Source organism: Triticum aestivum, chromosome 3A, assembly GCF_018294505.1.
Source record: "Triticum aestivum cultivar Chinese Spring chromosome 3A, IWGSC CS RefSeq v2.1, whole genome shotgun sequence".
In the NCBI taxonomy this organism is placed as follows: domain Eukaryota; kingdom Viridiplantae; phylum Streptophyta; class Magnoliopsida; order Poales; family Poaceae; genus Triticum; species Triticum aestivum.
In genome coordinates, this window is record NC_057800.1 from 96,333,132 (window position 1) to 96,405,220 (window position 72,089).

At 47.2% G+C, this 72,089-nt stretch overlaps 2 protein-coding genes across 2 annotated transcripts; one reads left to right on the top strand and one right to left on the bottom strand.

The window, feature by feature from the left end:
- The first annotated feature begins 25,840 nt into the window (after positions 1–25,840).
- Positions 25,841–28,361, top strand: LOC123060478 (probable carboxylesterase 2). Its single transcript, XM_044483223.1, has 2 exons — positions 25,841–26,529; positions 27,680–28,361. The coding sequence occupies exons 1-2, from the start codon at positions 25,904–25,906 to the stop codon at positions 28,173–28,175; spliced, it is 1,122 nt and encodes a 373-aa protein (XP_044339158.1). The 5' UTR covers positions 25,841–25,903; the 3' UTR covers positions 28,176–28,361.
- Positions 28,362–29,664: 1,303 nt separating this feature from the next.
- On the bottom strand, positions 29,665–33,964 carry LOC123060479 (DEAD-box ATP-dependent RNA helicase 35A). The gene is made up of 2 exons (XM_044483224.1): positions 32,884–33,964; positions 29,665–30,813 (listed from the first exon to the last, which is right to left on the bottom strand). Exons 1-2 carry the CDS (start codon positions 33,861–33,863, stop codon positions 29,949–29,951), a joined length of 1,845 nt encoding a protein of 614 aa, XP_044339159.1. The 5' UTR covers positions 33,864–33,964; the 3' UTR covers positions 29,665–29,948.
- Positions 33,965–72,089: the final 38,125 nt, after the last annotated feature.

The window sequence follows — 72,089 nt, forward strand, 5'->3', positions numbered from 1 at the left end:
AACAAAAGTCCCTTACTGACCATGAGACAAAAGGGCACAGAAAATATGATGGCACCCATGTAAACATAGCAAGTTTCGTTAACTGATTTATACTTGGCAGAAAACTGAGCATGGCAAAAACAGAATTATGAAGGCATCTTTGCAATCTCGATTCACTCACCACAAGGCATTTCATGACAAGCTAAGCATACTACCAGCAAGAAGACATGTTCATGAAGCTAACCATGGCAAGAAAAATCTCATAGAATGCATGGATCAACTACAACCATGGCAAAATTGATTAACATGTAAATAATCTGCCAGGAACATTTTATAGCAAAAGTAGAGCAGGAGTAAGTCATGCTGGGGCACTCCATAAATGCAAACAGGGACATGGATGGATAGAGCACAACCATATGTCCAAAACATCATTACTGAAGATACTCAAAAGAAGCATGGATCTCAGTGTAGCAACATGAATACATGGCATAAAAATAATAGCAGAGCAAAGACTTAGTGAAATTCTAAGTCCCTGAAATCAGCAATATCACGAGAGCTACTTTGCATGCTTGTGATAGTCACCACAAAGATCACAAAAATACATGGCACACACCCCTGTAAAGATGGCATGGCATAGATCAAAACACATGTAGAGCTCATGCCCATATGCAGCACACAACAGATGTACCAAAAATGACAAATTCTCATACTCTGCTAAGAATCAGCACCTAAGATTTTATAGCACTCTTGCATCAACGATTTGGGCATCAATATGGACTCAAACAAGCATGAAAAAATGGAACAAACTGAAGAGCACATCATGATAAACATTTTGGTATATCATACGTGCAAAACAAATCTACAGATGAGAAGTTATGATGCAATGAACTGAGGCATAAAATAATCAGGAAAAAGGACTTAGAGAGAAAACAGAGTCAACCCTCATTTGGATCTGGATCTGAGGCTCGCCGAAGACTTTGCCGGAATCGGGGCCGGGGAGAGATGGGGAGGATGCCAGCAACCTCAAGGGCGGCGGAGGAAGACGAGGCCGGAGGGAGACGACGACGGGGAGGCGCGCCCGTGGGGTCGGCGTGGCGCGGTCGGCCGGTTCTCAGCGCGGAGTTCGCCGGAGCTCCGCCGGCGGGCGGCGACCGGACGGCGAGTGGCGGAGCGCGGTCGCGGCGAGGTGGCGGGGCACGGAGGAGACGGGCGTTGCGGGTGGCGGAGCCGGGCTCGGCGGGCCGGACGTGGTCTCGCGGGCCGGCGGTGGGTGGCAGCGGTGCAGGGACACGTGGCGGCGTGCGAGTGGCGCGGGGCGGCGGCGCGATCTATCTGGCCGGACCGGACGTGTCCAGCGGCGGAGAGGAAGCGGGGCTACGGTTTCGGGACCCGGATTTGGACGGGGAGGACATATTTATACCTAGAAGGAGGTAGGAGTGTCCAAATGGAGTGCGGTTTTTGACCACACGATCGTGATCCGATGGCGGAGGACATGGGATAGGTTTGGATGGCTTATTGGGCCACTTTGGAGGGGTGTTGGGCTGCAACACACACGAGGCCTTTACGGTTCCCCGGTTAACCGTTGGAGTATCAAACGGACTCCAAATGGCACGAAACTTGACAGGCGGTCTACCGATGGTGTACTAAGGCCGCTTGGCAAATCTCGGTCCATTCCGAGAATATTTAACACCCGCTCACGAAAAGAGACAAAAGGGGGCGCCGGAGGGCGTAGGAGTGTCGGATTGCAAAACGGACAACGGGGAAAATGCTCGGATGCATGAGACGAACACGTATGCAAATGAGATGCACATGATGACATGATATGAAATGCATGACATGAACAAAATGCAAAACGAAGACAAAACCCAACCACGAAGGGAATCTCATAACTTAGAGCCAAAAATGGCAAGAGTTGGAGTACAAATATGGTAAGTTACATCCGAGGTGTTACAACACTCCACCACTATGAAAGGATCTTGTCCCGAGATATAGAAATGAAAGAACTCTGGATATTCGAAACGGAGGTGGTCCTCGTGTTCCCAGGTGGCTTCTCAGTCGGAATGGTGTGACCACTTCACTTTCAGAAATTTGGTAGACTTGTTGCGAGTCTTGCGCTCGGTTTCTTCAAGAATAGCAATGGGATGCTCATGATAATACAGGTCTTCTTGGAGATCAATCTCTTCAAAGTTGATGGTGCGGTCAGGAGTCTTGAAGCACTTGCGAAGCTGTGACACGTGAAACACGTCGTGCACGTTTGCAAAGTTGTATGGAAGCTCAAGTTGATAGGCGAGATCGCCTCTTTTGCCAATGATCTTGAAAGGACCCACGTATCTAGGGGCAAGCTTCCCTTTGATACCGAAGTGATGAGTACCTTTCATTGGAGAGACACGAAGGTAGACATGGTCTCCGATCTCGAAAGCCAAGTCACGATGCTTGCTATCATAGTAACTCTTCTGGCGCGATTGCGCGGCTTTAAGATTTTCATGGATGACTTTGCACATTTCTTCAGCCTCTGTGATTAAGTCATTGCCAAGAAGTTGGCGTTCACTAGTATCTGACCAATTAAGAGGAGTACGTCACTTTCTACCATAGAGAATCTCGAATGGGGCCTTGCCCAAACTCGCTTGGAAGCTGTTGTTGTAGGAGAACTCGGCATATGGAAGACAATATTCCCATTTCATACTGAAAGAAATGACACAAGCCCTGAGCATATCTTCAAGAATTTGATTTACTCGCTCGACTTTTCCACTAGTTTGAGGATGGAAGGTTGTGCTGAAGCGAATGCTGGTGCCCATGGCCTTCTGGAAGGAGTCCCAGAACTTAGAAGTAAAGATGCTTCCACGATCTGAAGATATCAATTGTGGAATGCCGTGCAAGGAGACAATCCTGGAGGTATATAGCTCTGCCAACTGAGCTGCTGTGATAGATTCTTTGATAGGAAGAAAATGAGCCACTTTAGTAAGCTTGTCGATGACAACAAAGATAGCATCATTTCCACGCTTGGACTTGGGAAATCCAGTCACGAAGTCCATATCAATATGGTCAAACATCCATTCTAGAATGGCAAGAGGTTGGAGGAGACCAGCTGGTCATTGGTGTTCTGCTTTCACTCTTCTACAGACATCACATTCATTCACGAACTGAGCAATTTCTCGCTTCATTTGGGTCCACCAATACGACTGCTTGAGGTCATGGTACATCTTCGTACTTCCAGGATGAATGGATAGAAGGGAATTGTGAGCCTCGTTCATAATGACTTTACGAAGGTCACCTTTAGGAACAACAATTCGATCCTCGAAGAATAGAGTATCTTTGTCATCAAGACGATAGCACTTGTACTTGGGTTGACTCTTGGCAATCCCATTTTTCACCTTCTTCACCATGGCATCAAGAAGTGTGCCTCACGAATTTGATCTTCCAAAGTAGGAGATACTTGGAGGTTGGCAAGGAAGCCTTGAGGAACAACTTGGAGATTCAGTTTGCGGAAAGCTTCACAAAGGTCTGGTTGTAAGGGTTTGAGAATTAAGCTGTTGCAGTAAGCCTTCCTGCTCAAAGCGTCTGCAATGACATTGGCCTTGCCTGGAGTATATTCAATACTCGGATTATACTCTTGAATCATTTCGACCCAATGAGTCTGCCTGAGGTTGAGGTTGGGTTGAGTGAAGATGTACTTGAGGCTCTTATGATCAGTGAAGATATCCACATTCCTTCCCAACAAGAGATGTCTCCATGTTAACAAAGCATGGACAACTGTCGCCAACTCGAGGTCATGAGTGGGGTAGTTCTTTTTGTTGGGCTTCAACTGGCGAGAGGTATAAGCCACAACTTTCTTCTCTTGCATTAACACAGCACCGAGACCTTGCAGGGAGGCATCACAGAAAACTTCGAATGGTTTGGATTCATCAGGAGGAGTCAGAACTGGAGTTGTGACTAACTTCTCTTTGAGGGTGTTGAAAGCGATGTCACATTCACGCGTCCATACATACTTCACATGCTTCTGGAGGAGGTTGGAAAGATGCTTTGCAATCTTAGAGAAATTCTCAACGAATCTTCGACAATAGCTTGCAAGCCCAAGAAAACTGCGTAGCTGCTTCACATTCTGAGGCGATTCCCAATTCACAATTGCAGACACCTTCTCAGGATTAACAGCTATGCCCTTGGCGGAGATGATATGGCCAAGGTAGAGAACCTCATCGAGCCAAAACTCGCACTTTGAAAACTTCGCATAGAATTGATGTTCTCTGAGTTTGTCGAGTACCAATCTCAAATGCTTGGCATGATCCTCGTTCTTGGAAAAGACCAAGATGTCATCGAGATACACCAAGACAAAATCATTTGTGTATGGGTTGAAGATGAAGTTCATCATGCGAGAGAACATTGGAGGGGCATTGACAAGGGCGAAAGACATGACAGTATATTCATAAGAACCATAGCTTGTTCTGAATGATGTCTTGGGGATATCTTATTCATGAATGTGAATCTGATGATAACCCATACGGAGGTCAAGCTTGGAGAATACTTGAGCACCTTTAAGTTGCTCGAAAAGCTCATTGATGTTGGGAAGTGGATACTTGTTCTTTATTGTCTTCTTGTTCAATGGGCGGTAGTCGACGCAGAGTCGTTCCGTTCCATCCTTCTTCTTGACAAAAAGAACACCACAACCCCATGGAGAAGAACTCGGTCGGATCAGACCCATACGCTCTTGTTCATTGAGTTGTTTCTTCAGCTCCTTCAACTCTTCTGGTCCAAGCTTGTAAGGACGTTTGCAAACAGGTTCCGTTCCAGGCTCAAGATCGATGACGAATTCAACTGGCTGATGAGGAGGCATTCATGGAAGCTCTTCTGAAAAGACGTCTTGATATTCACAAACGACTGGAATCTGAGAGATGGCGTTCAACTCGCCCTTCTCATTGAGAGAAAACAGTCGAATGGTATCGTCATGATTGGCATAGATGATCACATCCTCAGAAGAGTGTGTTAATTGAATCTGCCTGGCAGCACAATCAAGCTGAGCCTTGTGCTTAGAAAGCCAGTCCATCCCGAGAATTAGATCAATATCCGAGTTACCAAGAACAATCAGAGATGACAGAAATTTATAGTCTCCCATCTTGATAGAAACATCTAGAACCATGTAGCTTGCATACAAGCATTTACCCGGTGAGACAACTGCTAACAGACTAGGCAAATCTTGGAAAACCCACTCATGCTTAGATGCAAATGGTCTTGAGATGAAACTAAGCGATGCACCAGTGTCAAAAAGAACTTCTGCAGGAATATCATTAACAAGAAGATTACCCATGATTACTTCTGAAGAGTCCTCTGCCTGAGTTGCATTCATCATGTTGACCTTTGCATACTTGAGATTATGCTTGACCTCTACATTGCTGGCAGATCTCATAGGAGGAGGAGGCAGAAGGCGCCTTTGGTTGAAGCATTTGTTTGCATAGTGCCCTTTATGCTGACACTTGTTGCAAGTAACCTCTGAGAGCGGACGGTGATAAGGAGCACTTGACCTTGGAGCATGAGACGGCACTTTGTTCTGATAGACTGGGTTGGGTGGGTGAGAAGATCCATTGCCACCTTTACTCTTCTGCTGATAAGGCTGACGGAACGAAGGAGGAGGAGGCAACCAGAACTTCTGTTGCTTAGCTGCCACTTGAGTTGAAGAAGAAGATGGAGCTGCATCCCTGACTCTCTTCTTAGAAGCATCACACTTGAGCCGAGCAGCTTCTTGCTTTAGTGCCATGTTGTAGAAATCATCATACCTGGTCGGCTCAAAAAGCACAAGAGCTAGTTGCAGATCTTCTCTGAGGCCACCTCTGAATTGATAAATCATGCTCTTATCATCAGGGACGTCTTGTTTGGTGAAGCGAGCGAGCCTCTGAAACAGGATGTTGTATTGGTAAACAGGCATGATGCCTTGCTTGAGATTGCGGAACTCCTCGCGCTTACTCTCAGCAACACTTTGTGGAATGTGGTGAGCTTTGAAGTCTCGGCGGAAATCATCCGAGGTAATCACACGACCTCCTCTGGAATCTTTGTATTGTTGATACCACTCAGCAGCTTGGTCTTTGAGTTGGAACGAAGCAAACTTGACAAAGTCCTTAGGCCTGACATTGCTACACTCAAAATGTTTGCAGATATCCACGAGCCAATCGTCAGTGTCTGTGGCCTCGACACAGTTACTGAAGGACTTCGGCTGGTTTGCGAGGAACTGATTAAGGGTAGCAAACTGTGCTTGATTGTTGCCTTGGCCTTGATTTCCTTGGTTGCGCTCTTGCAAGAGTTGCAAAAGCATCTGCGTGTTGGCGTTGGTGGCAGCCATGACAGCTTGCCATGCCTTCGAAGGTGGAGGTGGTGGCGGAGGTTCTGGATTCTGACGCGTTGGAGGAGCCATCCTAAAGAGGTTGACATCCGTTAGCATCTTGAAAGACATATATTCAAGCTGAATCAATGGATTGAAATTGTAACATATAGCCTTAACATTCGAACAAGAATGAACGAATGCATTCCAAAGTAAATCATCACACTTCCATAAATTGAGAAGCCACTTAGAAAGAGATAGATGAATAAAGCAACAAGGTACGAATATGAGCAAATAATTGGTAAGGATTACCCAATCACAAACCAAATATCTACGGGAAGAAATACTAGAGCTACAAGAATTCCCACCTATGAAACTCCTGAAACTTTCTGGTTATGCAATCAGGTGTTGGGGATACAGGGGGAAGCATAATATCTCACCCAAAACTAGCAAATCCTACATCCAGCTGTATCCACCCTTCAACACATAACCAAGAAACCTTCAGAAATCATTTACCTCAACCTTTGAAAAGCATCCGTTATACGAGTTATGGCAATACTCCCGAACTCCCGCCCCAGTACTGGGTCGCGTCGAGGTTATCTCACCAACAACTACATAAAGGAGATTTTCGATGTTGGCGAACTCAGGTATTCCAGAACTGCAACGATAAAATTGTGACGATAACACCTCGGAGCTCAACTCCCCGGGACACTGCCACAACCCCTAAATGTCAGGAGGCACCAAGAACAATGTTCTCGTCACAAAACCATCGGAACGATTCCAAGATACCCGCGTGATCCTAAAAAAAATTCATGAAATTTGAGAAGAGAAGAGTCAAAACTCTACGTCACGAAGCCTCCCCAGAGCGACGAAGGGACTGAGGAGTAAAAAGAATCCTACTCTCCGATATATATAATCCTATAAGACTCAAAACATTTTTCTAGACTCAACAACGTCAGCGATTCGATCAAGCAGGGGGCTCCTAAGTCGGTGAAGGCTCTGATTACCAACTTGTAACACCCATGATGCGGCTATATCTCCCACGTGTCGGGGCACGACTTAGAGGCATAACCGCATGGTAGGCATGTCGCAAGAGGGGTAATCTTTACACATCCCATGTACTGAATAAGGGATAAAGAGTTGGCTTACAATCGCCACTTCACACAATACATAAATATATCATACATCATCCAGAATACAACCAAGTTCCGACTACGGAACCAACATAAATAAAGACAACCCCAAATGCTAGATCCCCGATCGCCCCAACTGGGCTCCTCTACTGATTGTCCGGAAAGGAAACATAGTAACGGCCCGACTCCTCGTCGAACTCCCACTTGAGTTCGGTCGCGTCGCTTGCACTGGCATCATCGACACCTACATCTGTTTGGGAAGTAATCTGTGAGTCACGGGGACTCAGCAATCTCACACCCTCGTGATCAAAACTATTTAAGCTTAAGGAAGGAAAAGGGGTAGTGAGGTGGAGCTGCAGCAAGCACTAGCATATATGGTGGCTAACTTACGCAAATGAGAGCGAGAAGAGAAGCAAAGCACGGTCGAGAAGCTAAAAGTGATCAAGAAGTGATTCTAAAGCTACTTACGTTCAAGCATAACACGAGACCGTGTTCTCTTCCCGGACTCCACCGAAAAGAGACCATCACGGCTACACACGCGGTTGATACATTTTAATTAAGTTAAGTGTCAAGTATTCTACAACCGGATATTAACAAATTCCCATCTGCCCATAACCGCGGGCACGGCTTTCGAAAGTTCAAAACCCTGCAGGGGTGTCCCAACTTAGCCCATCACAAACACTCACGGTCAACGAAGGATATTCCTTCTCCCAGGAAGACCCGATCAGACTCGAAATCCTAGTTACAAGACATTTCGACAATGGTAAAACAAGACCAGCAAAGCCACCCAAATGTGCCGACAAATCCCGATAGGAGCTGCACATATCTCGTTCTCAGGGCACACCGGATCGTCCAAACTTCTGGTAGGCCAGCCCAGAGTTGCCCCTGGTGGCCACCGGCGGCTCACAAGTTGGACCAACACTTAGAGGAGCACTGGCCCGGGGGTTTAAAATAAAGATGACCCTTGAGTCCGCGGAACCCAAGGGAAAAAGGCTTAGGTGGAAATGGTAAAACCAAGGTTGGGCCTTGCTGGAGGAGTTTTATTCAAGGCGAACTGTCAAGAGGTTCCTATTATAACCCAACCGTGTAAGGAACGCAAAATCAAGGAACATAACACCGGTATGACGGAAACTAGGGCGGCAAGAGTGGAACAAAACACCAGGCATAAGGCCGAGTGAGGGAGTCCTGGATTAGGGGGTCTCCGGACAGCTGGACTATATCCTTTGGCCGGACTGTTGGACTGTGAAGATACAAGATTGAAGACTTCGTCTTGTGTCTGGATGGGACTCTACTTAGCGTGGAAGGCAAGCTAGGCAATACGGATATGTATATCTCCTCCTTTGTAACCGACCTTGTGTAACCCTAGCCCCCTCCGGTGTCTATATAAACCGAAGGGTTTAGTCCGTACGACAACAAACAATCATACCATAGGCTAGCTTCTAGGGTTTAGCCTCTCTGATCTCGTGGTAGATCTACTCTTGTACCACCCATATCATCAATATTAATCAAGCAGGAGTAGGGTTTTACCTCCATCGAGAGGGCCCGGACCTGCGTAAAAACATCGTGTCCCTTGTCTCCTGTTACCATCCGCCTAGACGCACAGTTCGGGACCCCCTACCCGAGATCCGCCGGTTTTGACACCGACATTGGTGCTTTCATTTAGAGTTCCTCTGTGTCGTCATCATCGGGCTTGATGGCTCCTTCGATCATCGTTAGCGATGCAGTCCCGGGTGAGACTTTTCTCCCCAGACAGATTTTTGTATTCGGCGGCTTTGCACTGCGGGCCAATTCGCTTGGCCATCTGGAGCAGATTAAAAGCTATGCCCCTGGCCATCAGGTCAGGTTTGGAAGCTTAAACTACACGGCCGATATCCACGGAGACTTGATCTTCGACGGATTCGAGCGCCTGCCGAGTGCGCCGCACTGTCACGATGGGCATGATTTAGCTCTGCCGCCGAACAGTGTCCTGGAGGCCGCACCCGCATCCGCTCCGACCTTTAATTCGGAGCCAACTGCGCCGACCGAGGGCGGGTGGCTAGACCCCGCCGCGGAGGCTGCAGCCTCAACGGCGATCGAGCCGAACACCAACCTTATCCTTAGAGAGGGCTGTGACTCCACATTGCCGGACTCTCCTCCGAACTCTGAACCATCCGCGCCCCTGCCAATCGAATCCGATTAGGCGCTGATCATGGAGTTCACTGCCACGGATATCTTTCAACACTCGCCCTTCGGCGACATACTGAATTCACTAAGGTCTCCCTCTTTGTCAGGAGAGTCCTGGCCGAATTTTGACCGGCGGGATTGGGATGCAGACGATGAAGAAATTCTACGTCTACCCACCACCCACTTCATAGCCACTGTCGATGACTTGATCGACATGCTCGACTTCGACTCCGAAGACATCGACGGTATGGACGACGAGGCAGGAGACGAACAGGAACCAGCGCCTATAGGGCACTGGAAAGCCACCTCGTCATATGATATATATATGGTGGACACACCCAAAGAGGGCAATGGCGACAGAATAGTGGGGGGTGACCCCTCCAAGAAGCAACCTAAGCGCCGGCGTCAGCGGCGCCGCTCTAAGTCCCGCCAAAGCAAAAACGGTGATACCGGCATAGGAGATAATAACACCCCGGACAGTGCCGAAGACAACTCCCTACAGCAAGATTCAGCGCAGGAGGATGGAGAAGCCACCCCCCCCCCCGAGAGAGCGGCAGATAGAGAGGTAGAGGATGATAATTACATGCCTCCCTCCGAAGACGAGGCAAGCCTCAACGACGACGAATTTGTCGTGCCTGAGGATCCCGTCGAGCAGGAACGCTTCCAGCGCAAGCTTATGGCTACGGCAAGTAGCCCTAAGAAAAAGCAGCAGCAGCTTAGAGCTAATCAAGACTTGCTAGCCGACAGATGGACTGAAGTCCTTACGACCGAGGAATACGAACTCGAACGCTCCTCCAAGAGCTACCCAAAGCACAGGTTGCTACCCCGATTAGAGGAGGAAGCATCTAAACCCACATCTCCAGCGGCTGATCGGCCACCTCGTGGCCACGACAGAGAGGCCTCTCGGCCCACAGTTCAAGCCGCACCCCGGCGTCACTCAAAAAACACTAAGGCACGGGGAAATGCGTTAGACCTGTGAGATATATTGGAGGACAAAGCAAGGCAAACAAGATCGATCTACGGATCGCGTGGGCGCCCCACGACACGAGACGATAACCGTCACGCCGGATACAGTAAAAGTAAATCTGGCCGGGCCGAACACAATAGACAAAACTCATTCGAGCTGCGTCGTGATATAGCCCAGTACAGAGGCGCCGCACACCCACTATGCTTCACAGATGAAGTAATGGATCATCAAATCCCAGAGGGTTTCAAACCCGTGAATACTGAATCATATGATGGTACGACAGATCCTGCGGTATGGATTGAGGACTATCTCCTTCGTATCCACATGGCCCGTGGCGACGATCTACACGCCATCAAATACCTCCCACTCAAGCTTAAAGGACCAGCTCGGCATTGGCTCAACAGCTTGCCAGCAGAATCCACTGGGTGTTGGGAAGACCTGGAAGCCGCATTCCTCGACAACTTCCAGGGCACCTATGTGCGACCACCAGACGTCGATGACCTGAGCCACATAATTCAGCAGTCAGAGGAATCGGCCAGACAATTCTGGACACGGTTCCTAATCAAGAAAAATCAAATCGTCGACTGTCCGGATGCAGAGGCCCTAGCGGCTTTCAAGCATAACATCCGCGACGAGTGGCTTGCCCGGCACCTTGGACAGGAAAAGCCGAAATCCATGGCAGCCCTCACGACACTCATGACCCGCTTTTGCGCGGGAGAAGATAACTGGCTGGCTCGCAGCAATAACATGTCAAAGAGCCCTGGTAATTCAGATACCAAGGACAGCAATGGCAGGTCACGTCGCAACAAGCACAAGCGCCTCATTAATAGCGACAATACGGAGGACACAGCAGTTAATGCCAGATTCAGAGGCTCTAAGCCCGGTCAGCGGAAAAAGCCATTCAAAAGAAGCGCTCCGGGCCCGTCTAGTTTGGACCGTATACTCGATCACTCATGTCAGATACATGGCACCCCCGACAAGCCAGCCAACCACACCAACAGGGATTGTTGGGTGTTCAAGCAGGCCGGCAAATTAAATGCCGAAAACAAAGACAAGGGGCTACAGAGCGACGATGAGGAGGAGCCCCGGCCGCCGAACAACAGAGGACAGAAGGGTTTCCCCCCACAAGTGCGGATGGTGAACATGATATACGCAACCCACATCCCCAAGAGGGAGCGGAAGCGTGCGTTAAAGGACGTATATGCGTTGGAGCCAGTCGCCCCAAAGTTCAACCCATGGTCCTCCCGCCCGATCACTTTCGATCGCAGGGACCACCCCACTAGTATCCGCCATGTCGGATTTGCCGCATTGGTTCTAGACCCAATCATCGACGGATTTCACCTCACTCGAGTCCTTATGGACAGCGGTAGCAGCCTAAACCTGCTTTATCAGGACACAGTGCGCAAAATGGGCATAAATCCCTCAAGGATTAAACCCACAAAAATGACCTTTAAGGGCGTCATACCAGGTGTAGAGGCCCATTGCACAGGCTCAGTCACACTTGAAGTGGTCTTCGGATCCCCGGATAATTTCCGAAGCGAGGAATTAATCTTCGATATAGTCCCGTTCCGTAGTGGCTACCATGCACTGCTCGGGCGAACCGCGTTTGCAAAGTTTAATGTGGTGCCGCACTACGCATACCTCAAGCTCAAGATGCCAGGACCTCAGGGAGTCATTACAGTCAATAGAAACACCGAGCGCTCTCTCCGAACCGGAGGAGCACACGGCGGCCCTCGCAGCGGAAGTCCAAAGCAGCCTCTCAAGGCAATTCTCCAGTCCGGCGATAAAACATCCGGACACCATCAAACACGCCCGGAGTAACCTACAACAAGACCGCCTGGCACGTTCCGAGCGAGCGTAGCAATGCGGCCCCAACCCTAGCCCTCGCGAAACAGCGAAATCCGTGCTACGCATACATAATTACGCTCTGAAAATACCATGGGCACAGGGGGAGGGGCACGACCACGGCACGCCCCAAAAACGCGGCTCAACCGCACTAGGGGCTACCAATTTTACCATTTTTTTCTTACTTTCAGGACTTTACTCTCCAGAAGACCTGTACGGCAGCACAATTGCCGCACACACGATACAACAACCATGGAGGCAAAAAGCTATGTCACACTGTGGAATTCCCGGGTGGTCTCTATAACAAGCAAAATACCTGTCTTAAATACTATCCCGCAGCTCGCCCCTGGAGGGGACATGTCAAATAGTCCCACCTCTTGCTTATCTCACTATTTGTATCGTTCTGCTTTTAATGCACCTTTTTCGAATAAACAATGCTTAGCTTCAGTCTATTATTGCATTCTCCATTCATTCCTTTTTATGTATATATGTTCAGTCATGACATTTAGCACCCGTACACTTTGGTACAGCCAATACGCCAGGGGCTCAAGCACCCCATAACACGGCGTGAGAAGTCCAAACACTTTCACAAGTGCGGCACTCCAAACTTATAGCATTATATGCATCAGCTCCGAATCATGTCTTTGGTCAATAGTTGGGTTTGCCCGGCTCCCATGTTTTGGTACCTTACGTTCCGCTATATCAGCTAAGGTAGCACTGGGAGAACTACTGCGATTGTGCCCTGGTTCAGCTGGGCTAAGCACCTCAGTAGAGAAAGCTAAAACTGACTGTCATGATAGGGCGAGAGCTGGTCGCTGTTCGAGAGGTTTTTGAGTCCCTAAAGACTTATGCCGCTTAGAGCGAGGAGTCGGCTTTTTCCGGCTTGAGGCATGTATAGCGCCCCGAATTCGGCCTTCCGAATACTAGGGGCTTCGCCGAAATTTAAAATTATAGAATTCTATGGCTAAGTGAGAGTGATAAAGCATTATAGTCTGATTGCCTTGTTCATTGTGATGAGCACCTCCCTCGAAGGACCCAAAAATGGGAACAAGAGTGCTCAGGTTTATCCCGAACACCCCAGCACTCGTGGCATGGGGGCAGAAGCCGACGACTAGCCATCTCTCAGATTTGATAAACAGCCGAACAGAAGGTAATATTTTATATTCAAACAAGCGTTGCATAGCGCATATGAATAAGTTTTCATGAATACAGGATTACACGAGCAAGTTTACTCAAATATTATATCTTTTGTACACTTGTCTGCTATGAGACGGGCACCCTTCAGGACACCCTCATAGTACATCTCGGGGTGGCGATGCTCCTTGCCCTCTGGCAGCCCTTCCTTGATCAGCTTCACGGCGTCAAGCTTGGCCCATTGCACCTTCACACGGGCGAAAGCCGGCGTGCACCTTCAATGCAGACGGACTGCTTGATGACTTCCAGCCGTGGGCAGGCATCCGCAAGCCGCCTCACCAGGCCAAAGTAGCTGTTGGGAAGGGCGTCGCCAGGCCACATCCGGACTATAAAGCCCTTCATGGCCTGTTCGGCCGCCTTGTGTAGCTCGACCAGCTACTTTAGCTGGTCGCTCATAGGCACCAGGTGTTCGGTCCCAGTATACTGAGACCAGAACATCTTCTCCGTTGAGCTTCCCTCCTCGGCCTGGTAAAACTGTGCGGCATCCGACACACTGCGGGGCAAATCTGCGAATGCTCCTGGAGAGCTCCGGACTCGGGTAAGTAACAAGTAATTTACTTTCACATGCTTGCTTTGCATATTGAATGCCTTACCCGCCGCTATCTTCCTCATCACCTCAATCTCTTGGAGGGCCTTTTGGGCTTCAGCCTTGGCATTCTTCGCGCTCTCAAGGGCCGCGGAAAGCTCAGACTCTCGCGTCTTCGAGTCAAGCTCCAACGCCTCGTGCTTCGTCACGAGAGCTTGGAGCTCTTGTTGCACCTCGCTCACCCGCGCCTCTTGCTTTTCTCGCTCGGTGCGCTCCTTGGCCGCTTTGTTTTTGGCCTCGGATAGCGCTTGTTTCAGGGTCGCCACTTCAGTAGTGGCCCCTGGCAAATTTATGATGGTCCTGTCATTTTGCAATCGCATCTTTTTTATATATACACATCTACTAGGTATTACTTACCTTTGTTCTCATCGAGCTACCTCTTGGCAAGGCCGAGCTCTCCCTCGGACCGCTTGAAGTTCTGCTTCAGAGCAGCGAACTCCGCAGTCAGTGCGGCAGAGGTCAGCAGCATAGCCTGCAAACGCATACATGCATACTTAATTAGACTCCTGCGAATATTATTTGATCCTCTCTTCGGTTTTTCTTTGTGAACACCAAACAGAGCATCAGGGGCTACTGTCTATGCGGTAATATTTTTCCCTACTTACCTCAAAGCCTGTCAGAAGGCTTGCACAGGCTTCAGTCAGTCCGCTCTTGGCGGACTGAACCTTCTGGATCACCGCACTCATAATAGTACGGTGCTCTTCGTTGATGGAAGCGCTGCGAAGCGCTCCTAGCAGACTGTCCGGTGCCTCGGGATGGACAGAGGTCACCGGCACAGGCGTCTTGCCCCTTTTGGAAGGAGGCCGCATGCCTGAGTCCGGAACCACTGGAGGTTCCGGCGCAGTGTTCGGCTGAGGGCCGAACTCGGAGCCCTTGGGAGCCTTGCTCCCTCCGCTCCCGGAATCCGGAAGGTCGCCCTGAGGCGCCTCCGGGACTGTCTCCCCTCGACCCGGTGCCTCTTGAGACAATACCTCGGCGTTGTCCGTAGGGCAAGGGGAGGTGGCGGTCGGAAGTGGATCGCTATCCATATCCGACGAGTCCAGGGAGCCGTCCGACGAGGATACGTCGATACGGGCTCGAGGTGGTCTGCATAACCATAATTCGGCGTTAGGAGAAGCAGTGCGACAAAGGTATGCTATGAGTTACTCTGGTATCCGAATACTTACGACTTCGCCAGGGGCTTGGCCCTGAGCAGCCACTCGTCTTTGCCTTCGGCGGCGGTGGTGGAGTAGTCCGGAAGGAGAGTCCTTCCCTTCTTGGACCCTTCGGCCTCCCCAGTTGGGGCGGCCTTCCTTTTCTTGTCTCCCCCGGCTGGAGGGGGAGCATCTTCATCTTCCTCCTTGTCTTCGGGGAGGAGTGTGTTGCGGAGTTATCAGACGATGAGTCCGATAGCACCTGGCGTCGGGAACTCTTTCGGGTTCCCTTGGCCTTCTTAGTCTTCTCCGGCACCTTGTAAGGAGCCGGAGTCAGCATCTCCATTAGGAGAGCGTCTGCAGTGTCTTCGGTCAGAGGGGCCGGACAGTTAATCTGCCCCGACATCTCCACCCAGTCCTGTCAAAGGCGTGGAGCTCAGACCCCGCACATGGTTAAGCAAGGGGAAATAAATATCCTACCGGATGTATAGAACTCACCGAATGCGCTCGGCGCTTCGCGCTTAGCCCGCGGTCCTCGGTGAGAGAGGGAGGGACCTCGGCGCCCTTGAACAGCACCCTCCAGACGTCCTTGTGCGTCGTGTCGAAGAGCTCGCTCAGAGTTCGGTGCTGGGTCGGGTCGAACTCCCACAAGTTTAAATCCCGTTGTTGACACGGGAGGATCCGGCGGATGAGCATGACCTGGACTATGTTGACAAGCTTGAGTTTCTTGCTTGCCATGTTCCGGATGCATTTCTGGAGTCCGTCCAGCTCCACCGATGAACCCCATGATAGGCCCTTCTCTTTTTAGGAAGTGAGCCGCGTGGGGAATCCGGATCGAAACTCGGGGGCCACCACCCAGTTGGTGTCGCGCGGCTCGGTGATGTAGAACCACGCCGATTGCCACCCCTTTATGGTCTACACGAAGGAGCCTTCGAGCCATATAACATTGGGCATCTTGCCCACCATGGCTCCGCCGCATTCTGCTTGTTGGCCTCCCACCACCTTCGGCTTGATATTGAAGGTCTTCAGCCACATGCCGAAGTGCGCCGGATGCGGAGGAAAGCCTCACACACGACGATGAACGCCGAAATGTTGAGGATGAAGTTCGGGGCCAGATCATGAAAGTCCAGCCCGTAGTAAAACATAAGACCGCAGACGAATGGATGGAGGGGAAACCCCAGTCCGTGGAGGAAGTGGTGGAGAAAAACTACCCTCTCGTGAGGTTCCGGGGTAGGGACGATCTGCCCCGCAGCGGGCAGCTGATGCGCGACATTTGCGGATAAGTATCCGGCTCCGTGCAGTTTTTTTATGTGTCCCTCCATGACGAAGGAAGCCATCCACTTGCCTCCCGCTCCGGACATGTTTGGAGAAGGTTGAGGAGAAGGATGTGGACTTGGGCATTGGAGCTCGAGTGCGCAAGAATGGATGAGCAAGGAGGAAGAAGGCAATGGTAGAAAAGGTGAGATCTTGTCCCTTTATAAGGGCGGACTAAACTATGCACCTCCACTAGCCTGGTAAAACTCGCTTATCCACCAAGCACCGTAATTGATGGCGTGGTTGGCTTACCCACGTCCGTATTAATAAGAATCCCGTAATAAGGGGAACACGATCTCTGCTTTGACAAGACGTGTCAAGAAACTGCCTCATGTTATGTGCGGGGCTAGTTAAAGAAAAACGGTTTGAATAATCACCGAGCCATGGCATGATGTCATGTTGCCTAAACATGTCAGCAGATTAGATTTGTGGAAAATTCTCTCTACGGTGGTATGTGGAACTTATTTTGCAGGGTCAGACGCTATCCTTTATTTGAACTCTTCTGTGAACCCGCCTTGCAATGCCGAAGACAACACTGCGCGCCGGACTCGTCGTCATTGAAGCCTGGTTCAGGGGCTACTGAGGGAGTCCTGGATTAGGGGGTCTCCGGACAGCCGGACTATATCCTTTGGCCGGACTGTTGGACTATGAAGATACAAGATTGAAGACTTCATCCCGTGTCCAGATGGGACTCTACTTAGCGTGGAAGGCAAGCTAGGCAATACAGATATGTATATCTCCTCTTTTGTAACCGGCCTTGTGTAACCCTAGCCCCCTCCGGTGTCTATATAAACCGGAGGGTTTAGTCCGTAGGACAACAGACAATCATACCATAGGCTAGCTTCTAGGGTTTAGCCTCTCTGATCTCGTGGTAGATCTACTCTTGTACTACCCATATCATCAATATTAATCAAGCAGGAGTAGGGTTTTACCTCCATCGAGAGGGCCCAAACCTGGGTAAAAACATTGTGTCCCTTGTCTCCTGTTACCATCCGCCTAGACGCACAGTTCGGGACCCCCTACCCAAGATCCGCCGGTTTTGACACCGACACCGAGCCTTCCACCCTTTACCAAGTGTATAGATGCATTAAAGTAAATAAGATATAATAATGATATCCCAACAATATCCATGTCCAACAAGGAACAAACTCCAACTTCACCTGCAACTAGCAACGCTATAAGAGGGCTGAGCAAAGTGGTAACATAGCCAAACAATGGTTTGCTAGGAAAGGTGAGTTAGAGGCTTGACATGGCAATATGGGAGGCATAATATAGCAGGTGGTAGGTATCGCGGCATATCAATAGAGCGAACAACTAGCAAGCAAAGATAGAGGTGATTTCGAGGGTATGGTCATCTTGCCTGCAAAGTTCTCCGAGTTGACGAAAGCTTGATCCTCGTAAGCGTACTCAACGGGTTCCTCGATCACGTAATCGTCTCTGAGCTCTACCCAAATCAAGAACACAAACAAAGGAAACAACAATCAACCACGGTGCAATGCGCAAGCAACATGATGCAAAACATGGCATGATATGCTGGATGTGATATGCAATGCATATGCAGGCTCCGGAAGGAAAAGACTAATCAAGGCCTCAACTTGGCAAACCAAGAGTGCCGCTGGAAAGATGAGATGATTTCGGTTGAAATTGATATAAAGATCACCGGAATCGGATGCACGGTTTGCAAATGGCAAGCAAAACAAGAATGACACAATTATGCGATTAACAGCACAATGTCATCTAGAATGCAACAAGAAACTAAGCTACTGCAGTCCAACATAGCAAGAAAGCACATGGCAGTGATCTACTCAAGATGCTTGACAAAAGATGAACACTGAGCTACGGCTAAAACACAAAATATCAGGTTCAAACAAGCATGGCAAAAGTGCAAAAGATATCAGCATCACAGACTTGGTGAAAATACTAACATGCCAGGAATTAATATCAGGAAGCAATGTTTAGAGCAAGCAAACAACATTCTACAGGAACAGATCATAGCAAAAAAAGGCATGGCATGAATCTACTCAAAGCATAGAACAAAAGTCCCTTACTGACCATGAGACAAAAGGGCACAGAAAATATGATGGCACCCATGTAAACATAGCAAGTTTCATTAACTGATTCAGACTTAGCAGAAAACTGAGCATGGCAAAAATAGAATTATGAAGGCATCTTTGGGAGCTCGATTCACTCACCACAAGGCATTTCATGACAAGCTAAGCATACTACCAGCAAGAAGACATGTTCATGAAGCTAACCATGACAAGAATAATCTCATAGCATGCAAGGATCAACTACAACAACCATGGCAAAATTGATTAACATGTAAACAATCTGCTAGGAACATTTTATAGCAAAACGTATAGCAAGTCATGTTAGGGCACTCCATAAATGCAAACAGGGACATGGATGGATAGAGCACAACCATATGTCCGAAACATCCTTACTGAAGATACTCAAAAGAAGCATGGATCTCACTGTAGCAACATGAATACATGACATAAAAATAACAGCAGAGCAAAGACTTAGTGAAATTCTAAGTCCCTGAAATCAACAATATCACGAGAGCTACTTTGCATGCTTGTGCTAGTCACCACAAAGATCACAAAAATACATGGCATACACCCCTGTAAAGATGGCATGACATAGATCAAAACACATGTAGAGCTCATGCCCATATGCAGCACACAATAAATGTAGCAAAAATGACAAATGCTCATACTCTGCTAAGAATCAGCACCTAACATTTTATAGCACTCTTGCATCAACGACTTGGGCATCAACATGGACTCAAACAAGCATGACACAATGGAACAAAATGGAGAGCACATCATGATGAACATTTTGATATATCATGCGTGCAAAACGGATCTACAGATGAGAAGTTATGATGAAATGAACCGAGGCATAAAATAATCAGGAAAAAGGACTTAGAGAGAAAACAGAGTCAACCCTCGTTTGGATCTGGATCTAGGGCTCGCCGGAGACTTCGCCGGAATCGGGGCCGGGGAGAGACGGGGAGGACGCCGGCAACCTCGAGGGCGGCGGAGGAAGACGAGGCCGGAGGGAGACGACGACGGGGAGGCGCGCCCACGGGGTCGGCGTGGCGTGGTCGGACGGGTCCGGGCGCGGATAGGTTTGGATGGGTTATTGGGCCACTTTGGAGGGGTGTTGGGCTGCAACACACACGAGGCCTTTACGGTTCCCCGGTTAACCGTTGGAGTATCAAACGGACTCCAAATGGCACAAAACTTGACAGGCGGTCTACAGGTGGTGTACCTAGGCCGCTTGGCAAATCTCAGTCCATTCCAAGAATATTTAACACCCGCTCACGAAAAGAGACAAAAGGGGGCGCCAGAGGGCGTAGGAGTGTCGGGTTGCAAAACGGACAACGGGGAAAATGCTCGGATGCATGAGACGAACACGTATGCAAATGAGATGCACATGATGATATGATATGAAATGCATGACATGAACAAAATGCAAAACAAAGACAAAACCCAACCACGAAGGGAATCTCATAACTTAGAGCCGAAAATGGCAAGAGTTGGAGTACAAATATGGTAAGTTACATCCGGGGTGTTACAATGATGAGGAGGAGGAGGCATCAAGTGATGGTGGCAAGAGAAGCCCTACATCAAACTCGGTTGCATGCTCCAAGCCAAAAAGACCAAATAGAGATAAGAAAGAAGCAGAAGAAGAAGAAGAAGAAGAAGAAGAAGAAGAAGAAGAAGAAGAAGAAGAAGGAGAAGGAGAAGAAGAAGGAGAAGAAGAAGAAGAAAGAAGAAGAAGAAAGAAGAAGAAGAAGAAAGAAGAAGAAGCAGAAGAAGAAGAAAGAAGAAGAAGAAGAAGAAGAAAGAAGAAGAAGAAAGAAGAAGAAGAAGAAGAAGAAGAAGAAGAAGAAGAAGAAAGAAGAAGAAGAAGAAGAAGAAGAAGAAAGGAGATGATGAGTTAGAAAATTATGTGGAAGCTATTGTGAAAGCAAGGAAGGAAAAACGAGGCGAGGAGGATGGCAAGGAGCCAAGATGCGGTGGCCGAGGAGAGGAGGTTGGTGGCCGAGTGAAATGGCCGCAACTGATGTTAGCGTTGATGATCGCAAAATAGTACCACATGTCAGTGGGTTAGAGGAATTATTTTTTTGTTAAAATAAAACAGGACATTGTTTTGTTTGATCTTTGCGCCAACAAGAGGGAAGAGAAGTCCCTGGACGTGCATGTACTAAAGGATGATAATTACATGCAAATTCAAGAGCTAAATCAAGGCGTGACATGTGCATGCAACATTGATCAAGCATGTTTTGGAAACGGAAATTCAAAGTACATTAATACATGGAAAGAGGAGGAAACCTACGCTGATGGAAGGGAGCATGCGGGGTGTCATTTATTTGGTTCGGTCAACAAGATAAATGAGAGGGATTTGTTTCTGTTTTTGCCACCTCCACGTAAAGAAGAAGTTTCACAATGTTGCAAGAGTCAGAGGCTAGTATGTGATGTATTGTCATTAAAGGACACGGGCTGGGGTCCACCTCAATATTATTCGGTTGCAAGTTTAGGATCTACCGAGATGTAAAAGGTAGTTTAGATAAGCATGAGTTTTTACGTGTGTTAGTTTTTTCCTTGTCAATCTAGTTAGGAGGAGTCGGCTATACTACTATAAAGTCTAGCCCGTGAGTCATGCAAAGTTAAGGTTATTTTATAAAATAGACACGATGTATTTTTAAGGGTAGACGCCTGTATCAAGTTTTAGATGAATCTTTAAAAAACCTCTGTGTTGCGATTTCTCTTCGTGGAAATTGTTTTGCGCGTGAGTACCTTCGTTGAGATTGGTTTTCTCGTGCTGGGCCGTAAGGTTCAAATCCTCTACTTCGTGTACATCGCGTGCGCGAGTGAGAGGTTGCTACTGCTGGTGGTGGAGTGTTGTGAAAGGTCGGGCCGCAACAACGGATCGGACCTCACATTGAGTTTTGGTCTACATCAGGTGGTATTCAGAGCAAAGGTTGTTCACGACACAATATTTTTCTTCGAGTTACTATTCAAGTTTTTTTTATCATGTGAAAAGATTGTAGCTCGCAAATGATGATGGCGGTCGAGAAGGATCCATTGCTTTCCTTGCCTTGGTACCAATGCTTTACGCGTGTGCGCGTCAGGCCGGCGAGTTGTGCAACGTTGATGAATTGCTACTCTAGTATGAATATGGTAAGTCAAACTATGGTTGATGCTTTGAACTTGTCGTTGATTGAACATCCAGAACCGTGCGAGCTTTGGTGGAAGGACAAGTTTGTCAAGATCATGCATCGCATTGAGGTACGGTTTATTCTATGTGGATATGACGATATGGTCATGTGTGATGTGCTTCCTACACATATACATACATGTTCAATACTGTTAGGAAAATCATGGAGAGATAAAAGACAGTTGACATATCATTCGGTTGGCGAATTTTCTTTTGTTCGTGGAGGACAATACGTAGCACTTGATTCGTACACATCGGAGAAGTATATGGCTGATCGCAAGAAGCGGGACATTTCTCAAGCTGCATCCGAAGTAAAGAAGAAGAAGGTTGAAGCCACTGAAAATTTTCCAAGCATCATTCAAACTGCAAATACAAATATTGTTGAAGAGATTGATTCGAAACCGAGAACGGTTTCGTTTCAAGGAGGAGACGATGAAATGGCCGTAACTGATGTTAGGGTTGATGATCGCAAAATAGTACCGCATGTCAATGGGTTAGAGGAATTATTTTTTGTTAAAATAAAACAGGACATTGTTTTGTTTGATCTTTGCGCCAACAAGAGGGAAGAGAAGTCCCTGGACATGCATGTATTAAAGGATGATAATTACATGCAAATTCAAGAGCTAAATCAAGGCGTGACATGTGCATGCAACATTGATCGAGCATGTTTTGGAATCGGAAATTCAAAGTACATTAATACATGGAAAGAAGAGGAAACCTACTCTGATGGAAGGGAGCATGCGGGGTGTCATTTATTTGGTTCGGTCAACAAGATAAATGAGAGGGATTTGTTTCTGTTTTTGCCACCTCCACGTAAAGAAGAAGTTTCACAACGTTGCAAGAGTCAGAGGCTAGTATGTGATGTATTGTCATTAAAGGACACAGGCTGGGGTCCACCTCAGGGTCCACCTCAATATTATTCGGTTGCAAGTTTAGGATCTATCGAGATGTAAAAGGTAGTTTAAATAAGCAGGAGTTTTTACGTGTGTTAGTTTTTTCCTTGTCAATCTAGTTACTACCTCCGTCACAGTTTATAAGGCACAGTTAAATTTGTGTGCGTTTCCACAATAGACAAGGTTTATGGCGTATTGCATTTATTTCTAGTAGCTAATTAGTACGCCGATATATTATTTCTATGTGCATGCGTAGTGTGAATGCTATTTTTTAGCCCATCTCACAACCAATAGATAATCACCTAGGTCCCAGATAATTTACAAGCGCGCCTTCTAAACCGTGACAGAGGGAGTAGAAGGAGTCGGCTATACTACTATAAAGTCTAGCCCGTGAGTCATGCAAAGTTAAGGTTATTTTATAAAATAGACACGATGTGTTTTTAAGGGTAGACATCTGTATCAAGTTTTAGATGAATCTTTAGAAAACCTCTGTGTTGCGATTTCTCTTCGTGAAAATTGTTTTGCGCGTGAGTACCTTCGTCGAGATTGGTTTTCTCGTGCTGGGCCGCAAGGTTCAAATCGTCTACTTCGTGTACATCGCGTGTGCGAGCGAGAGGTTGCCACTGCTGGTGGTGGAGTGTTGTGAAAGGTCGGGCCGCGACAACGGATCGGACCTCACATTGAGTTTCGGTCTACATCACCGCGGAGAGGAATGTGGCATTGGAGGAGGAGAAAATGGCCATGGAGGAGCGAGCTAGATTATTGGAATGGGAGAAGTACTTGTTCTTCACGGACACATCTACCTTCGACGATAGACAAAAAGAGTTCATCAATATTTCCCGTGATGAAGTCTTGGTCCAAAAAAGATCCATGGCCATGGGAGGCATGGGAGCAAGCATGGGAGCCATGGGAGACTTCAAAGGCATGGGAGCCATGGGTGGCTTTGGAGCTATCATGGACGGCATGGGAGGCATGGGAGCATCTACGGGAGGGATGGGTGGCTTCGGAGCTATCATGGGAGGCTTGGGAGGCATGAGTTTTGGGTCTCTCATGGGAGGCATGGCAGCACCTTCGCGTGACATGGGTGGACGCATGGCTTCTGGTGTGCTTTACATACCTTCGCATGATGCTGTTGAAGATCTTGCGAACACCATCCGAGCTCCCGATGATGATGACGCGCTTGAAAATGGAGAAGAGGAGGAAGAATCGTCTTCGGAAGAGTCGGAAAAAGAGGAGGAAGATGATGTGGCATGAATGTTGATGTGCCATTTGTTTGTGTGAATTTTTATTTGTCATTAACTTGGTTGGGTGGTTTTGAACTATGCCATGCAATTGAACTATGTTATATTGCTTCAACTCTTATTTTGGACACTTGTTTAAATGTTTGAAAGATTATCATATTGTCAAATGGATATGTGTTGATCATATTTGCCAAGCGCCGGCTGCTCGCGTGCGCTGTAAATTTAGCGCGCCTGCTGGAGCTACTACGCTGCGCCATATTTTGCAGCGCCTGCTGAAGCAAGCACCCGGTCGTGGGCAAAAAAAAAGCTATGTCGGCGTTGTAAAATAAAATTAGCGCGACGCGTGGTTGCGCGCCTGTTGAGATAGTCTAAGAAAAAAAATTCCAGCAATCGAGGGATGGAGAGGAGCGAGCGAAGCGTCCCTTCCGTTCTTCGTGTGGCGGCCAGGGCCAGCATTCCAGCAACGCAGATCAAATCACTTGATCAATTCTTCGGGTTCGGGCTTAAGGAATAACAAGGGCAGGACCAAGAAGAGCAGCGGACAGGAAGGCAGGGAAAGTTCTCAACATCTCCGATGTTTAAGTGTAGTTGCGTTGATAACCGGTGATCTCGTGAGCTCTTTACCTTGACTGTGAGTTCCGATTTCGTCCACCTATGTAGTTTTGCTAAATATTGCAACTAATTTTATTCCTTTTATCCATTAGGTGTCTAGCATCACCCCTGTCTACTCCCTCCGTTCCAAAATAGATGACTTAACTTTGTACTAACTTTAATATAAAGTTGGATCATCTATTTTAGAACGGAGGAAGTAATATCGAAGGATCCAAGCAATGTCTTCATTTAGAAAGCATGGATCTGGTTACCAAAGTCGTTTGAAGAAACAAAAAATCAGGTTTTAACTCGGTATCAATAGCTTTTGAGAGTGAAGCATTGGAGAAGATTAATTATGAAGATATTACTGAAGATTTAATTTAAAGAACACTTAAATGATGTTATTTAAGTGAAGACTAAAACCAAGAATAGGTACTATTTCTCACTGTTATGTAAGATATTGTAATCTTTGTATTATTATATTATTTAGTACTTTTTTTTGGTGAAGTAGGGTCCATTTTAGAGTTTGGCACATGACCTCGGATTTTGCCTGCCCGGCCCTAGTCTGCCTCGTCTCTTGTGGCCTTAGGGCCATGGTGGTGGCAAATCCCGGCCTTTGCTGGCGGGAGGGTTTCATTTTTTGATGTCTTTTCTGAATTTCTTCGGATTTGTGTCTTGTTCACAGAGACGGGACGACAATGGCTCTTTTAAGATGAAATAAGGTTCTTCCCACCTAACCCCGTTCCAGTGGTGCTTCTAGCGTCATCGGAGGGCGTGTGGGGTTTCTCTCCGACGGATTTCGTGGGATTCAATCGGTGTTTGTCTTTGATGGATCCACGTGGATCCGGTTTTATTTGTTTGTGTTTGGATGTCTACAGATTGGATTCTTTCTAAGTTTTTCTTCAATGATGACGGTTATTGTTCTGGTACGCTGGTCCTATAGGGTGTTAGCATGACGACTTTTCAAGTGTGTACTATAACAAGTTTTGTCTCGCTTCAGTGAGGGAGAGGTGATGACGGTGACGTATCTTCCGCACGTTTCAGTGTTTGTAGTCATTGTTGGGTGTCCTAGGAGTATGGATGTATTTTTTATTATTTCTGATATTTATTGTACTAATTGATGAGAATAGATTGGAAGCTTTAGAGAGAGAAAAATAGAGCGTGTAAACGCGTGGAGCACGAGCAGTCCTGGACTCATGAGTCAAGCATGCATTTGTCGCAGGCCGAGCCCGACCGGCGGACGGAAAGCATTGGCACACCCACGCCCCATTTTTAGACTATATTTTTATCACTCATGGGGCATCCACGCACGTAACTCGCTTCAACCACACATGAATACATCATCGGTCTCTCTCACTCCACCGCCACGCCGTTCGCGCGATGCCATTTCCCTTCCGGAGATCCCAAGAAACGAAACGAAACGAAACAAATACACAGACACACGAGCCGGCTCCCCTCACCCCCGAGCATTCGCCAGTGAGAGAGAGAGGGAGAGCATGGCGTCCAACACCGCACCTGCGCCCGCCGCTGACGATGAGCTGCTGCACGAGTTCGGCCCGCTGCTCCGAGTCTACAAGAGCGGCCGCCTCGAGCGCCCCCTCGTGCTCCCGCCCGTCGCGCCGGGGCTCGACCCCTCCACCGGTGTCCAGTCCAAGGACGTCGACCTCGGCGCCTACTCCGCCCGCCTCTACCTGCCCCCCACCGCCGCGACCACCACCGCGAAGCTCCCCGTCATCGTCTACGTCCACGGCGGCGGCTTCGTGGCCGAGTCCGCAAAGTCCCCCAACTACCACCGCTTCCTCAACGACCTCGCCTCCGCCTGCCCGGCCCTCGGCGTCTCCCTCGACTACCGCCTCGCGCCGGAGCACCCGCTCCCGGCGGCGTACGACGACTGCCTCGACGCGCTCCGCTGGGTGCTCTCCGCGGCGGACCCCTGGGTGGCCGCGCACGGCTCAGGGTGGACACGGTCCGGGCCGGTCCGGTCCCTGATCGAGCCACCATTTGGACCGGCCGCCGGCGGTCCGGACCGGACCGGACCGACCAGCCTAGCGGGCCTGTTTTCAAGGACCGGACCGGCGGCGGCAAAGCCCGGGCCGGACCGAGCGGACCGGCCAGCCACTTCCGGCGATGACTTGGACGGGTGCAACGGCAAGGTGGGCGACGTACGCAGGTACTGCGGCGAGGTGGGCGAGCGCCGGCGGCGAGGTGGGCGACGTGCTATGCGAACTGCACTGGGCGGCGCGGCTGTTAGCCATTATTTTCTCTGTGCCTTGATGCTTCTTCCTTAGCAGTTTATGTATTGCATGCAAGTAATGGAGCGCCTGCATGAGCCCACGATTTTCTCTGCGAGGGAGATGCCGTTATTAGCGGATCAAATTGGACGTGGTGTTGATCGTCAAATTGCGCCGTGATTTTCGGATCAAATCCTTTTTCTCTCGTACATTCTATTTGGAAACGGCAGCGTGGGATTGATGGCGCGTGATTATAGGAAGAGGTCGGTATTAGTTTTTCATGCAATCCCATAACATTCGCCTTCCAAAACAAGTACTCTCCTAATTTGTTGGACGTGAAAATCATGACCGAGTATTGCTCCCATGATACGAAAATCATGACAGACCGTTTCTCCCACGATCCGACTTGACTGCGTGCGTGATGCGCGGAAACGGCTGCCATGGCACTTCGTCTGCACCACGAAAAGCGCTGCCATGGCAACAAATTCCACTACATGGCAGGAATTGCTGCTACGGTTGGGTCGACGCCATGGTTGAGAACACGAGATCGGCGGCAGAGCACGCACGACAGCGATGGCGAGCGGCGGCAAGAGGCTACAGCGGAAGGGGAGGAGAGGAAGGAAGGAGAGAGGAAGCTCGGCGACACGGTGGTTCATCCTGGGGCTGCCGGTGGCCGCGACGACGAGGAACGGTGACGGCGGTGATCGTGTTTTCTCGGTCCGCTCGGTCGGACCGGTTAAAGACCGGACCGGACCGAGATTTTTTCGGTCCGAATTTGGCAGACCGGACCGACCATTTTCTGTAGCGGGCCGGGACCGAGCGGGCCAAGACCGAACGGGCCACGAGCGGGCCAGAAAGACCGCTCGCTACGTCCAGCCTGACGCACGGCGACCTCGCCCGCGTCTTCGTGGCGGGCGACAGCGCCGGGGCCAACATCTGCCACCACGTCGCCATCCAGCCGGGCGCCGCGCGGCTCGGGGGCGCGGTGCTGATCCACCCCTGGTTCTGGGGCTCCGAGGCCGTGGGGGAGGAGACGACCGACCCCGCGGCGCGCGCCCGGGGCGCGGGGCTCTGGATGTTCGCGTGCCCGGCCACCACCGGCATGGACGACCCGCGGATGAACCCCATGGCGCCCGGCGCGCCGGGGCTGGGGGCGCTGGCGTGCGAGCGGGTGATGGTGTGCACGGCGGAGGGCGACTTCCTCAGGTGGCGCGGCCGCGCGTACGCGGAGGCGCTGGCCGCCGCCGGCAAGGGGGTGGAGCTGCTGGAGACGGACGGGGAGGGCCATGTCTTCTACCTCTTCAAGCCCGACTGCGACAAGGCCAAGGAGATGCTCGACAGGATCGTCGCCTTCGTTAACGCAGCACCTTGATGCTCTCCTCACCGGAGATGCAACTCGGTGAATTTTGGTTATGGCAAATCCTAGACGTGTTTGTGCTCCGTTCTTGGATTGCGACGATGAAATAAATTGGATTTACCGGAGCAGCTCCAATCATCCTCCTGTTTCCTCACCTACCTGGCTACATCTCAATTTTAGGGGTCTTTGCTTTACCAATTATCACCTGATCATAATGACGTTTCAAATATTTTAATATGAACTACTTACAGACTGAAACAAGCGAACAAACACACTAAAACACATCCATATATATATGCTTAAAATAATTATAATTCGGAAACGAAGAGGGTATATATTTTATTGTATTTTCTTTTGGCGATTCGATTGTTAGTGTTTGCTGAGTGATGTGCAATGGATTGCTTGCCTTGTGGGCTCCAATTAGATACAATTGATTTCTAGGAGCCCATACAGTTATGTTTTGCTTACCTACTATATGAACCTAGGTGGTAAATGCAAGATAAATTGGATGGATGGGGCCAAGCCTTACTCGTCTGCAACACCAAAATTAGCATTGGAAATATAGATGTATATCTAGATGTGCACAAATTATTACACATCTAAATAACTCAACCATCAAACAGAAAAAAGAAAAGGCGGATCAACCTGTGGTTGGTTGATTATGCGGCAATGGTATGCTAGCCCATCAAGGTTCAAGTTAGACTTAGCACTAGTGTTCGTATTTTTCTGAATTTATTTCAGTCCATCTGGTAATATGCGTTTAGTGAGGGAAAACGTTTCAGTCGACTATTAAGGTGTTTGTGCCAACTCCATCAATCTCAAGATGATGCGTCGGTTTAGTCTCTCAGAGGTGCTCATTTGGGTAAGATGTGCGTGTTCATAGGATGAGTATATGTGCTTATCTATCTATGCACATGTACTGTGTTAAAACATTAAAAATATCGACAAGAATCTCCACGTAAAATTAATGTGCTTTAGCAAAACCGCTGTGATGCTCGTCCATTCAAAATGTAGGTTTCTTAGGGTACTCTAATCTGTAGAGATGGTGGTTGTAACAGTAGTATTGATGGTCGTCGTCATCACCTTTTGAAAAGGAGGTGGTAGTATCATGGTGGTTATCTTAAAAGCTTCTAGCCGTAGTATTATGATGATGATGACCTTTTAACTCCTTATGAAGAAGAATGTTTGTTTCACTTCTTTTGCCTCACTCCCTCCGTCCGAAATTCGTCGACGCTAAAATTGACGTATCTAGGAGGTAAGTGTCAGGGTTCAGCAACAAGTCAAGCAACCTGTATATTTCCATGGCAGATGTTCTGAACTTTCAAGCTGTTAACAATAAATCAAACTAGTGTGATGCTCGTCCAAGCTCCCTAAAAGATGCCAATATCCTCCATCCAAAAAAAAAAGACGGCCAATATAACTATTACAGCTTCACAGCCCTCACTCTCTGTTACTCCTCTGTAAAGAAATATAAAAGCGTTTAGATCACTATTTAGACATATGATACTGGTGCTCAAGAAATAATACCCTCCTCACCGAAAAATCTGCCACTCAATATACATAGTATTACAACAGTACAGCTTCGTATGCAGAGAAATATATTACATCAAAAGTCGTCATCACTTGAAACATAATGTGATGACAAATCTTCGAGGATACGATGACTAAGGAGGGAACTTCAGATTTGCATGATACTTCACTCTTAAAATATCTCAAGCATGGATGAGCTGAAGCTGCAGCATTTTACCTCTTGATAAAGCATACACTCTTAATAATATGATGATGTAATCATATTTCTCCACGGTAACCTCCACCGCCGTAGTAATCTCTTCTGGAGCCAGCGATCGCCACGGACTTCTGGTGCTCCAGCTTTGGACAGTCAGCAAGACGATGCCCAAGGCCACCACAGAATGCACATCCTTTGACACCACTCTCCTTGGCAATAGCTTCAGCATCCTCCAGCGGGTCAACGAGCTCAGCAAGCACTGGTGGTATTCTTTGCTTCGCTTCCTTGAGCAGGTGCTTGAGGTCAAGAAGCGTAGTCTCTGTCTGGTTCTTGTTGATGAACGTAGTTGCTATTCCCGTTTTCCCGCATCGACCGGTTCGACCAATCCTGTGGACATAGTTCTCTATTTCGGCAGGCATGTCATAGTTAATCACGTGCTGGATATCAGGGAAGTCAAGACCCTTTGAGGCAACATCAGTAGCCACCAAAACATCCTTCTTTCCATTCTTGAAGAACTCAATCGCATTCTGTCTCTCCTCCTGATCTTTGCCTCCGTGGATTGCAACAGCTTCCACACCCTTTAGAAGAAGATACTCGTGGATGTAGTCAACATCAGCTTTGTTTTCACAAAATATAAGAACAGGAGGTGGAGTCTTTTGAAGGCATTCAAGGAGGTATATAATTCTGGCATCTTCCTTGACATACTCAACTTCTTGGATGACATCCAGATTTGCTGCTCCAGCTCTTCCAACATTGACAATAACTGGCTTTACAAGGGCGCTCTTTGCAAAGTTCTGAATCTTCTTGGGCATAGTGGCAGAAAAAAGAAGGGTTTGCCTTTGTGCCTTGAAATGGTCAAAAACCTCCCGAATGTCATCTTCAAATCCAAGATCAACAAGCCTATCAGCTTCATCTAAAGTTAAATACCTGTGCAAATCAAGAAAAGCGCTATTAAGAATTTTGAACACTGTCTGCTTAACTCCTTAAAGAAGCTCGAAGAGGTTTTACTAGTATAAATGATCCAATGTAGAACAATATAATACAGGCTAAAACACTTGCATTAAAAAATGGTTATCTCCTAGGTAATGGGGGCATATTCTGGTCTTTGGACATTGATACTTCACAGTGCACACATATGGAGCATGGAGGATTGACAGCTCTAATCCCCTAAATTTGGTCCAGAGCCACTCAACTTTCAGCATTCGTTAATTACAACTATGCAGTTATGTTTCTGATAATATTATAAGGAAAACAGCAACTGAAGATGGTTTGAAACTAAACAGCAGGTATGTACTGCTAAATAAGTGTCCTTAGTGAAATGTAAAAATTCAACATTAAACCGTTTTATGTATCTTATTCTTCATTGGAGCGGTGCATACTTCAAATTTATTATGCAAAGTTCCCAAATTGCAGTCCATATCATAAGGGTTGAGCTATGAAATTATAGATTGTTGCTGCTAAGGCGCAGTCTTCAAAAATAGAATTGATACCAGACATATAACTGCAGTGTAGAAGTCGGGAAAAAAACATAAACTTGAAGTCAAGAAACAACAACAAACTCTTTCCAATATATCACTTTTACTCAAAAGTCTTGCGTTTACTTTTATCCTTTGTAAGTCAAAACCTTAAGCCCTGCTTAAAAGATGCTAATCTATTAGAAAGAAGGCAATGTTACTATTGTCAAACAATAGCTTGTGAATAGTATTTGTTTATCATGTGCATCACTTGTATAACAAGTGATTTTGATGACGATGTACAACAAGGATGGGAATGGAGCATCCACATGAATTCATGCATGCAGAAATTACCATACACTGGCATTGTCCATGCAAGTAACATCTTGGTAGCAGTGGGTCAGCATCTAGGATCAGGATGGTTCCTCCAGGCCAGTATATTTATTTTCCTATATAGTTTAATTACTTCCCAACGATGAGGATTAGTTCTTTGATCTATCAAGCATGTTTACATTTAGATTGATATGGCCTAAGTTTGCTAGGATAACCCACCATATAACGATGCCTATTGTAATTGTGGGCATTAACCAAGAAAAACAATGAAACTGGCTCATCTAAAATCTTCTGTACACTCTACAGTCTACGGTCTCATCTTACTCATGTATTCCTCCCCAGGCCATCACCACTGCTACTCAGTTAGACAAGTTTACATTTAGACTAATCTCAGATCTGGTCAATATTTGTTAGGACAGCCCTTGACGATGGCTATTGTAATTGTTGGCATTAATCAAGAACAATGAAGTCCTTATCTGTTATATCATCGTCTTCTCTACCCAGTCTAGTCTCATCTTCCTCTACAACCCTCACACCAACCACATTGCCTGGCGGTCACCCCTATTGGCTATTGCAATGTACAAATGTACATCACATTCATCGACGAATTAACATGTTTTATCCATCAGAGATACATTCAAAAGTCCATCCACAAAAATGCATCCCAAGATTTTTAGTTAAGTTTAGAATGAAGGCAGTAAGTGTATTTTCTTGAGCTTATCAGAAAACAGGTCTCTTCTTGAACGATGGAAGTCCTTATCTCATCTCAAATCTTCTCTACCCAGTCTAGTCTCATCCTTACTCCTACATCCCTCACATCAGCAACATTGTCTTGTGATCACTCCTATTGCAATGTACAAATGTACATCACATTCACTGACGAATTACGTGTTTTACCCATCAGAAATATACTCACCAGTCATCCACAATAATATATCCCAAGATCTTTAGTGAAGATTAGAACAGAGGGAGTAAGTGTATTTCTTTCTTGAGCTTATCAGAAAACAGGGTTATTATTGTTGAAAAGCATATCCTATGTAGCTTTCATATTAGCAATTCAGCCATCGCATAGTTTTAGTTCAAACTTCATGATCCGGCTCAACACACCTAGTAGAAAATTATGAACCTAAGAGACTAGCAGAACAGTTATACTCTGTTATCTGTCAAAGGTATAAAAACACCAAATCAATCACAAAAATCCAATGGATACCTGCAGTTGTCAAGGTTCATCTTCTTCTTGGCGAGAAGATCCTTGAGCCGCCCAGGTGTGGCCACCACAATATGTACGCCCTTCTTCACCACATCCAGTTGTGTCCTCATGTCTATACCCCCAATGCAAAGCAATGGTCGTATTTCTGGGAACCCAGCCTGCTTGAGTGGAGTGAGGAACATATCGATGACATCATATGTCTGCTTGGCCAGCTCCCGTGATGGGCAAATGATCATGCCAAACGGGCCCTCCCCAGGCACAATAGGCATCAACATTTCCTCTTGCAGAGCCACCATGATGAGGGGCAGCACGAACACCAGAGTCTTCCCGGACCCGGTGAAGGCGATGCCGATCATGTCCCGCCCGGAGAGCACCACGGGAAGCCCCTGCACCTGGATGGGCGTGGGCTGCACGATGCCCTTCTCGCGGAGCATCCGAAGGACGGGCTCGGGGAAGCGGAGGTCACGGAAGTCGCGGGCGGGCGGCGGGATCTCGTCTCCTTCGACCAGGATGTGCCACTTGCGGCGGAGCTCGTCGGCCTTGGTGCGCGGCATGCGGCGGAGCCGCAGCGGCGGCTTCCAGCCGGTGCGGAGCGGCTCGGTGTAGGTGATGCCCTTGGCGAGCTCCCGCACGGACATGAGCGTGTTCTTGTTGGAGAGGTTGTCGATCATCTCCTTCTCCTGCAGGATGATCTGCTCGGTGGCGGTGACCTCCGGGGCCGCGCGCTTGAGCTGCGTGGACGTGACGAGGAGGCTAGGCTTGGCGGCGGGGGCGGCGTCATCGGGGGCGGCGGCGGGGTTGGCCGCCGGCGGGGGCGGAGGCGGTGGGAGGGAGCCCGCGGAGGCGGCGGCGGCGGGCTTGGAGAGGCGCTGGTGGCGGAGGCGGTCGGCCTCCATGGCCCTGCGCTTGGAGACGGGGATGTACTCCTCGTAGTCGTCCTCGTCATCGGATTTGGCGGCGGCCGCCGCGCCGGGGGGCATGGCTGGGGTTAGGGTTCGGAGGAAGGAGAGGCTAAGGTGGGGATTTCGTCGGGCACGGGAGGGAGATGAGAGTGGAGAGTATATCGATTCGACCAGAGAGCGAAGCAAACCGCCATTTGCCGTCAGGTGCATTTAAGGTTTGTGTGTGTGTGTGTGTGTGTGTGTGTGTGTGTTATATTTAAGAAATTCTTTTTTTGGCGAATTTTGTTTAAAAATTCAGTGGGCCAATTATGCGAAAACACATCTTAAGAAAAGTCCATTACCTTTTCCTCTCTTGCTAGGGTTTCATCCTCTCGTTGTAATGTCCGACATTGAGTCCCCGTCCTCCACCGCTACTTCCTCCCCGTTCTGTGATCGCTCGGGCTGATCTAGGGGTGACCGTGTGTCACTTCCCGGCCTTGGCTGGACGCGTTTGGGTCTGCTGCGGGTGGAGTTTCTAGGGTTTGGGATGAAACTAGAAGGATCCTACCCATGGCAACTGATGCATCTGCGTCGGGTACGGGTGAAGAAGACCTTGAAGAGATGATACACCAGTTGGGGATCACTGGGTATGACCTGGATAATATCGTCTTTGAGAAAGAGGAGCCATTGTCGATGATCTCTACTCGATGGCTGGCTATTGCGAGTGTATACCTCGAACGATTATGGGGATCCCTGGTTCTATAATATAAGAATATGCGTAGTGCTTGGGATTTGGCTCAAACGGTAAAGTTCAGATCGTTGGGGCGATAACTTGTACTGTTTTCATGATTGGGAGATTGGGGACAAAGTGATAGAGGGAGGGCCTTGGACGTTTCAAGAAAGTCTAGTCCTAGTGGCACCTTGTGATGGGTTCACAAAACTCTCTACCATGGATTTGAATAAGCTTAAGATGTGGGTACAGATCCATGACTTACCGGATAGGCTTATGCATTTCTTGAAGCCTTTAGCTGGTAATATGGGTGAGTTCTATGCAGAGGAAAAACACTCACGTGACTTTTCGGGAACGACTACAATAGAATCTCCCCCTGAAATGAAAAAATAGAAAAAATGGAGTTGGACCATCGGATGGGCGGTTGATGGCTTAGATTCGGTTGGAGGGATTTGTGCCGACAACTTTGCAAAAAGGTCCCTCACACGATGTCATGGTTTTGTCACGGCAGATGTCCTCGTGAAAGGACCAAGTTGTGAGGCCATCGGTGCTAGGTGATCGCTTGAACGGGGTTGGTCGGAATCGAGAGACGCGAGTTTTACCCAGATTCGGCCACTCGCGGTGGAGGTAAAAGTCTACATCCTGCTTGATTGCTATTGATGACTGAAAGTGTGTTATATCGACTAGAGGGGGGTGAATAGGCGATTTTTATGAAAGTCTTCAAAACATAGAAGTTTCGAAGACAAACGATAGAAATAAACCTATTACCATGCAGCGAAAGGTAGACTACACTAGGCAGACCATAGTCAAGTATTCAATGAAGTGAAAGCACAATGACTAATAGCAGCTAGGTAGTAAGGATTAGGTAGGAAGATATTATGAAGCCGATCAAAACAAGCAGTCACTCAGTGAAGACAGAAGATAGTGCGATCATACAATGACTTCACAAGGATCAACAGTAAGTAAAGGGAAGGGAAGGGTGAAACCAGTGACTCGTTGAAGACAATGATTTGTTGGACCAGTTCCAGTTGCTGTGACAACTGTACGTCTGGTTAGGGCGGCTAGGTATTTAAACCTGAGGACACACAGTCCCGGACACCCAGTCCTGAACACGCAGCTCAGGACACCCAGTCCTCACCGTATTCCCCTTGAGCTAAGGTCACACAGACCTCGCCCAATCACTCTGGTAAGTCTTCAAGGTAGACTCCCAAACCTTCACAGACTTCGTTCACCGGCGATCCACAATGTCTCTTGGATGCTCAGAACGTGATGCCTAACCGGCTGGAGGATTCACAGTCCTCAAGTGTAATAAGTCTTCAGATCACACAGACAAGAAGACTTAAGTGATGCCTAACACTCTTTTGCTCTGGGTGGTTAGGGCTTTATCCTCGCAAGGAATTTTCTCTCAAAGGCTTCGAGGTGGGTTGCTCTCAAATGACAAAAGCCGTACTCTAACTCTGAGCAACCAACCATTTATGGTTGTAGGGGGTGGGCTATTTATAGCCACTAGGCAACCCGACCTGATTTGTCTGAAATGACCCTGAGTCACTAAGGAACTGACACGTGTTCCAACAGTCAGATTTCAAACACACACGACAACTTTACTTGGGCTACAAGCAAAGCTGACTTGTCCGACTCTGGACAAGATTCGCTCTCATAGTCTTCACTCGAAGACATAGGTTTTGGTTAAGCATCACTTCAGTCATTCTGACTGGTTCTCTTGGACCCCACTTAACAGTACGGTGGTTCCTATGACTCAACAAAGAAGAAAAAGAACTACGAAAGATCTAAGTCTTCGAGCTCCATAGGCTTCATGTGATGTCTTCTCTTGTCATAGTCTTCAATGAGAATATCTTCATATACCACCTTTGACATCAATGTCTTCATACATTTTTAGGGGTCATCTCTGGTAGGAAAACCGAATCAATGAGGGACTTCTACCTGTGTTATCCTGTAATTCTCACAAACACATTAGTCCCTCAACTAGGTTTGTCGTCAATACTCCAAAACCAACTAGAGGTGGCACTAGATGCACTTACAATCTCCCCCTTTTTGGTGATTGATGACAAACTAGTTGAAGTTTTCAACGGGGAATATAATATGTGAAATTGTAAAGGATAAGGAATTGTCTTCATTCGTTGCAAGGGCTCCCCCTGAAGATGTGCATATAAGTAATTTGCTTTTGGAATGCAAATGCACATGGCAGGTTGTACTCGTGGAGATCCTCCTCAACTTATGATGACAATTCATTATGCATGAGAAGGTATGTGAATATAATGACATGCATAATGGAAAATGGACGTCTGCAAAATGATCTAAGTGCGGAATTTATCGTCGCATCACGAAGTAGCAAATAAGTAGCGGACGACCATCGAGTTTAGGTGTTACAACTCAAAGAACCAAATGTATCAAAACGAGAGTTGTAAACACGAGGCAAAATATAAAGCAACCGCCCATGTGGACCCGCTTGAAGACTATCAAACTCATATGCTTCTCCGCCTTTTGTCAGTAAGGACCAAAAAGGTTTGAAGACATAGAGCATCTACTCGTTCCCATGAAGAGTAGGTGAAGCAACAGGGTCGTCAGTGGTGTTTGGCGGTGCAGAAGAACTTGGAGCAGTGTCGAAGCGTGCTGAGGGAGGAGGTGGTGAACTAGCATCATCTTCGTCCTCGATCACTCTGGCATTCACAGTTGCCGCAGAGGAAGAGAACTCAGAGTCTTCAAGAGATGGAGTTCGTCGCAGCACGACCCTTCGAGGAGGTGTGGAGTCAAACTTGAAGCGTTCAGAGAAGCCATCCTCTTGAAGATCATCTTCAGAGCACATAAGCGTCAGCCCTTTCCATGTGCGTCGAGAGGTTTCATGGGCAACAAAGGCATTCTTGGTGGCAAGATTGCGAATGTGGTTGACATCCACCAAGAGGCTTTGCATTTGGCGCTTCAGCCAGTCATGATGCCTATCCTGTTTCTGATGAAGAGCCACAAGAAGCTCTCGGTCGTTGAGAACACGAGATCGCTTCTTGGGTCGTTGCCTAATAGTGCTTTCGGTGGCTTCAGTAAGGGCACGATGAGGTGCACGTGTAGTTCCAGCCAGAGGATAAACACGGGTGACTGCTTCAACTCCTTCAATGTTCTGAGAGAAACTTTGATGCTCCGCATTCTGAAGACTAAGAGGCTCCTTGGCAGGCTCAGGATAAATGGCTTCAACAGACATATCCACATTAGGCAGAAAGATCCGATGATTGTGAGCAGATGGCTGATATGAGATAGCGAAGTGGAGTTTAATCAGCCACATTATCCATGGAGCATAGAACTTCAAGCCAAAAAGATCAGAGCCTGATGCAGCAAGTTGGCGGATGAAGAAGTCTTGTGCATTGAAGCATTTGCCATGAAGAATATAGAAGACCAAAGTCTTCATTGCACCTTCCAGCTTGGCATGTGGAGAATGTCCTTTGATGGGCCAGAGAGTTCGCCTTATGATGTGATAAATAGTCCTTAGCAGATACTCAAGGTCTTCAACAAAGAACTCCTTAGGATATGCAGCATCTTGTGGCAATGGCTTCATCATACTGAGCATCTGACTCATGTTTGGTTCAGGCTTCTGAAAGATGCTCTCCATAGCTTCACTGTGGAGCTGACAGCCAAGTTCGTAGAGATCGCCAGGAGTGGGCAGACTAGTGAGCTCAATGATATCAAAGGCTTTGGCTTCGTGATGGACATTTCCTGTCATCCACTCCAGGACCCAAGTCTTTGGATCTCTGTTGTACCCACGGATGTGAAGTGTGGCATAGAATTGGAGCAGCAACTCTTCATTCTAGTGCTCTTGGTCGGTGACAAACGGCAACAATCCAACCTCTTTGAAGCAATCCAGAGCTTCTTCCAGACAGGGCAGACCAGCTATTGCTTCGATGTCAAGACGCTTATGTGGGAAGATGCGACTTTGATTGTACAGAATGCAGGAGTAATAGCTTCGCTGCAGATAGCTCTAGAACCGATCAGAAGATATTCTTTCCCTTGAGTAGGGGTTCTTGGAGCTATTGAAGAAAGTGTTGTCTGCTTTGAAGCCGTTGACATTGAAGGATCCAGGTGTTGATGCAGGACCTGGAAACCTGGGAAATCTTGGGATTGGCTTCTGTACCTGAGGCCTGTGCTCAACATGATAGTCAAACTGAGGACCAGCAGCAGGCGCAGGAACAGAAGTAGTAGCATCATTGGCTTCACTGACTTCTGGTGCTTGGGTTGGTGTAGGCTCCACATTGGCTTCAGCCATGACAGCGTCAGTGGCGTCGGTGGCAGCCTCAAGATTCTCAACCTCCACTTGATGAGCTGGAGGGTCGGTCACAGTCACGTTCTCCTCGAGAACAGCTTCTTGGTGAGACGGGGGTGTAGCAACTCTTGGGGTTTCTTCTTCATCGGCTGATGCAGCCGGAATGTCTTCAGCAGCTTTAGCTTCAGACTCGGAGACTGGAGGCCTTGGTCCTTTGCGAAGCCTGCATAACGCTGGCGACGCCTGTGGAGTTGGAGTTGGCTGGGCCTCAAAGTCATCTTCCTCTTGTGCTTGTGGGTGATCAGCCCATGATGCATCCTGAGCAATTGGCGTCAGAGGACGACCAATGTTGATGAGTTTGCTGTGCGTTAGCACAGGCGATGATACCTGTTGGTGCTCGAGCTGAGAAAGAACTGCATCATCTTCAACATGGTCATGGTGACCAATGTCTTCAGCAGCGGTGGGATCAGCTGCTGGAAAGTCTTTGGCTTCATGAGCCTTTGTGGAAGCAGGCTCATGGACAGTCAGTTGGCGCTCTTGATGTTCAGCATCAGGGGCGAACCATGAAGATGGGTTCAACAATTAAGGGCTTTGTGGGAGCAGCCCGTTCCTTCTTGGTCTTCCGCTTCTTCTTGGAGGGGGCAGTAGCAGAGGCTTCAGTTCGGAAGCGGTTGACCTGGCCTTTGGCTTCGAGCCAGTGATGCTGGTTGGGAAGACAATGGAATCTGCTTCCTGCCTTGGTGCGTTGGGTTCGGCCATAGCAGGCTTCTTCTTCTGCCGCTTTGCAGCCATCCTGGGGTCAATGCCAGGACGCCCAAGGGCCTTGCGCTTCTCAGCCTCATTGTAGGCTTGCACACACTTGTCAGCCAGGCTCTTCATGCGCTCACGAGAACCTTGAGCTTCTTCACGCTTCTTGAGAAAGGCTTCTTTAAGCTTGTGCAGCATGATCTTGAAGTTCTTGACCTCTTGCACGCTGAGCTTGGCCATATGCTTCTTGAACTAAGCTTTCTCAAAGTCAATCTTCTGCTTAATTTCTTCGATGCGCTGAGCTAGAGCTAGTTCTGAAGCAATGGCGCCATGAAAGGCGACATTGAGACCAATGGGAAGTTGCAGGTCTTCAAAGCTAAGGTTGGGTGTTTCAAACCACTCAGCGATGAAGTCATGGATGATTGCCACGTCAAAGAGAGGCAAATTGTTGAAGATTTCTGCTTCTTCTTTGCTCTTGATCAGTTGCTCAAGAGCGTCATCTGCAAGATCTTCATCACTGGACAGATCAATGGCATCGTTGCACAGAATAGCAGCAGCAGTCAGTTCTTGGCTGGTGTGTCGCAGAGGCATCTTGACTTTCTGGGGCTTGGAGATGTGTGACAGATCTTTAGACTGCACACTGTCTTCAGGAGGCGCAGTAGCCAGTGGCTTCGCCCGTGAGATTTTTGGTGGAGCAGCTGATCTTGAAGCATTAGCCTTCTTTGGCTTCTGCGGCTTTGGAGTAGGAGCTGGGGCTTCATCAGTGTCAGCATCATCATCAGAATGATCCACTTTGGCACCTTGAACTGAGATGTGAGTGATGAGGCCATCAAGGTTGTAGAAAGGACCGATGACATTGGGTTCTGCATCGCGTGTGCCGTCAGCCCGGGGAGCAGAAGGACCAGGGTTGAAGTCTAGTCCCAATGACTTCTTGTTTTCCTTGGCCGATGCCTTTGCATGCTGGAAGTTGCGCTTGAAGAGATTATCGTCACGACACCATAGCAAAGATGATGGGTCGGCATCTTCAGGCTGAGGTCCACGGACCATACACGGATAGAAACCCTAAGCAATAGCTTCAGCTCTGTTCTTGGGTGGAAGGCCTCGGAAGAGAATATCACCCCAAGGACTTTTGATAGAACTCTTCTCAGCATATTCCTTGGTCACGAATCTGTATTTGTACCACTGTTCTGCCCAATATCTTCAAATCCACTGGATTCGGGTCTTGCACTGATTATAATCCTCTTCAGGATCTGTCTTGTAAAGCTCTGAGAGGTCATCAGGCAAATCTCTTGATGTTCCCCCACGACGCTGTCTGCCTCCCTTCCTTGCAGATTTCTCTGTAGCCATGAACTTTAAACTGAATGGCTTCAATACGTTCAAAGGCTTCAGAGGCTTTCGCTTGCTGGACAAACAGGAACTGGCTTCGGGAGAATTTATATGATGCTGTAAGAATTCTGCAAATGAATGCAGACTATGAGAACCAAGGGATTCTCCAACGGACATGTACCTGTGACAGCATTAAGGTGCGAGGGAAGGGGAAGAGGTCATATGCATTCTCAGAAGATTTTGAAGATAAATCAGTTTAGAAGACATTGACCTCATCATGCGAAGACATTCACTCATAGATAAGGAGTTGGTTCCAGATTTGTACGAATCCAGAGATGAGTACAAGTGAGGAATCTAACTGCTTTGTGAAGCATAAGTGAACATACTAGGCATAATATGAGATGCAGTATGAAGTGGATCCAACATGTGTGAACAGAAACTACTTGTGGTAGAAAGTGACGAATCTGTAGGATCAAAGGGGCCGTAAAAAGGAAGTTTTATTTACCACACAAGGAACTGCTAGACGGAGTGGAAGAGGAGGCCGAGCAGTTCGATCGTCCGTGCCCTAACTTGGCGACGGAGGACACCTACGGCGACGGCGGAGAGGAAGATGTCCGCGGTCGGCGTGAAGACGGCGTCGGAGAGGTTGCGGCAGCTAAGCACTTCGTCGCCGGCGTCGTCGAGGGCTAGCGGTGGCGCTAGGGTTCGTGCGAGAGTGGAAGAAGAGATAATGACTGTGGTGAGGCGTGTATTTATAGGGACAGGGGCGGCTCAGTGTTATTACACAGATGCCCCTGGCGATTCACATCTGAGGAACACGTGGCCATCATGCAGCATATTGGAGGTTGTTCCACGTCCCACGCACGCCTGGATTGTCGGGTGGTCGTTCCCACTTCTCCGGGTTTCAGGTGAGGGAATTAGCATTGAAAGCGGACTTAATGTTTGTCTCTGTATCTTCTGCTGACAAGGACGCAGAGAAGACATTTGACAGTTTCAAAAGAATGCATATGATTTGGAGAGATAGAGTTTGAGATAGAAAGCATAGAGAGGTTAGGGTCCGATCACATTCACTTAGTTCAAAAGATTCAACAAGAAGACATAGCTATAAGTGAATGCTATAGAGGACAGAACATTAGTATATATATATATATAATCAACATAGTGAAGATAATCATGAAGACATGTTGAGATTGAAGCCAAACCAAATGTGAAGACATAGCAAATGTAACGCCATGAGTGAAACACTTCAAACAGAACCTTTGGTGGTGGCGTTACCCACCGTATAGGAAGTATTAGACCCAGACACGGCGCACAATTATCGTGGCGCTCCGAAGTCAAATTCCACATTAATGTATTCACACTTAGAATGTATGTCTTCATTGATTGAAGATATACTTTACTTCGTGTGTTGCACATCTAAGTCATCAATATGCATAAGTGTTAGGATGTGTGCCTGATCACAGGACATTTGAGGATTCCAAGATATTTAGCTCACACCGTAACTTGCAAAATCTCTTCTCATCCAAGGGCTTGGTGAAGATATCTGCCAATTGTTCTTCAGTGTTGACGTGTATGATATCAATGTCTTCCTTCACAACATGATCTCTGAGAAAGTGATGACGAATCTCAATGTGCTTTGTCTTCGAGTGCTGAACTGGGTTGTTGGCAATCTTGATGGCGCTTTCATTGTCGCAGTAGAGTGGCACTTGCTTCAGATGAATGTCATAGTCTTTGAGTGTTTGCTTCATCCACAGAAGCCGAGCGCAGCAAGATCCAGCAGCAATGTATTCAGATTCAGCAGTGGAGAGAGATACACAATTCTGCTTCTTTAAAGACCAACATACAAGTGATCGTCCCAGAAAATGACATGTGCCTGATGTAGACTTGCGATCCACCTTGTCACCAGCATAATCAGCATCCGAGAATCCAACCAGATCAAACTCTGAGCCCTTTGGATACCATAATCCTAGAGTTGGGGTGTGAGCCAAATATCGAAGAATTCGCTTCACAGCTAAGTGATGCGACTCCTTTGGTGCCGCTTGGAATCGAGCACACATGCAAACACTAAGCATAATATCTGGCCTAGATGCACATAGATAAAGTAAAGAACCAATCATGGAGCGGTATACCTTTTGATCGAACTCTTTACCATTGTCGTCGGGACCCAGATGATGTTTGGCTGGCATTGGCGTCGTGAAGCCTTTGCAGTCTTGCATACCGAACTTCTTCAGGCAATCTTTGAGATACTTCTCTTGAGATATGAAGATGCCGTTGCGTTGCTGTCGTATTTGAAGACCGAGGAAGAACTTCAGCTCTCCCATCATGGACATCTGATATTGCTCTTGCATCATATATCCAAACTCTTCACTGTACTTCTGATTGGTGCAGCCGAAGATAATGTCATCCACATATATTTGGCACACAAACAGTTCACCATCATATGTCTTCGTGAAGAGAGTGGGGTCGAGGGAACCAGGTATGAAGCCTTTGCTCTTCAGGAAGTATTTGAGTGTGTCATACCAAGCCCGAGGGGCTTGTTTGAGGCCATACAGTGCCTTGTTGAGCTTGTATACCATGTCAGGATGTTTTGGATCTTCAAAGCCAGGCGGTTGTGCAACATACACTTCTTCTTCAATCTTGCCATTGAGAAAAGCGCTCTTCACATCCATTTGATATAGAAGTATGTTATGATGATTTGCATAGGCCAGCAGTATGCGTATGGCTTCAAGTCGAGCCACAGGAGCAAATGTTTCATCGAAGTCAATCCCTTCCACTTGAGTATATCCTTGAGCAACGAGACGAGCTTTGTTTCTGACAACTTGACCATGCTCATCTTGCTTGTTGCGGTATATCCATTTGGTGCCTATTATATTGTGCTTCCGAGGATTAGGACGCTTAACCAGTTCCCATACATTATTCAGCTCAAACTGTTGAAGCTCTTCTTGCATAGCTTGAATCCATTCAGGTTCCATGAAGGCTTCTTCAACTTTCTTGGGTTCTGTTATTGAGACGAATGCGAAGTGCCCACAGAAATTTGCTAGCTGTGTGGCCCTTGAACGAGTGAGCGGACCGGGTGCATTGATGCTATCAATTATTCTCTCAATCTGCACTTCATTGGCAACACGAGGATGTACAGGGCGAAGATTTTGCTCTTGTTGATCATTGTCATTGTTAGAGGGATTGTCTTCAGGATGAGCATTGTCTTCAGGTTGATCAGGTGCAGAGATGATAAGTTCCTCTTCAGGTTGAGCTTCAGAGGGTATGATTTCTCCAGTTCCCATTAGTTTGATTGATTCACTGGATGGAACTTCATCTAGCACATTTGGCAGGTGCTCTCTTTGTGAACCGTTAGTCTCATCGAACCGCACATCCACTGTTTCAACCACTTTATAATGAAAGAGATTGAAGACTCTGTAGGAGTACGAATCCTTTCCATATCCAAGCATAAAGCCCTCATGTGCTTTTGGTGCAAATTTTGAAGTGTGATGTGGATCCTTGATCCAGCACCTGGCGCCAAATACTCTGAAGTAACTGACATTTGGCTTCTTGCCAGTAAGGAGCTCATAAGATGTCTTGTTCAGAAGCTTGTGAAGATAAACACGATTGATTGTATGGCATGCAGTATCAATGGCTTCAGGCCAGAATTTTCTTGGAGTCTTGTATTCATCAAGCATCGTTCGGGCCATCTCAATGAGTGTTCTGTTCTTGCGTTCGACGACGCCATTCTGCTGTGGCGTGTACGGGGCTGAGAATTCATGTGTGATGCCCAAAGTATCAAGATATGTATCAAGGCCAGTGTTCTTGAATTCAGTGCCATTGTCACTTCTGATGTGCTTTATCTTGGCGCCATAGTTGTTCATTGCTCGATTTGCGAAGCGTCTGAAGACATCCTGCACTTCAGTCTTGTAGAGGATTATGTGCACCCAAGTATATCTAGAATAATCATCAACAATGACAAAGCCATAGAGACAAGCAGTAGTAGTAAGAGTTGAGTAATGAGTGGGACCGAAAAGATCCATGTGGAGCAGTTCGAAGGGTCGAGTTGTTGTCATGATTGTCTTCGAGGGATGTTTGGCCCTCGTCATCTTTCCTGCTTCACAGGCACCGCATAAGTGATCTTTCTTGAACTTGACGCCCTCGATGCCTATGACATGCTTCTTCTTTGCAAGGGTGTGGAGGTTCCTCATGCCAGCATGCCCTAGCCTCCGATGCCAGAGCCAGCATTCTGAAGCTTTTGCTAGAAGACATACGGCAAGCTGTGGTCCTGCTGAGAAATCTACCACGTACAAATCATCCTTCCTATACCCTTCAAACACTAGAGACTTGTCAGATTCCATTAGAACAAGGCAACGATATTTTCCAAACATTACGATCATATTTAAATCGCAAAGCATTGAGACAGACATTAAGTTGAAGCCAAGGGATTCAACAAGCATGACTTTATCCATGTGTTGATCCTTTGAGATTGCAACTCTACCTAGACCCAATACCTTACTTTTACCAGTGTCAGCAAATGTGATGTGACTCTTGTCGGATGGACGTAAGGTTGAGTCCATAAGAAGGCTTCTTTTGCCAGTCATGTGATTGGTACACCCACTATCAATAATCCATTCTGAAGCAGCTGGTGTCGTACCCTACAGTGCAGTTAGGGGGATAGGCTTCACGAAGAGAATTGTGAAGCAAAAACATTTGACGAACCAGTGGGTTATGAAAGCTTAGATCGAGATTAGGACTGATAGGGAGAGTAGCAAGCGATTCAGGAACGAAGTACATAATAAGACCATTCGGGCATTTGATCTTGCGCCCTACAAGATGTTTAAGGTCCCCAGCAATAGCGTCAGACGATTTTGGTTTTCTGCTGGAGACCCTTCCCTGCAAAAGAGAGTTAAGCTTTCTTAGCCACCCACATCTTCAAGGGTGGCTTAGAAGCAATAAGTCTAAGTGCAGCGTCTGAGAACTTTGGCTTTGGAGCCCTAGCAAAAAGTCTTGCAGGCGGACAATAGTACTCATAAGAATAAGCAGAATAGTTCTTGGTCTTATGAACATGGCGGTTTGATGAACCGCGCTCATATTCATAGGCCTGAGTATGGTTTCCCTGCAAAACATTTGCGTTAGTGCGACTCAGGTGAGTCCTCTGTCTGTATGAAGCCTTTGGACCGTATGAAGCCTGTGGTCTGGGGTTTGTCTTCTTCACCTGTGGTGTCATGATGACATTCACAGGAAGATTCTCCAAACACTTTTTCGGCACCCAGATCTTCTTCATAGGCGGTCCATTCCTGCAGTTAGTACCAATATACCTGGCAAACACTTCACCATTCTGATTCTTAAATAGTTTATAGTTTGCATCAAAGGATTCATCAATGACAATGGGGTTAGCACAAGTGAAGCCAGATAGAGTGGATGGATCTGCTGAAGGTTCCTTTGCAGCAACCCATGTGGTTTTGGGGTACTGCTCAGGTTTCCAGTAAGAGCCATCAGCATTCATTTTCCTTACGAACCCAACACCCTCTTTCCTCGGGTTTCGGTTCAGGATCTGCCTTTTGAGGACATCACATAGTGTCTGATGCCCTTTAAGACTTTTGTACATCCCTGTTTCAAGCAATGTCTTCAACCTAGCATTCTCATCAGCAATAGCAGTGGTATCCTCAGCAGAGGGGTTAGTTCCCACATCAACAGTTGAAGATATTGCAACAGTAGCAGCAGTAGAACATTCAGCAACAGAGGTAGCATTATCACGCTCAATGCATTTAAGACATGGTGGTTCAAATCTTTCCTGAGCTGAACTGATCTGTTTGGCGCGAAGCGACTCGTTTTCTTTCTGAAGATCTTCATGAGCCGCTCTCAATTTCTCAAGATCTTGCTTCCTTTGAAGATAATCATAGGAAAGCCTTTCATGAGCTGTTGAGAGCGTTTCATGACGACTTTCAAGTTCCTCATACTTAACATGAAGATTTTTTATGTCTTCAATTAAGGACTGAGATCGAGTCATTTCAGCGTCTAATAGATCATCGCTTTTGTCTAACAGTTTTTGAATGTGTTCCATGGTTTTCTGTTGTTCAGTTGCAATTTTAGCGAGTGTTTTGTAGCTGGGTTTGGAACCACAATCAGAGTCATCGTCACTAGATGTTTGATAGTGAGTAGTGCATGTGTTTACCTTGGCATTGCGTGCCATGAAGCAGTAGGTAGGAGTGGAGTAGTCTTTGTCATTTGCATAGGTGTCGGTGATGGAGTCATTGTCTTCAGTGTTGAAGATGGACTTGGCAACGTATGCTGTAGCCAGACTCGCAATGCCAGAATCGGACTCCTCCTCAGACTCCACCTCCGCCTCCTCAGAAGCGGACTCCTCCTCTAAATCCATTTCCTTGCCAACAAACGCACGTGCCTTGCCAGATGAGCTCTTCTTGTGTGATGAAGACTTTGAGGAGGACTTGGAAGAAGACTTTGAGTATTTATTCTTCTTCTTGTCATTAGAATCATATTCCTTGCTCTTCTTTTTCTTCTTGTTCTCAATGTCCCACTGCGGACACTCAGAGATGTAGTGGCCAGGTTTCTTGCACTTGTGGCACGTTTTCTTCTTGTAGTCATGAGAAGAAGCTTCATCATTCCTTGAGCTTGATTGTGAAGACTTTCTGAAGCCTTTCTTCTTGGTGAATTTTTGGAACTTCTTCACAAGCATAGCAAGTTCCTTTCCAATGTCTTCAGGATCATTAGAACTGCTGTCAGATTCTTCTTCAGATGAGGAGACAGCTTTTGCCTTCAAGGCACGAGTTCGCCCATAGTTTGGACCGTAGATATATCTTTTCTCAGAAAGCTGAAACTCATGTGTGTTGAGCCTCTCAAGTATGTGAGACAGATCGAGTGTCTTGAAATCAGGACATTCTTGAATCATCAGGGCTAGGGTGTCAAACAAACTGTCAAGTGATCTCAGGAGTGTCTTGACGACTTCATGCTTGGTGATCTCAGTAGCGCCGAGGGCTTGAAGCTCATTTGTGATGTCAGTGAGTCGATCAAACGTGAGCTGGACATTCTCATTGTCATTTCTCTTGAAGCGGTTGAAGAGGTTGCGAAGGACACTGATTCTCTGATCTCTCTGGGTTGAGACGCCTTCGTTGACCTTGGAGAGCCAGTCCCAGACTAGCTTAGATGTTTCCAAAGCACTCACGCGATCATACTGTCCTTTGGTCAGATGACCATAGATGATATTCTTGGCAGTAGAGTTGAGTTGAACGAACTTCTTGACGTCAGCAGCAATGGCACCTTCTCCAGCCTTGGGAACGCCGTTCTTGACGACATACCATAGGTCGATGTCAATGGCTTCAAGATGCATGCGCATCTTATTCTTCTAGTAGAGATATTCAGTTCCATCGAAGACGGGGCACGCAGCGAAGACTTTAATTATCCCTGCTGTCGACATAGCTAAAACTCCAGGTGGTTAAACCGGATCACATAGAACAAGGGAGTACCTTGCTCTGATACCAATTGAAAGTGCGTTATATCGACTAGAGGGGGGGTGAATAGGCGATTTTTATGAAAGTCTTCAAAACGTAGAAGTTTCAAAGACAAACGATAGAAATAAACCTATTACCATGCAGCGGAAGGTAGACTACACTAGGCAGACCATAGTCAAGTATTCAATAAAGTGAAAGCACAATGACTAATAGCAGCTAGGTACTAAGGATCAGGTAGGAAGATATTATGAAGCCGATCAAAACAAGCAGTCACTCAGTGAAGACAGAAGATAGTGCAATCATACAATGACTTCACAAGGATCAACAATAAGTAAAGGGAAGGGAAGGGTGAAACCAGTGACTCGTTGAAGACAATGATTTGTTGGACCAGTTCTAGTTGCTGTGACAACTGTACGTCTGGTTAGGGCAGCTAGGTATTTAAACCTGAGGACACACAATCCCGGACACCCAGTCCTGAACACGCAACTCAGGACATCCAGTCCTCACCGTATTCCCCTTGAGCTAAGGTCACACAGACCTCGCCCAATCACTCTGGTAAGTCTTCAAGGTAGACTCCCAAACCTTCACAGACTTCGTTCACCGGCGATCCACAATGTCTCTTGGATGCTCAGAACGCGACGCCTAACCGGCTGGAGGATTCACAGTCCTCAAGTGTAATAAGTCTTCAGATCACACAGACAAGAAGACTTAAGTGATGCCTAACACTCTTTGGCGCTGGGTGGTTAGGGATTTATCCTCGCAAGTAATTCTCTCTCAAAGGCTTCGAGGTGGGTTGCTCTCAAACGACAAAAGCCATACTCTAACTCTGAGCAGCCAACTGTTTATGGTTGTAGGGGGTGGGCTATTTATAGCCACTAGGCAACCCGACCTGATTTGTCTGAAATGACCCTGGGTCACTAAGGAACTGACACATGTTCCAACGGTCAGATTTCAAACACACACGGCAACTTTACTTGGGCTACAAGCAAAGCTGACTTGTCCGACTCTGGACAAGATTCGCTCTCATAGTCTTCACTCGAAGACATAGGTTTTGGTTAAGCATCACTTCAGTCATTCTGACTGGTTCTCTTGGACCCCACTTAACAGTACGGTGGTTCCTATGACTCAACAAAGAAGAAAAAGAACTACAAAAGATCTAAGTCTTCGAGCTCCATAGGCTTCATGCGATGTCTTCTCTTGTCATAGTCTTCAATGAGAATATCTTCATATACCACCTTTGACATCAATGTCTTCATACATTTTTAGGGGTCATCTCTGGTAGGAAAACCGAATCAATGAGGGACTTCTACCTGTGTTATCCTGCAATTCTCACAAACACATTAGTCCCTCAACTAGGTTTGTCGTCAATACTCCAAAACCAACTAGAGGTGGCACTAGATGCACTTATAATGATGATGATGATGCTGATGATCTCGATTACCAGGGTGCTATTTCGCTACCTCTAACCTCGAGGGCCATTGACCTATCTCCAATGACTTGTCTCTAACTTCTCCTTTAGAAAACCCCGGAGCCCACTTTATATAGTAGCATGGTCCTTGGGGTTTACAGTAGGTTTTAGAGTCCTACTCTTAATTGGAGTTCTACTCTAAGTCTTGTTGATCTTCTGTGCCTTCCAAGTCAGGAAGTATCCACCCCGTGTATGATTGTTGAGCCGGCAATAGCAAACCGGGTCTCCTCTTCCGAAGCAATCAACCCAAACCGGGTCAATCCTTCGCTTGGTCTCGCTTCCCTTGTCAGGGAACTTTCCTCTTCTTGGACCTTCTCTACGAGCCGACCCATTAGGCTCCTGTCAAGCCGGCCTCATGCTGGGTCTCGTCGTTGAGCCCTAGATTCCTCCTTATCATCTTATCATAACCCGGAAAATGGAGTGGCCCATACACTACAAAAAAATACACTTCCGTGATGATACGTGTTTGTCACAGTAGGTCGCTTTTTTTTGTCATGCATGTACATCCATGACAAATTTATGACAGAATCAAGATAGTCATACCTGTGTTGTCGTAGAAGTGTTCCATGACATTACCAAAATTATCATCACGGAAGTGTCCACTTCCATGATGATAAATCGCGCGTCACAGAAGTGCTTTCGCCAAGGGTGACCGACACGTGGCATCCACCGTAACGGAACGCCGTTAAGCTATCAGGTCGGGTTTTGGATCCGATAACCCGTTAACAGCCCCGACCAATGGGAAATTTCCACGTGTAAAATTCTTATTGGCCGGACGAAACACGTGTCAGATCGTCAATGGGTCAGATAGGCGCCTATGATATGTCGACACGTGGCACGGCCCAACAGTGGCCCATTTAGCTTACAAAGCCGGCCCGTTTGACTTGGTCAAAAGTTAACGGGCTGGCCCATGAAAAGCCTGTTAACGGTCTCTTCGCAAATAGCCCATTTTACGGCCCGTTAACTCACAGCCCGTTAGGCCCTAAAGGAAATCGGCCCAACAACGTCATGTGGGCCGTCGAATATAATACCAGCCCATTTCACTTTAGGCCCATGTATGGCCCACGACGTCTTTCGGCCCATATGAGGCCTTCGTATCTTTCGGCCCATTACAGGCCCACGGTGAGTATAGCCCATAATGAACAGTAATTTTCTTTATACCCGTTAATGGCCCGTGATTTACATGGGCCGTTTCCAGCCCGTGTTAGCTTTCAGCCTATTGACGGCCCGTACGTTCTTGGGCTCCTTTTCGGCCCTCGATTACTTCCGGCCCATTACTGGCCTGTTCCCCTAATGGGCCAAATTCAGCCCATGGCAAGAGTCAGCCCGTTACTGGCCTGTTCCACTAATGGGCCAAATTTGGCCCATGGCAAGAGTCGGCCCGTTACTGGCCTATTACCCTAATGGGCCAAATTCGACCCATGACAAGAGTCGGCCGGTTTCTGGCCTGTTAACCCGTTGCACCGTTTCTAGCCCGTCCTATATTCTGGCCCATTAACGACCCATTATGCCTGTGACAGAATTAAGCCTTTGTTGTCCTACGGCCTGTTACCGTGCTGGGCCGATACCAATTACGCCCGATTATGGCCCATGTAGACCCATTTATCCGACGGCCCGAGGCCCACCAATTACATGCCCATTTATCGACGACCCGTAGGAGACCCATGGATCCTACGACCCGTATATGGCCCATGGTAGTTGCAACCACTAGCAAACCAGGGAAAAAGAATGCTAGGAAATAAGGCGATTGCACAGATTACATCCACTCGGCATCAAAGATCGCCACCAGTGCAGATATAGGGAACACCCTACACTATACAAAAATGGATTGTTGTTTTCTTCAGGCGGTGGCTTCACGTTAAGAATAAATTTTGTATCGCACCAAACAAATTACAACTATATAACAAAAGGAAGGTTGGCATAAAACTTAACAGTCTAGCAGATAAATGCACCACCAGAAGTTCAGAAGCTCAGTTCATTTGACCTGACTGTCACGTTTTCATGATGTATTGTCCGATGGAGCACCATAACACTCGCCTTCATTTCCCCTAGGCTGCTGAACAACATAGCAAATGTCTGATAGTCTGGTTTCAAAACCATGCATATCTTGACGACATTGAGCAATGTTTCTCCTTGTTTCACAAAGGGTCTCTGTTAGGGAATGGACTTGTGTCTGGAGCACAGATACAACATTGCTTTGAGCTTGCATATCTTGATCATGAGGCAGTTTGGACGATATTGCCTTAACAACCAACCCAGTATTACGCAGGAACGTGCTTTTGGCACTGTTAGTGGACAGGTACTGACCCACTGCAACAAGAGCTGACATTGCGGTTATAGTTGCCTCGCCACCTGCAGAAGATGGCGGTTCCACCATTTTTTCCATAGCTCGCTGAAAAGTTGAGGTTTTACATTAGTAGTACCAGAAGAGAAGATATTAAGGAGGCAGCAAAACCGAACAAAATAGCTTTGGTCTATATACAGAACTTATTCTGGTGAACCCATGTAAAATATTAGTTTTATTTTGTTGCAAAGTACATAATAAAACCAGGTTCCAAACATATGACCATGTACCATCGCTAATGTATTGTGTATTTCTTCACATTGTATTAAGGGCTATGGATAAAGAGACGAAGTTTATAATACGGTAAGCATAGTATGACGTCATTCATATCACAAAACAACTGAGAACAGACAAACAGGCAATTGTAACGTTGTGTGGGCAAGTCCAGCACGGAACTAGATTACGGGTCAAGATCAAAGGAACATCACTCCTCTCTTTTAAACCTTGTAAGGTGCAATGATACGCTAAGACAATTGTGTATAAAATTGAAAAGAGTAATAGACATTGGCTGCAAACCATGCAGTTCAAGGCACAAGTCAGAGTAAGTAGTAGTTAAAAGGCATGAGGATTAAGGACTTACAACAGCGGCTTTGACTGGTGTAGTCATGCCCTTCTTCTTGCTGGTGTGACAGTCCTTGAAGATTTCCACAGCATTTGGTTCAGGTACTTTTTGGTCCTTGCGGGCTTTCCTTTGCATTTGGAACAAGTCAATATAGATCTGATAATATGGTACAGCGAAAAGAGTGAAACAGCAGCTAATTACAAGAGCCTCGCAGTGTGCAATATAGCTACGAGATCTTGTCGTCTGTTGGAATTTCACTTTCGTACGGTTGGCCTTGTTCTTTGAACAGTTCACCTACAAGAAGATAGATTTGTGTGGCACATGCGTAAATAGGACTTCAACATGTGATCTGATGACATATATATAATGTACCTGATACTTCGGATCGGACCAGTGTTTAACAAGGCCTCTCCAGTCTTCATCAGATATATTTTCCACTGGAGATGTTTGGGCAAGTTCACTGTTAGCCTTGCCTTCAAAGTGAGTTTTCCTCAAGTTATACCGATACTGTCGCAGAGCAGACTTGAAAACATGGGTGCAAGCTTGTCTGGTTGCATCATCTTGGCTATCCAACTTGAACCTCATCTGTTGAAAATTATGGGAGTCTCATTATCAGCAACCTAGAAAGTATTGGACAGAGCAAGATGATATTACTAGTTTCCATACATAACCATACTTACAGATAAATGGTCGAGGAAGATGTTGAACTGGGTTTCGTCTTTGTCATTCCTGTACTGAATCCATGTTGGGAGGATACGTACATGACACCTAACAGCAACCGCTGCCTCTGATACTAACTTGGCTGACTCTGTAGCATCACGTGGCCTTTTTAAACCTGCCTCAAAACGGATCTCCATTCTTCCTCCTCTAGATTTAGTTAACCTATCGAGCATTATCCCTGATGTTTGTTTCCTCTTGCGCCTAGGTGCTAGTCCAACAACAAACATAGGAAGTGTTAGTGTACATCAAACTGTGAGACTACATATAAAGAAGCATGCAACTGTAACTTGACTCCAGCAACTACCTTCTTGCTGTTGAAGCTCACAAGGTTCATCTGATATTGCCAACTCGTCTTGTGTCAAGAGTGCTTGGGAAGTAGTGTCAGGTGGCAAGGGAGCTTGGGAACGTGCTGCTAGCTCAGTTGACGCACGAGTATGTCGTGCAACTGGTAGTACTGTGGTAGGTGTTGCAAGAACTAGGGTTGTCTCTGCTTGTTTGGTGGCAGCTATTTGTTTCTGTTTGTCTTTTTTTGCAACTCGTGTAGCATGGGATGCCGTGTTTGGTAGAATTTTCTGCTGGACTTTGACCTTCTATTGCACCATCAGTACCAGCAGAATCTGCAGGATTCATCCGCTTCTCATTCCCTGCCATTCTGTGTTTCTTCCTCTTTCTCTGTGCCATGTTAAGTCAAGCCGACAAGAAAAACGAATAACAATTTAGTTCTTCAGAACAAATTGATGCGTGATGCAGACGAACTGAACTTTGATGTTAGACAACCACATGATAGGAGGATGTAATATGTATGAAAAACAGGACGGAAGAGATAACCAGAACTATGATGTGTAAACTAAGAAGAAGACATTTCACCAAATTAGAAGCAATGCAATGGAAGGTAGACACCATATGAAAGATGCTACAAATATCGCTCTGCCAAGTTAACAGTGTCTCATCATAAATGGCGTTTAAACAAATGTGAAGCAGTACAAGAAATAAATCATATGCAAGATGCAAACAACATCACACTACCATGTTAGAGGTCTCTCGTCATTAGTGCCATTGCATATTCACAACTTATGATGTGTAAACTAAGGAGAAGGCATTTCAACAAATTAGAAGCAATGAAAGCTAGACACCATATGAAAGATGCAACGAATATCACTCTACCAAGTTAAAACTGTCTCGTCATAAGTGCCATTTCAACAAATTAGTAATACAAGCTAGAAAAGAATGTGAGATGTAACCTATATCACACTCCGAAGTCAAACATGTCTTATGATAAGTGATTGTTGCAGGTTACACAACAGTAGTAATTTGATGTAAGAACATGGTGTGATAGACAGATATTGTATGTTCTAGAAACAGGAACACGTGTCTTATTCAAGTATAATGTGTAAAGTAAGCAGATGGAATTCAACAAAATTAGAAGCAATACAAGCTAGACATCACACATAACATGCAACCACATATAACAGTGCCAAGTTAGAGGGAGCACTGGTGATGCTGCACTAGGGGAGACGTGCTCATCATAAACACAACTTTGTTGAGTGTCTATGCATGTGTTGTCTTGGAAATCATCTTGGGGGTGTGGAGGAGTAGAAACTGTAGAGGCCCTCCATTCGGAAGGAGCACCTTTATCCGCTGCCTTGCTAACTTCCTTCCGCTTTATTGATTTTGAATTGTCAAGTAAAACCGACAAGAAAAAGCAATAAAATTCTCTCTTCAGAACTCATTCATGCATGATACTGACAATCACTACTTTGATGTAAGGCAAACACATGATACCAGGATGGAATATGTACGAAAAACAGGACGGCATGGCATGTTCACAACTGTTTGTGTAAACTAAGCAGAAACCATTCCAGCAAATAAGAAGCAATGCAAGCTAGACACCACATGAAAGATGCAACCAATATGACTCTGCCAAGTTAAAAGCGTCCCATCATAAATGGAATTTCAACAAATTAGAAGCAGTGCATGCTATAAATCATATGAAAGATGCAACTAATATCGCACTGCATATACTAAAGGTGTCTCGTCATGTTGATTGATGCGGGATACAAAAAACAATAGTTTTATGTAAGGACATGCTTAATAGACAGATGTACTATGTACTAAATACAGGAAGGCATGTCACATTAACAGGTATAATGTATAAGCTAAGCAGACTAGCACATGCAGTTTAACCAGATTGGAAGAATTACAATCTAGACACCATATGCAACATGCAACCACATATCACGCTGCCAAGTTAGAGCAAGCACCTGCGATGCTAGTGTAGGGGAAATGCTGTAATCAACTACAGAGCTACGTTCACTATCTTCATCTAGCATTTCTGTTTCTTGAGAATCATGTCGGGAGGCTGACGCTGCATTCTTTAAATGAGGAGTAGTCCCCTTGCCTGCCTGCCTCGTCATAAGTGATTGATGAGGGATACACAAGAACATTAGTTTGATGTAAGAACATGGTTAATACACAGATGTACTAGTATGTACCAAAAACAGAAAGGCATGTCATATTCAAAGGTATAATGTGTAAGCTAAGCAGATGCAATTTAACCAAATTGGAAGCAATACAAGCTAGACATCCGGCTGGAGTGGTGAGCATGATCATCTAGGACCTGAGAGCCTGGTGGGAGGCGGGCTGCTTCGCCACCATCGCACCTTTTTAGTTGGCTTCTAGTTGATGCCTATATTTGCTGGACTTATCACTGGCTCGACCAGTGCCCTGACTAGCTATTTGTCTTCTGGTGCTCACGGGATTATGGTTCACGTAAAAAAATTATCTTTCCTTATCTTACCAACTTCGGCCTTTCGAATACAAGCTAGACACCATATGGAACATGCAACCACATATGACACCGCGAAGTTAAAGCAAGCACCTGGGATGGTGGTTCATTGCGAGCGAGGTCATCAACTCCAGAGCTACGTTCCCCGTCTCCATCTGCTGGCACTACACCCTTTAAAGTGTTGAAACGTGTCTTGCCTAGCCGCACACCAAACTGGAGTGACTTCTCTCTTTTATTTTTGGCTTCTCTCATGGAAGCAGAGTCTGAAATACCGTTGCATAAAAACACAACAGTGAGAGTAAGGGTGAAGTGTGTGCAGAACTAGTGCACTGTAAAAGTAGCTGATAGCAGGTGGCTGAAAAATAAATGACAGGAGACATATGATAGCTCCACAACATTGCATGGCAAACAAAATTAGATTCCACTCTACATGATTTGGTAATATATGAGCATAGGAAATGCAGGTACTCCTCCAGCACACACCACATGTGGTCATATCTAAGATAACAGTCGACTGAAAATAAATAGGTCAGTCGATTTTTTAATGAACCGTCCGATCTATAAGGAACGGGCAGATGGCCTTCGTCTACCTCCCGCCAGTCACTATTGACGATCTTTCTCAAACCGCCAACGACCTACCGGCCCAGACCCCTGCCTCCGCCGCCCCGCCCTCCCATCGACCTCACACCACCGCCGTGCTTGGCAGCGCCCCCAAGGCCATCCCTTTAATCCCGGCCGACCTCCAGATCAGGACGCCAGTAGCTCTAGGCTGCACACGCCCCTAAGATAAACACCAAGGCGCTGCTTCCCCGGCGTAATAGGCGTACTAGCGCCTGTTACGCCAGGGAATGCTTCCATTAATTGGGAATCAAGTGGCCAGAAATTGAAATTCAAGGGGGCGACGGACCTCTAGCTAAGGTGAAATAGTATATGAGGAGAAACCTTGTGCATCGCGAGTTACTAGGAACATCTAGTATCAATAAGAAGCGGTCAACTAGTGTCTTCTGTGGGATGAATACCGTGCAAGCAGAGACGAATAAGGGAAGAGGAGTACCTTTTTCGGTTGCCAATGTGGTTACCTCCACAAGTCGCGCCGATTTTCTTCTTTTTACCGAGGAAACCGATGTTCTGGAGGGTGCGGGCTTGGACGAACCCATGGCCAAATTGTTGACTGTGTTGCTGTGGACGTATGTCGTGGGAGGGGAAGTAGATCCGAGGCGGCGAAGGATGGCATAGCAGGAACAACTCCGGTGCGGTGGAGGGTGGCGAAGTTGGAGCGGCAGCAGTGAGGCGCAGGACGGCATGGTTGAACTGGCTCGGGTACGGACGGCTCGGCCTCGGCTTCAACTACTAGCCGTGGAGGGCGTTGCGGTTGAGGTTGCGGTGGACGACGACGTCGGGGTATCGGCTCCGGCGTGATGGAGGAGGGCGGCGGTTGATGGGTGGGATGGGGTGGAGGACGGAGGACGCCTGGGTTTCGCGGCTGGTGGAGAGGTAGTTTTGGCGCCCATGGAGTACGAATGGGGAATCAGATGGGTGGGGGGAACCATGTTTCGGTCTGGGACGCGCTTGTTTTGGCTTTTTTGAACAGAACATGGGACGCGCTTGTTTGAAATTTGGGGAAAGTACAAACTTTGCCCCCCTCTTAAATTTCGGACCTACTGCGGGTCGGGGGTTGGATGGTAATCCCAGGTGTCCCAAATAGTGGGCGGGAGCAATTTCGGCCGTGCGCATGTGTGCTTAGGCGGCCATTGTGTATGAATGTTTTTCGGATGCGGTTGCGTGGCGTCTAGATGAAGCTACAAACCTACCCCGGTTTAGACCTTTGGACGTCGGGCCGGTAGGTTTCACGGGTCGGAGTTATTAGAAAAGTAATTTCCTTGTACTACCAAACATTGGTCTCACGCGGTTTCAGGCGAGTAGAGGCTCTTTTGGCGCTTCGTTCGAAATTTTGAAACACAAGCATTCACGTTTAGAGTACTCTTGAACTATGAGGATTGACCTAAATATACAACGTTATATTTGACCTTGTATGTTTGAAAACCTCATTAAATTATCCGCTTCTTTTTGAAATTTTGACACTTGAAAATCCTATAACTACGATTATTTTGGAATGGAGGAGCTAAATTTGAATCTATTTTGTACACGACTACATATGCTATTATGTACAAAATCAGAGCAAAGATTGGTGCCCCCATAATTTAGGTATGGTTTACAAATGCCATGATATCAAATTCAAATAATTGAATGGACTTCATGTTGAATTCGATTTTTTAAACCACCTTAAGTTGAATTCAAATGTATGCTAGTTCATAGGTAGTAGCTATTTATAATGTCCATTGTGTAACTTTCGTATGTATAATGTGCTTTACACACACAACATGAACTATACTCACGTTTATATTCGATTGCTAAAGCGATGCATTGTCTGGAGTTCAAAATACTAACTATGTGGATCAATTGTGTCGAATAATAACATAGACATGCTCAAATTCGATAGAATCTAGATGTCTGATGGATCAATGACCGCTCCTTACGCGAATTGCAAATATCATGATCCCATCCTAATATTTGGATACAATTTATATCTTTAATCAATGTGTAGAGCAGTCTTTTACGTGTAGTTTCACTCTCCATCGGTGGTCTCTCACACATGCTCACACACTCTCTCCCGAGGTGTCTTTCTCGCACACATGCTCTAGATATAACCCTCCCTCCCTCTCGTAACCATTTACAACTGTTTTCACTAACCTTTATCACAAGCACTCTTCCTCTCGCAAACATACACACGCACAATCCTCATCGACCCTTTCTATATACATGGACCTGCCTACGTGTCTCATGTACGCACATTATCTTTACGCCTGTCTCTCACGCATTGTCTCACACCTCTCTTCCTAATCGACGAGTATGATTCTAGCAGAGCATTCTGTAGGATGCCCCTTAAAGTTAGGTTGGATGAATAGTAATATCAGAGATAAAGGGGTTACCTTAGTCCGAGAACCTAGGGTTACAAATCCTAGCCGGCTTTGTCAGTGGACACAGAGTCCTTCACAATTCTGCTATCTTTGTCTTGTACGACTAGTCATCCATGGGTCTTCCTAAATGCGTCACGGGCCGACCAATGTGGCGCAGGACGGAACAGAACGAAGGGCCTCACCTCGACCCACCGGACCTCACGCGGTGACACACCCTCTGCCCCCACGTCTCATTATCTTCTCACACCCACACATACCAACACAAACACCACACACACAGAAAATTTCTCCTGGTGCCTCTATTCCCTCCCCCCTTGCATATACACACTCAAGGGAATGGAATCTCTTGTCGTGACGTCATATTCGTCTCTCTCTCTCTAGACCACTCTCATTTCTCGTGCTATCTCTCCCACGCCCCCCCCGTCGGCCCCTCTATCCATGCCTCTCTCGAATACGTAATACACACACATACCTCTCTAGGCCCCGCCAAATGCATCAACTACACATTCACACATGTTACATCACGTACCCCATTGATCTAAAAAGCCCTCTCTTCACGTTTATTTCGCATACAACATTCCTTTTGAATAAAGTGTGGCCAAAAAATTATTTTAGAGTTTCTACATATATACAACATTACAAAGTTATATGGAGGAGTACGAACGCTAATTTGCATTGCATGGTGCCCACAATGATATTTATTCCGCACTGTGAATTTGTATATTTTTATACTATATACAAAGTTAGTCATAATAAAGAGAAACGAAGAGCATCTCTCTCTCCATCGCATACCCCCCTGTACGCCCTTTCACGTATGCACACAAAACTATCTCCAGGTCCTCTAAAAGTAAGCCCCCAGAAAATTCAGGCATGTTTCATCTTTCTCTCGCGATATATGCAATGACGATCATTGTATTTGAAGCGAAAGCACGATACGTACATTGGACTTCAGAATCCACTCATTACGGTCACCATTTATGTTTAGTGGTTATTATGCAGTCACGGGCTCACCGTACAACTCTGTATTTGCTCATGACATGACTAGTTGACCAGTTAAACGCTCCACGTGGCACCTCTAGTGTTGCATCACATTATCTCACTACCATCGTGCCCACCTGTCGACTTGTATCTACTCTACATCTACACTCTTATAAAATACATAAAATACACTCTTATAAAAAACAGAGTTGGTGATGATGGTGTGCCTGCCATCCTGCAATATAGGCCGTCCGATTTATATCTGACGGATAGGAAAGAAACTATGGCAATTTTGCAAAAAGGTACCCACACACCTCTCCACATTTGCAAATAAGGCCTTCCCTCGTTCATCCTTTTCTCTCACAAGATAAACAAGTCATACAAATGCATCTTGATGTTACATGCAATGCACGGGCATCTTGCTAGTAAGAATGAAAACAAACGACAAAAAAATATTTGGACGGTGGTTCGAAGTCATGACCGCGGGCACAGCGGACAAGGTGGCCTTGTATTGGTATGCTGAGCCGTCTGTTTTAACACACATGAGCTGGTGTGGTGATTATACACACACGCACGCATGCACACGAACTGCATCCACGCAACACTCACACAAACACATGCACCCACGCACGCACGCAACACTCACACGCACACGCACCACGCAACACTCACACGCACACACGCACGCATGCATGCACACACCAGTACACCACACGACCAACACACACTCTCACGCTCAAGTGCTCAACCTACACATGCATGCGCACACATCAGGCCCTGACAGACACATACACAACCAGGTGATTCCCGCGCACGGGTTGGAGCCTTGTCGCGCCTGCGTAAATTTGTGTTTATCTGACCTTTTGCCTATGCGAACTGACAGGTGGGACCCACAACGAACATGGTCAATTTAACTAGTCAACATGGCGCCACGCAGACTATTTGGCCGGTCAACAGAGTGCAATCCGATGCTGAGCTGTGAGCAAGTGACCGTATAATCACCGCAAAACGTATATAGTGACCGTAATCAGCTTATTCTGAAGTTCGGTGACCGTATTACGCTTTTCTCTCTGTAGGCCCTCCAAAACTACATCTCTACACGTTCTCGCATGTTACATCTAACAACTATGCAATACAGCACTACTACTACACTCTAACACAATAAATCATATGTGTTTTTAGTTTTACTAGATATCATATTGTTACTTATAATTATTCAGTTTGCATACATTAAAATTGCCTTTGAAATGTATGGCCAGTATCATCTACCGCGCGGGAAAAATCCCGCCCTTTCCTGTTTAATCGGGTTTGTATCGATGGATCGTGCGAAACAGCAAAACTATAGTACTATACAGTACAAGTGACAGTTCACTGGGCCGTCGTGTCGTCTACTCCTCCGTCGTAAGAGTGGAGCGCTCGCTTTCATAAATCTTCTAGTCCCTTTCGCCGACATGTGGGACATCAAGCTACCGGGTCCACGTGCCATACCGGAATACAGTGCAGAGCAGCCGGGGTGAAGCACCCCAGTCATGGCGCCGGCGTAGTAATGAGCAATGAGGCGTCAAATCACAAAGCTGCACCTTTCCCGCAGTTAAGTTGGAGGGACGAAGCAACCATCATTTCACTCGTTGCTGAATCCGCTTCTCCCTCATCTTCTTCAACTTAACCACGTGTTGCTTCTGCCGTTGTTCTGCCTCATGTGGGACGCGGATCGGCTTGGTAAAGCACTGACACGTGGGACCGCATGTTAGCAAACCGCCAGGACAACGTCCTCCGAAAATAAGAAGCCTAATCCTAGACTTACAAAGGGCTACGTAGCTGCTACGTATACTTTCCATCTAATCTATATATGCCCCCCTGATTTTCAGGTGGGGTGGGCCTAATCCTCTCCTTTAATCCAATCAAATAGTCCCACATCACATCAGTTCGTAACTTTACGTAAACCATTACGTGGATGTAGCATTGCTCAAATAAGAAACCTCCCCCGCCATCCGCGCGGCAAAATCACCTCCTTTTTACTAATCTCGATTCTATAATTTTTTAGATCAATATAATTGAGATTTGTATAGATAGCACACAGGAGCAAAACCAAGTGGTACGGTTAAGGGCATCCACAATGTGTAGCCAAATGTGAAAATAGCTTTTGGCATCGTGGGAACCATTGTGGACGGTGTTGCCAAAGCCAAAAAGATGGAACCGAAGCTCCGTGATTGATTGATTGAAGGAATAGAAAAATGCAACGTCTCTCCTCTTTCTCCCATGCTTGGACGCATGTAGTACTACAGTATAGAGCACAGAGTCTACTCCCCTGTCCCTTCTATCACAAATCACAAAGCAGTGAGGCGTCAAATCACAAAAGCACGGACGAAGCAAACCATCATTTCACTCTTCGCTGACTCCGCTTCTCCATCGTCTTCTTCGAGAAGCCATCTCACCGCATTAGTTACTCCTAGTAGTACTAGTAAAGGACTTCCTGGATGCAAATAAGGCGGTTGTCTCGGCTTGCAGGCGGCACTTGCGAACGACTTACCATGGTCTCCCTCAATGGTGTTCTCCGTCGAACGCACCTCGCCAAACTACCAAAAAAAATATCGTCGACGTCACCGCAATGGGGAAGGAAGTCAAATATAGTTACTACCTCCATTTTTTATACACAAGGCCAGTATATCAAAATTACAATTTGCAAAGGGCCACTAACACTAATCGAGGCAAAATTGATGGGGTTAGCAACCAAGGACATTAATATCCCCTGCATGCATGCGGAAGTGAGAAGGTTGGTTTGCATGGCGCTGCATTAATCAAGCGATGAGGAGTGAGATGGTTAGCTCTTTGGTCTTTGGAGAAAAAATACGCATTAATTGACACGTGAAACGAGGATTTGTATCGATTAAATCCCGCGAAGGAAAACCCAGCCTTTCTTTTTTAACACTAGTACTCCTAGTACGTAACGTACTTATCCTGTTTGGGTCTAGGCCTTGCATTGCCAAACTTCGCCACACATTTTTGCCAAGCTTGCCTAAAGTTTTCAAAATGAGAAGGAGGTACACTTGCGCACGGCTATCGCGGTCGCACCGCACCCTCACACGGTCGCTCCTGCACGCCGCGGTCGCACCGCACCCTCACACAGTCGCTCCTGCACGCCGCAAACCCAACCAAGGGAACGCACCCTCACTGACACGTGCTGTCGCATGTGAACACACCAAACTCAGCCATCCTATCGCTGACACATAATTTTCATTCATAGAGTATGTTTATCCAACCGCATGTTGGGGAGTATCCGTACGGCCCGTGCGGTGGTCTGTTGGGGAAGAAGAAGAGGTGAGGAAGAAGGAAAGAAGGGTTAGGAGACGTAGGATATTCATCCAACCGCCTGAAATGGTAGACTGACCCAAGTCAGGCGACTTGCATAACAAATATATGTTTTTACACAGCAAAAGATCCATGAAAACAACAACATAAAGAAAAACTATCACTGCTCGCGGAAAGAGATGGCCTCGTTGTCTTTGGCTGCCGGCGCGAACCAGCCGTCGCTGCCGACGTGTGTCTCCGCACCGTGGTTGTCCTCGGCTTCCAGCTACTCGTTCAAGCGGAGCATGCGGGCGCTCTGCACGGACGAGAGCACATCCCGGTTCAAGTCGAGGACGTCCGGTTCCGCCTGCAGGAGGGCCTCGATGGCAGTGGCATCTGCACGCTCTGCGTTGAGTCGAGCCTCCGCCGCCCAGTTCAAGTCCAGGACGTCCGGTTCCGCCTGCAGGAGGGCGTCGATGAGAGCGGCATCCGCACGCTCTGCGTCGAGTCGAGCCTCTGCCGCCTGGTTCAAGTCCAGGACGTCCGGTTCCGCCTGCAGGAGGGCCTTGATGGCAGCGGCATCCACGCGCTCCGCCTCAAGTTGAGCCTCCGCCGCCCGGTTCACATCCACGACATCCGGTTCCGCCTGCAGGAGAGCCTCGATGGCAGCGGCATGCGCGCGCTCCACGTCGAGTTGAGCCTCTGCCTCCCGGTCCTCCTTTAGTATCGCCATGTTGAACCGCTGGTCCGCCTGCACCATGCGGGACTCGGACGCCGGCACGAAGTCGACGTCCATCGTCTCATACCCATCGGGGGCCTTCTGCGCCGCGACCTCCGCCATGAACATTGGATCGGCTTCCTCCTCCTCGTAGCTTGGCTCCAGAGAACTCGGGGATTGGCCCGCCGCAAAGCGAGCTTGGGAACGGAGGTCTGTGGCGCCGACCGCCACCGCGATTTCTGCGCGGCGCTCCGGCGTCAGCATCTTGTAGTAAGTGATCTTGCGGCGCACCATGGCTTTCCGGCGAACTAGGGGACGCTTGATGCGGGCTAGGGGATCGAAAGGTGGGGGAATGGGCTGGAGATTTGGTGTGGTTTTAGGGCAGTGGCTGGCGTAGGCCGAGCAGCGAAGGTTCTGGTGTGAATAGTGGTTCCGGTGACGACCGGTCAATCGGTTTTGACTGTACATCGCTCTTGTCGCGTTCGCGTTGCAGCCCGGCACGCTGGACCCTCCACGTCGCCCACCGAATGGAACGCGCTTCGTCTTGCGTTTTCGCTCGCTTGTGGGACCGCAGTTGAGAGCAAACCGACGTCCCTCCCCCTCCCCCGCCCGCGTCATTTATTATACCACCACTCCCTCCGTTTTATGCGGAGTAAATAAAAACAGAGGGAGTATTACTACGGATGAGGATCCCCTGACGTGGCCGAACCCATTGAGTAACTAACATGCGGGGCCTAGCAAGCATGGGGTCCGCCAGTAAGTGACCGAAAGGGAGGGTAAGGCAGGGATACCTACGTCAGAGGATCCACTTCCACTATACTACTTTGACCAAATGTTAGAGTAATAATATATGACATGCAACTTACACAAATGTTAGAGTAATAATATATGACATGCAACTTACACAAAGCATACAGGGTTTCGAGGCTAACTTTGACCAAATGTTAGAGTAATAATATATGACATGCAACTTACACAAAGCATACGGTCAAATTCGTATGTGAAAGGAGTTTCCAATGATATAATTTTCACATTATACATCTCATGTACTATTAATCTTGTCAATAGTCAAATTGGAAACCATCTCGAGTACAAATCTAGGAGTACGTACCAATCTAACAATATTGATTGGGCGTTATTGAATGTTGATACCTTTTTTATCAAAGTAGATATACTTTGACTACACATAAAACTTATATGTAAACTACTCCCTCCTTCCATCTGTATAGGGCCTAATGCGTTTTCGAGGCTAACTTTGACCAAAAGGTAGAGCAATAATATATGACATGCAACTTAAATAAAGCATACCATCAAATTCGTATGTGAAAGGAGCTTCCAATGATATAATTTTCGCATTATACATGTCATGTACTATTAATATTGTCAATAGTCAAAGGCGATCTTGAAAAATGCATTAGGCCCAATATAGATGGAAGGAGGGAGTAGAAAGGATAGGCGGGAGTATATTGTATGTTCAAAAATGAAACGAACATTGAATACCCTTTATATATGATTTGCGGATGCTATGATCACCGGTTCAAAATTTTGAATCCGCCTTAGGTATCACGTGCCCCCACTCGTTCCCTCTCAATTTCATCTCGGGGTCCGCAGATCTATTAAAAGTGGACTAGGGTGGGTACATGCGAATGATACTCGGCGGAATGTTCAAATGAGGCATGCGGGAGGATGGACTCGACTGGAGGGCGACATGATCGATGGAGAAGAGGGTTGGAGAGGAATAAGAAATAAGCAAACGCCAATGATTATACTTGAACGGCTCAAATAAACAATAAGTTGTCTCGCTTGGCCTACATAGTGAAAGGCCTAATGCGCAACGCGGAGCACTGACGCTCGAATATGGCCGGGAAAACAGGGAAACAGACATGTGGGGCACACCCGTCGGGACGACGTAGCGCAGACTAGTCCAATGGAGGAGCTGGCCCACGACCTCCTCGCCACCGACAACCGTTCATGTGGGTCGTTGGGGCCAACAACGGGGCGCAGCTCCAGCACCGCCTCTGGACATGGCGACCGCGGTGAGCGACACGCTCATATCGTCGCTAGACACGGTCGGTTTCAGTTTGCCGAGGGTGGCGTTAGTGCTGTGGCACGACCAACGGTATGTTTGGTTTGTGCCCAAGGTTGCCCCATCAAAGCATTGGGTAGCCAAAATTTTGGTTGAGGTATTGGTTGCCCATGATTTGGCCGACATTGGCAAGAAAAATGAACTTGAGTTGGCTAGAGTTCATTGGCATGCCAAAGAAATGGCAACCATCCAAACAAAGACCAATCTTTGGGTCATGACCAAAATTTTGGTTGAGGTATTGGTTGCCCATGATTTGGCCGACATTGGCAAGAAAAATGAACTAGAGTTGGCTAGAGTTCATTGGCATGCCAAAAAATGGCAACCATCCAAACAAAGACCAATCTTTTGGTCATGACCAAAATTTTGGCAAGGTGCACTTTGGCCACAATCCAAACACACCCCAACACCCGGCTCGTCGAGGATGCACGGGGCGCCGCGACGCGTCCACGGAGTGGTGTAGCGCGGCCAACTGCATCCTCTGGACATGAGACCATGCCGGGTCCTCTTGCTTTCTCAATGACATGCGGGCATCGCATGTGAGCAAAGGGCATCTCCAACGCTGCCACGACCGCAGTTGACTACCCTGGCACACCAAAACCCTTGTCCCTCGCGCCGTCACGCGGTGTGTTCCCAGCCGGCGCCAGCTGCCCGCATTCATGCCGTCCGTTCGTATGTCGTCATTAAGAGGCTCGGTGCCCGAGGAACAACTCCGGCGACTTAATGACGCACCCGGACGCTTGGCCTCACCGGAATGCGCTACTTAAAGCGGCAATGACCAGCTAACCTCCACACCATAGCGCATCGTCCTCCTACCTGGAACCACATCCGCCATGACCGCAAGCGCGAATGCTCTGCGGGAGAGCTTGTCTTCGGGATGGAGCTCGAGGTCGCCGCCCTTGCTGAAGTCGCCGCACAAGCGGTGGCCACGCTGGCGGCCGACGACGGGAGCACCGTCAGCCACGCGTCCTACTTGCCGCCGTCCAACGTCCGGCACCGCCGAGGTCGGGGACTCCTCCGAGGATGAGTAGGGCATGGGAGGCGGCAGGGCATGGTGTGCCAACTGGCCGGTCCGTCTCCCGTGTTCTACTTTTCCTCGCCGGAGACCGCACCTTCACTTCACGGGTCTTGAACCCCGCCCCCGTACATGGAGATCACAGATGGAGGACGTCGGTCGCCGCCGTAGAATAGGTTTAGGGTCGGGTTTCTTTTATTTTTTTGTCCTATAAAAGTTCGAAATGTAATGAAAATCTGCCGTGTTTGCATTAATCTCGGCCGGTGTATATGAACTTTCACAATAATATACATATTGTAGGAGTACTAGCAAGATGCCCGTGCGTTGCACGGAAGATCAAGATCTTGTGGGAGAAAAGGATGAACGAGGGAAAGCCTTATCTGCAAATGTGGAGAGGAGTGCGGGTAAATTGTCATAGTTTCCTTCCTATACGTTAGATATAGATCGGACGACCTATATTGCAGGATCGCACAATCTTTCTACATCTACGGGAACCTATGAAAGGGTTAACGTAAATTGCCTCTCTCTCTCCTCCCCTGATTTTCATGGTGGTGGGCCCCTCCCTCCCCCAGTCTACAATCAACAACTCACACGTTTCACATTACGTTAATTACGTAACTGGGATTACGTAGGTGTAGCATTACTCGTCCTAAAAAACCTAACTAAGCCAACCTCCCAGCATATCGCGCGGGAAAAGACCCGACCGCGCCGTTTTAGTCGAGATTACCGGATTACTAGTAGTAGTATCGATGGATCGCGCGAAGCAACAATTTTTTTGTGGGGCGAAGCACCTAGTTTAAAAGGAAAAAATGTGGTACACTCACAACACTCATGTCGCGGTCGCATTGCACCCCATACACGTTCGGTCCTGCACACGGCTCACGCAAACGGAACGCGCTTCGGCTTGCCTCTTCACTGACACGTGGGACTACACTTGGAGAAACCGACCGTGCGCCAAACTCCCCCCGCCCACCGCGCGAAAATCCTCCCCCCACACGCAAAAATTCCCCCAAATCTGATTCAATCGCCCTTCGGCCAACTAGCCAATAATATTCCCCAAACCCCCCTCCCCCTGTCCCCTCCACTCCGTTCGCTCCGCCAAAGCCGCCCTCCCCACCGCGCCGATACGTCGGTGCCGCGGTTCGGCGATCCTCTCGCTCCCACAGTAGCTCTCGTAGACTGTCGTCCTCTAGCCGCGCCGCCACCTCTGGCTACGTTCTTGTGGAGGCACACGGCGGTCAGAGCCACCACCGCTGGCGACATTCGTGTGGAGACGCACGGCAGTCAGCTTCTCCCACGGTACGCGCATTCTAGACCGAGGCCCCGTTCATGTCGGTGTAGCACTGAATGTTAGCTGATAGACGCTGTGAATCTCACTGTTTGCCGAAGTAGTTTACTGTCAATATGCTCTGCTTAAGAAGCTTCCTTGCCCTGTTCTGTACTCAATCTGCTTAGCTGAGATGGCATGCCAAGGCCGATTGGTTCCTAAAATATCCTGCCATATATTTATTTTGACGTAGATTGCCATGGTCTAGTAGCCAATATGTTAGGTGAAATAGCTCTACACCGTTTTATACTCGATCTTTGTTGCTGCGATGGCCTTCGATAGTTCGATGGCTGTGTGCTCGGCCTCATTGACTGCTGAAACAACCTGCCATAATTTGGCACTCAAATCTGTTTGCTGAATTAGCTTTACATATATTTTGTTACTTAGATATGCTCGTCCAAATATCTTGCCATAGCTTTAGACATCGACCTAGGTATTTTTTTCTGGACTTCATAAAAAAGCATATATGTATTTCCTGTAATATATAGTAGAAGAACTAATTTGTATGTCTAACAGATGGACATGATTTGGATAACTTCTGCTCAAAGATTCTCTCCTGCATATGTCGAGGGGGTTGAAAACTTCATGAACTTTATCAGAGCTGAGTACGGTGGTCCGAAATCAGATGTGCTCTGCCCGTGTAGCAGTTGTATGAATTCAGTTACAAGACCCCAGTCAACTGTGCAAAATCATCTACACTTGTATGAGATGTCGGTCACATATACTAGGTGGTTTCATCATGGTGAAGCTATGAACGTCAATGTTATTGACTACGTGGAAGCAGCAGATCACCATCTTGATCTGCCTGATGCTCAGGTGGAAGAGGAGGAGGAGGTGGTGGTGGCGGAGCCGGTGAGTTTGACCAACATTGAAACAATGCTACGAAATGCTCGTGCATTCCATGAACTTTCACCTACAGAAGAAAAACGGTGGGCCCGCATGTTGGAACAATGCAACGTTGTTGTCACCCCAGGAAATAAGCTGTCAGTATTCTCAGCTATGGTCACCTTTCTTCAGGTGAAGACATCTAAGCGGATGACCAACAAATCATTCGATGCGATGTTGGCTGCTTTCCGCGAATCTTTCCCAGATGCGTCTGAGCTGCCACACACCTACAGTAAAATGAAGAATTTCCTTCGTGCAGTTGGAATTGGATATGATATGATCCATGTTTGTAAGAATAATTGTGTTCTGTTCCGGAAGTATTATGCCAACTTAAGTGAATGCCCAAAATGCAAATCATCAAGATGGAAAGATGGCGATGCTGTGAAGAGGATTCCTCATAATGTTCTGAGACATTTTCCAATTACACCAAGATTGCAGAGGTTGTTTCATGATGCTGAAACAAGAGAGGATGTACTGTGGCATTCTAGGAACCAGGAGTACAGAGATCAGAATGTAATGAGCCATCCATCTCATGGTTGTGAGTGGAAAAGCTTCAATGATAAACACAAAGAGTTTGCTGCTGACCCGAGAAACATTAGACTTGGCTTAGCTTCAGATGGATTTAACCCATTTGGCCACCAGAGCGCCACATATAGCATGTGGCTAGTGCTTGTTATCCCTTACAACATGCCTCCAAATGTCTGCATCAAAGAATCAAACTACATGATGGCCTTGCTCATCCCAGGTCCAAAAAGTCCTGGAAAGGATTTTGATTTGTTCATGGAGCCTCTTGTGGAGGAACTTCAACAACTATGGAAGGGTGTTCTCACTTGAGACCTATATAGCAGCCCACCAGCTGATTTCTTTCTGCGTGCTGTTATAATTTGGTGCATCCATGATTATCCGGCTTTGGGCACTATGTCAGGGCGAACGACACATGGTTACAATGCATGTGTTCGCTGTGACAGGAATCCGCTGTCATACGCAATACTTAGCAAGATCTGTTACATTGGACACCGCCGTTTCCTTGCCAAGGACAAGCCACTTCCTAGAAAATACCGAAGACATGTGTTCAATGCAAAGCATGAAAACCGTGATGCGCCAAAGAGGCTCACCGCCGATGAGTTGCAAGTGGAATTAGAGAAGGTCAGGCATATTACACCAGAAAACCATCCTGATAATGGTAGCGGGAAAAGGAAGCGTGGCAAGGCAAAAGAGAGATTATTGTTTACCCGCAGGTCCACTTTGTGGGACTTGGAGTATTGGAAAGATTTGGATCTGCGGCATAATCTTGATGTGATGCACATCGAGAAAAATATATGTGACAACATTATCGGCATACTTCTTAATATTGAAGGCAAGACGAAAGATACCTTAAAATCTAGGATTGATTTGACACACCTGGGTATCAGACAGGATTTGCAGGTGCAAGATGAAGGTAAACCACGGGATATGGCACCAGCTGTGTACGTCTTGGACAAGGTAAAAAGAAAAGAATTCTGCGAGGTCCTGTCACGTGTGAGATTCCCACATGGATTTGCTTCCAACCCTGAAAGGAGAGTCAGTGCAGATGGAAACAAGGTACAAGGGTTGAAAACTCATGACTACCACGTCCTACTTCAAAGGGTTTTACCTACTATCCTTAGAGGATTGGGCCGCCCTGACTTATACAGAGTAGTTGCAGAGTCGGGACAATTCTTCAGGGAACTCTGCAGTAGGAATATCAGGATAGATGCTTTGGAGCGTCTTAGAGACAAGATACCAACTATCCTATGTGACCTTGAGAAGATATATCCTCCAGCCTTCTTTGATGTGATGGTGCATTTGGCTGTTCATCTACCTAATGAGGCACTACTTAGAGGTCCAGTACAGTATGGCTGGATGTACCCTATTGAAAGGCGGCTAGGCACTTTCAAGGGCTATGTTAGGAACAGAGCTACACCCGAGGGTTCCATTGCAGAGGCCTACATTGCTACAGAAGCGTTGACATTCTGCTCAAAATACATTGAAACAGCTGATCAGCTTAGCAAAGAGGTGGGTGAAGACAATCCCGGGCTCAATGTTTTCGATTATTCTATTCGAGTTACAGGGAAGAGTCGACAAGAGGACAAACCTAAAGATTTGGACAAAATGGTTTGGTATGTGTTGAATAACTGTCCTGAGATACTACCTTATATCAAGTAAGTGCAGTACTGCAGCTTATACATCGTAATCTACCAAACTTGCATCACATTCTTATATATTTACATGTTTGACGCGATCAATATGTTGTGCAGCATCTACAAAGAGGAGTTATTGTCGCAAAATCCAAGAAACATTGACAAATTGGTTATGGCAGGATTTGCGAAATGGTTCAAGAACCATGCAAGCTTTTGAAGTGCACTGTCAGTTTTTTTAATATATTGAGTACATAAGATGATCAGCTTGTCTATTTTCTAACCATAGGTTAAGAAGATGCGGGAGGATGGGCAGGCAGTTGATGATGCCCTTTACTCACTAGCAATGGGTCCTGATACTCGGGTAAGACATTATGAATCTTGCGTTGTTGGAGATGTGCGCTACAACACCCTTGCACTAGACGAAGGCAGGAAGACACAAAACAGTGCCATCATGAGCATGGATACGTATGACAAAGAGACAACTGAAATGTATGCTAACA

Excerpts from the sequence above, each read along its gene's own strand:
- LOC123060478 (XM_044483223.1), top strand. The coding sequence starts at position 25,904 with ATGAATACATCATCGGTCTCTCTCACTCCACCGCCACGCCGTTCGCGC. Across the intron at positions 26,530-27,679 it reads GTGGCCGCGCACGGCTCAGG|CCTGACGCACGGCGACCTCG; the intron begins GTGGACACGGTC and ends CGCTACGTCCAG.
- LOC123060479 (XM_044483224.1), bottom strand. The coding sequence starts at position 33,863 with ATGCCCCCCGGCGCGGCGGCCGCCGCCAAATCCGATGACGAGGACGAC. Across the intron at positions 30,814-32,883 it reads ATGAACCTTGACAACTGCAG|GTATTTAACTTTAGATGAAG; the intron begins GTATCCATTGGA and ends TGATTTGCACAG.